The sequence below is a fragment of the Cyprinodon variegatus genome, unplaced genomic scaffold (assembly GCF_000732505.1).
Source record: "Cyprinodon variegatus isolate N-32 unplaced genomic scaffold, C_variegatus-1.0 Scaffold655, whole genome shotgun sequence".
Lineage (NCBI taxonomy): Eukaryota > Metazoa > Chordata > Actinopteri > Cyprinodontiformes > Cyprinodontidae > Cyprinodon > Cyprinodon variegatus.
The window spans coordinates 423,717-490,082 of NW_015151108.1; the positions used below are offsets into that span (position 1 = coordinate 423,717).

A 66,366-nucleotide genomic window follows, 5' to 3' on the forward strand; every position below is an offset into this window, starting at 1 on the left:
TATGGCTTTTGTCATTATGATAGTGCCCATAAATAAGGTTGAGAAGAGGACTACAGCAGAGGTTTAAAGTTTATTCATCCTCTTTGGTTTCATACACAAAATGGAGAGTTTAACAAAGAGGATGGAAAATATAAAGCCAGGAGAACTGTCCACTGTGTATACAGTATTTTAGTTCAGAAATTATAAGAAGGGCTATGATGCCATTTCCTATAGATAAGTAATAATAAGTTTCAACATGCCATTTATCAGGCGGTTAAATAATTTCAGATTTAAATGTATGTATTGATATTGTAGATAATTGGATGGATGGATGGATGGATGGATGGATGGATGGATGGATGGATGGATGGATGGATGGATGGATGGATGAATGAATGAATGAATGAATGAATGATGTCTGAACCATTTGAGAGGCTCCTGTTGGATACGAGAGACTACCAGTACCAGTCCTTAGTGGTTTGAATCCAGCAAGACAAAGGGAACACTCCCATGCCACATCTTCTTTGTTTCATCCCCCCAGGCAATCCATAACTGAGAGGGAAATATTCCATCAATGGTTAGAAAAGGAAAATGTTGATGTATCCATTAAGTTGCTTCTTACAAGCTCTTTATCTTGTGATTAGGACTCTTTAGGTTCAGTATCTGGAGAGAAGTTGTTTCTGTGTACTGAGTGAGATCCCAAACACCCAGAAATCAGCAGTGGCAAACATGAACATTTTCTAAAAATAAACAATGTTTTTGGTTGGAAACTGACATAAACTAAGCTCTGATAAGAAACTTTGTAAACTATCTGCAATGTGCTTGTTGAAGATCTTTAAGTGCCACTATTGTCCTGTAAGCTCAGTCCACCTGCAGCGACGGATCAGCTGATCACTGAGGGAAACTCTCTCAGCTGACAGCTCAAAGGGCCACGCCCAGAGCTCCAGCTGAAGCCTCTAGCATTGTTTATTTAAGGCGAGGCCTCACATAGGGAGGGAGAGAGTGGCACCTTACCTGGACTGTTCAGAGATGAAGTGTTTATCTGTGGATCCATAGTTAATCATTTAAATCTAATGAAAAACCCACTGTTAACTATTTTCCAATAATTTTTAGTGATAGAAACTGTATACATGTATGTTTGAATAATTTACCTGAAGATGTTTAAGTCTTTTTCTCAGGTTTGCAGAGCATAAGCACCATAAACCAAACATCTTTTTTTTTTTTTTTGAATAAAACAATTCCTGGTAACAGAAGACTTCTACCTTCATTCCCCTGCTGTGAAAAACCTGTGTGATGTGAGTTACTGTATCACCTATTCCTAAAGCACTGACCTACCAGTACAGGCCTTGGTATGGTCTGCAGGTGTTTGAACTTTTCCCAGCACTCAGAAAGGGTCAGGGTCCAAAAATGGAGGAGTGGCAGCTGCAGGGAAAAGGTAAACAACCCCTGTCACATTGCTCCCCGAGGGACTGGCTGCAGTGCTTCTGATAGCTGATCAATACCTGCTTTCATGTGGAAAAGCTAGGACACTTGGTAACATATTCAATTCTTTTGAAAGATATGCTCACATTTCAGTTTCTATTCTGTTTTTATACAATTTCCTCTAAAAGACTTAGACTTAGACAAACTTTATTGTCATTTTGTATGCACAGAGTGTATACAAAACAAATTTTCATTGCATACAGCTTACATCAGTGTAATGATATAGCAGCTGGAGTACATAAGCATCACCAATATAAAGTGCAGCAGTGATCAGAATGTAAACAATGTAGTTGAAAAAAGAAACCAGTTTAAAATAATGTTGCAAAAGGCCGTTAATATGAAAAAGTTCAGTGCAGTGCAAAAAATAAATGTGTGAAATGCAGTAGGAATATTTGTGTTCTGTTTAAAAGGATTATAAAAGCTCAGCAACATTGGTAGAGAAAAATAATGTGATGCAGAGTCCAGTTAAGTCCAGTTCAACAGTCTGATGGCAGCGGGAAAAAAAGCTGTTGCAGAACATGCTGGACCTGCAGCAGATGCTGCAAAGCCTCTACCCAGAGGGCAGAAGTGATAAACAGTCCATGACGGGGGGGTGAGGGGTCGCTGATGATGTGACGGGCTCGGGACACGCAGCGCTGGGAGGAAATGTCTTTAATGGAGGAAAGAGGAGCCCTGATGATCCTTTCTGCTGTCCTCACCACTCTTCTCACTTTCTTCCAGTCTGAGGAGCTGCAGCCTCCACACCACACAGTGAGACAGCTGATCAGAACGCTCTCTATGGTACTTATGTAAAATAAAAGAGATCTAATTAACCTGCTTATCAAATAAAGAATAGAAGCAATATGTATATTCTGAGGAAAAAAAAACTTTGCAGCTATTGCCATCTTTAGATTTGGTAACTTCAGAGAAGCACTATTTCTGACATCAGTCTGCTCCACTCCTTACTGTCAGCATAAATATGTTTAAAGGGTTTCAAGAATGTCCAGCCTATTTCAACTTTCCCCACAGCAAAACATTTTTTGGAGGTTTATCTGCCTTCACCATCAGTTTTAGTCTGCTGTGAACAATAGTCAGTATATTCTATTTCTACTTTTATGAATAATATTAATAAATACTATTTGTTATATGTCTGTGTGCGGGTAGTATACTGATGCTAGTAACTGTTATACCCCATTAAAATCAGCAAATTGCCTGTGCTACTAGAATTTTGAAAGGTAGCATAAAATAAGATGAAATTCTAAGCCAGGTTGTTGCAAATAATGATAATAATAGTGGTTATTTAAAATCTATGACTAATAATGATGAATATTATAGTAAGTATAATATAAATACAATAAGATCAATCATGAAACCTTGGAAAGTTGTTTTTTTTTCTGCTTCTTGAGTACCACAATGTTTACTCCAGTACTTTTATGGATATTTTTCTGTTGGTTGTAAATATTTTATTTAGTTTTTTCATAAACATTCTACAGTATTTAAGTTCAGTCATTGTATCTTGACCGAAGAAAATAAGAACTTGTACTAAAATTAGCTGATCATTTTCAGGTTTGGTTAATTCGCTTTGCAGGTGCTAAGTATTGTAAGAACATATCCTCCACCCATAAATTTCCAGAGTTTGGTCAGGAAAATATTATCAGCATTTTCTTGGAGGCCGACACTAAAACTGTGCGCCTGCTGTCTGCTGTGTTTGCACATGCAGCTGGTTTTGCACCTTGTATGAAAATACAGTTTACATTTCTAAATAGGTTTGCTTGTGTTTTCCTACATGCAAACCGTTTGAAGATTAGACCCTATATGTACAATTTGGAGATGGTTGTGCTTCTCTCCTCATAGGTTTGGGGAGGGGGGGGTATGGATTAGAGCTTGTGGATTTTTAATATTTTGAGTATGCTAAACATTTAGTTTTACCTGCTTGGCGAGAGCCCCCTAGTTTCAGCCAGAGCTGTGGTTGGATATGATGCACATTGCCAAAAACATTGTGGTAGGTTACTTTGAAGGCTGGATGAGGTTGATGCCTTGGTGATGCTGCTTCATGTCTATAAACTTTATTTAAAATGGTAAAGTGTACAGTTTAAACATATATGATGCCATTTGATGCACTGTTCTAGATTATTGCACCTTGCTCATTTGTTTCATTAGTCATCTTTTTCTAATTGTATGACTAACAATGTTAATCATATGTTGATTGTTAGTGCTGGTTTCAAGCCATGCATGAGCCACCCCACTTTTCACAGTTTAATATACTAATTATTTTGTGACTTGATATTACTGTCAAGATATTGTTTACTCTTGTATTCTCAACACGGATTGTGAATTACCGACATGCTTCTCGTGTATTTGGCAGCACAATAAGGAACCTCCTGGACTTTGCAGAGACTATGATAATTTAGATTTCTTATCAGGCTTGTGTCCAAAGTGAACGGGGTTACATAAAGCCGGGCATACAATAAAAGATTTTTTTGCCCTTTTCGGGCTGATTCTCTAGTCGTGTGACAATTTTTCGATCGGGCCGACTTTTCGCGTGATCGTGCGTTGTTTAGTGTACGGGGGGTATCGAGGGGTGATCAGCCTCTCATGACCACGTCCTGATAAGGAATCGTAAGGTCGGGAGAAAGTCAAACATGTTTAAAATTCAGTCGGTCCTTGTAAAGTCGCATCCGAGTGTCGGACCGCTCAGTGTGAGAACATAGATCGAGAGCTGTGAACCCTTAAACCCTGCGGTTTCGTCATACAGTTTGAGCTGTAGCTGCGTGCAATGATTGAAAATATCGCACAGTGTGTGCCCGGCCTAGTGAAGCAAAAACAGTATAAGAACCAAAGAAATATTGATTCTCTAACCGTATTTGGCTCAAAAAAATCCCTACTAGAAGGTATTTTATATTTAAACTATCAGGGTTTTTTTTTTAGGGGCTGATCTCTGAAATGCATGACCAAAGCACACTGTGTTGTGTGTTTATATTTATGAGAATGAGATTATTGGGCTCTTTTTAAAAAATGTATATTTAAAGTAAGTTATCTTCTTCTTCTTTCAAGTCTATTTTGAGGTAACGTTTCCAACGGTGCTCATATTGCATTGTTTAAAAAGCCACTCTTTCCTTGAGGTTGTCTTTTTGTTTTCTCCTCCATCTTCTTTCCCTGCCCTCCAAGGCTCTATGTCTAAGTTTCAAAGCTGTTAGCTAAGCTTGAAAAAAGCCGATCTGGAGGAAATGCTGTCAGTAAGGAAAACCTGAGGCTGAAATGTTTGTGGTGTTAAATAGCAGCACAGAGAATATCTGGGGGAAGAAAATGATGATATTTACTCGCATAAGAGAGCCACAGTGGGAACTAAGTCATTTATTTTCACTTTGTGTTTTTGAGAAATTCTCTCTTTATACCCTACCTTCTTTGTCACCCTCTGCTGACATAAAAAACCTTCCTATCTTAAATGATGTTGCTTCTTATTTCTAATTTAGCAAACTAGTAAATAAAGACTATAAGGAAAAAAAAAAAAAAAAACACCCTGGTATTTGTCTGTGTGAACATGTTTGCCTCCAGATGTTGATCCTCTGAGACACAGATATAGAAACAGTCAGCTCCAAGATGACAGGTGTCCCTTGAAGTTCTGACAATATCTGAACAGAAAAGACGTCCAGAGGAGGACTGGGGCTGTTTACCCCTGGAAGTATAAGTATTTTATTTTTGGACTAATTTGACAGCTTTTTATTTTGATAAATTATTTGATATTTATAGCAGATATGTCAGTATTTGACTTTTTAATACATTTTAGACACAGAATCCAGTTTCAGTTCTTGCCTATAGTTGTCCAGTGTGTAGTGATGAATTTAGATGCAGCTATTCTTTAAGGGCATGGGAGAACAGAGGTGATCAATCAGCATAAGGATCACAATTCAATTCAGTTTATTTATATAGCGTTATTTCACAACACATGTCATCTCAAAGTACTTTACAGTTCATCAAACAGTCAAATTGATTTAAAGTTTTCTATCTAAGGAAAACCAGTTGATTGCATCCATTCATTGACTCGAATGCAATCCCTCACACTAAGTATGGTTGTAGCGACAGTGAAGAGAAAAAACTCCCTTTTAGGAAGAAACCTCCAGCAGAACCAGGCTCAGGCTGAGCGGCCATCTGCTGAAGCCGATTGGGGTTCAAGGAGACAGAAGCAGAGATATAAAAGGCAACTGTAAAAGGTGGCCCGGTCCAGGAAACACACAGCCAGGCAGACGAGCTCTGAGCGAACTCCCATGTCAGATGATGAAGAGAGCACACCCAGCCAGTCACAGTCAGAGAAACAGGACTACACTGGAAAAACAGGTTGATCTCCAACATCTATAAATAAAGGTCTTGATGGTGGCAGCACAGCACACACAGCAGACAACATGGTGGTGGCAGCATCATGCTGTGGTAATAATTTATTTCAGCAGTGAAAGGGGAAGCTGGTCAGGGTTTAGGGAAGATAGATGGAGGTTAACACATGGAAATCCAAGAGGAATCACTGTTATGCTACGTTCAACCTGCGATAGAATTCATTTTTGNTTTGGCAGCACAATAAGGAACCTCCTGGACTTTGCAGAGACTATGATAATTTAGATTTCTTATCAGGCTTGTGTCCAAAGTGAACGGGGTTACATAAAGCCGGGCATACAATAAAAGATTTTTTTGCCCTTTTCGGGCTGATTCTCTAGTCGTGTGACAATTTTTCGATCGGGCCGACTTTTCGCGTGATCGTGCGTTGTTTAGTGTACGGGGGGTATCGAGGGGTGATCAGCCTCTCATGACCACGTCCTGATAAGGAATCGTAAGGTCGGGAGAAAGTCAAACATGTTTAAAATTCAGTCGGTCCTTGTAAAGTCGCATCCGAGTGTCGGACCGCTCAGTGTGAGAACATAGATCGAGAGCTGTGAACCCTTAAACCCTGCGGTTTCGTCATGCAGTTTGAGCTGTAGCTGCGTGCAATGATTGAAAATATCGCACAGTGTGTGCCCGGCTTAAGGAAGCAAAAACAGTATAAGAACCAAAGAAATATTGATTCTCTAACCGTATTTGGCTCAAAAAAATCCCTACTAGAAGGTATTTTATATTTAAACTATCAGGGTTTTTTTTTTAGGGGCTGATCTCTGAAATGCATGACCAAAGCACACTGTGTTGTGTGTTTATATTTATGAGAATGAGATTATTGGGCTCTTTTTAAAAAATGTATATTTAAAGTAAGTTATCTTCTTCTTCTTTCAAGTCTATTTTGAGGTAACGTTTCCAACGGTGCTCATATTGCATTGTTTAAAAAGCCACTCTTTCCTTGAGGTTGTCTTTTTGTTTTCTCCTCCATCTTCTTTCCCTGCCCTCCAAGGCTCTATGTCTAAGTTTCAAAGCTGTTAGCTAAGCTTGAAAAAAGCCGATCTGGAGGAAATGCTGTCAGTAAGGAAAACCTGAGGCTGAAATGTTTGTGGTGTTAAATAGCAGCACAGAGAATATCTGGGGGAAGAAAATGATGATATTTACTCGCATAAGAGAGCCACAGTGGGAACTAAGTCATTTATTTTCACTTTGTGTTTTTGAGAAATTCTCTCTTTATACCCTACCTTCTTTGTCACCCTCTGCTGACATAAAAAACCTTCCTATCTTAAATGATGTTGCTTCTTATTTCTAATTTAGCAAACTAGTAAATAAAGACTATAAGGAAAAAAAAAAAAAAAAACACCCTGGTATTTGTCTGTGTGAACATGTTTGCCTCCAGATGTTGATCCTCTGAGACACATAGAAACAGTCAGCTCCAAGATGACAGGTGTCCCTTGAAGTTCTGACAATATCTGAACAGAAAAGACGTCCAGAGGAGGACTGGGGCTGTTTACCCCTGGAAGTATAAGTATTTTATTTTTGGACTAATTTGACAGCTTTTTATTTTGATATTATTTGATATTTATAGCAGATATGTCAGTATTTGACTTTTTAATACATTTTAGACACAGAATCCAGTTTCAGTTCTTGCCTATAGTTGTCCAGTGTGTAGTGATGAATTTAGATGCAGCTATTCTTTAAGGGCATGGGAGAACAGAGGTGATCAATCAGCATAAGGATCACAATTCAATTCAGTTTATTTATATAGCGTTATTTCACAACACATGTCATCTCAAAGTACTTTACAGTTCATCAAACAGTCAAATTGATTTAAAGTTTTCTATCTAAGGAAAACCAGTTGATTGCATCCATTCATTGACTCGAATGCAATCCCTCACACTAAGTATGGTTGTAGCGACAGTGAAGAGAAAAAACTCCCTTTTAAGAAGAAACCTCCAGCAGAACCAGGCTCAGGCTGAGCGGCCATCTGCTGAAGCCGATTGGGGTTCAAGGAGACAGAAGCAGAGATATAAAAGGCAACTGTAAAAGGAGGCCCGGTCCAGGAAACACACAGCCAGGCAGACGAGCTCCGAGCGAACTCCCATGTCAGAGGATGAAGAGAGCACACCCAGCCAGTCACAGTCAGAGAAACAGGACTACACTGGAAAAACAGGCTGATCTCCAACATCTATAAATAAAGATGGTGACAGCACAGCACACACAGCAGACATCATGGTGGTGAAAGCATCATGCTGTGGTAATAATATTTTTTTCAGCAGTGACAGGGGAAGCTGGTCAGGGTTAACGGGAAGATAGATGGAGGTTAACACATGGAAATCCAAGAGGAATCACTGTTATGCTACGTTCAACCTGCGATAGAGGCAGCAAAGAGCTTCTGCTGCTTCATTTTTTATGCTTTTACACATCAAGGTCTGAGGCACCTCAAGAGCATCTTTGACGCTCCTGAAGCGCGTCCATTTAAGGGTGTCCAGATGCATCTGATACTTTAGCTGCTACTCTGTTCAATAGCAGAGAGTGGCTTTGCTATATTTGCCGTGATCAGTGGGTAAAAAGTAATTTTAATATGTTTTTAAGTGAGACAGGTCACCCAAAAACATCATCTGTGTAGTCACTTCATCAAGATTACGATCCTGCCTTCAAATATTATTTCGCTGACGGAGCTGCTCAGACCCCCGTACCCCCGTGGTTCAAGATGCACTGCTCCTGCTTCTGCTCCTTTTGATGTGCCTTGATGCACGTCAACCATAGACTTTGCATTTAAACCAGCTGTTTCAGCAGCGTGCAATCTAAACGTAGCATTAGAGGCTGCAATGAAAGTTCACCTTCCAATAGAGCAACAGCCCTAATCATACAGCACAGCTGAAATTTGATCATTCAAATCAAACCACCTGCAAGTGTTATGCTACAGTTCCACACACACTGTAGATCATATCAAGAGACATACGGTAGATTGAACATAGGGCTGCTCAGTGGTGCAGTCGGTAGCACTGCTGCTTTGAAGCAAGAAGGTTCAGGGTTCCATTCCCAGCCCTCTTTCTGCATGAGTTTGCATGTTCTCCCTAGTATGCGTGGGTTCTCTGGTACTTCCTCCCACAGTCCAAAAACATGGGTGTCAGGTTAATTGGCTTCTCTAAATTGTCCTTAGGTGTGACTGTGTGCATGAATGGTTGTTTGTCTGTGTGTTGCCCTGCGATGGACTTGCAAGTTGTACCCCGCCTCTCGCCCGTAGACAGCTGGAGATAGGCACCCCTCCTGACCCCACTTGGGATTAAGCTTGTAAAGAAATGGATGGATTGAACAAAAGGCAAAAACAAGACTATTTGTTTAATACCTGTAAACTCAGAAGGAGAGTACAAGTATAACTTTCATGTAAGGTGTGGAAGGAGAAATCCTTGGCTCTTTTAGAGAAAGACATAAACACTGGACAGACTTGGGGCCTCTTGAGTAGGTCACTTTGGGCAGATTCGTTTAAAATGGAATAAGTACCAAAAAAAAATAAGACAACATTTTTCGAAGATAACCTGATAACTTTCAAGCATGTAGATGGGAGTGTCATGGCAGCAGGACACGACCAGCGCAGTGTGACAAAATCCAACATAAGTACAGTATAACAGAGGTTGCGTAAGGAAAGCCTTCGTAAAACATTAAAAGTGAAGCAGAGATGAACCCTGAAGCATTGACTCATGAGCAGAGTCAAAACCTAGATCCTGATTATGCTGAGATTTAGTGGGATGATTTTAAATAAGCTGAGCATTCAAACCCCTCAAACATCTAACAGCCCATAGTAATCCTTGGACTGATACAGTGATGGTATTCTCACCGAAGCCATGCCAGCCATAGGGAGTAACAGGAGCTGTTAGGGACTAGGGGGTGTCAACGTTTCTTTTTTGTTAGGTTTCACAATTTAAGTGATTACGGTATATATCGTAATAAAGTAAAACAAGGTTTGATCTTTAATGATAACTAAATGCATTTTCTAAAGATCAATAAAAAATCACCAGACTTACTGAATTTAAAGCTCCTCATTTTCATTTTTCACATGGCTATACCTTCACTTGTTACCACGTCTTGAAACATGATGAAGATTCCTCATCAGGCAAAGCAATTTAAAATTTCAACTTTAAATTGGGGAAAGGTTATTTTTACACTTTCACTATGCAGATATTACAGTCAGTTCAGTCATTATTGCTCTTGCAAAGAGTGAGTGTGTGGGTGTGCTCATGTTTTGGAATGAGAACCATTTTTCAATTACACAATGAAATTGAGGACCGTTTGTTTGTTTGTAGATATTTCACTTCCTTTTTTGCGGTTTAGTTTAGGACTAAGGTGTGAAATTAGTTTAGTTTAAGGTTGGGTATGCACTAATAATGGTTAGGTTATGGTTAATGTCAGGGTATCAGGGAAGTCAAAGCCAGTCAACACATGGTCTGAGTGGGTGAGTACTGTTTGTGTTGGGGGGGCAGAGGTGGTACAACCAGGATAAATACATTATTGAAGCTGTTTTTGGTGTTTTTCTTTATGAAGAAACCAACATTTTATGATATAAAAGCAATATAGAAGTGAACTTAAGCACTGTGTTGGTTAAATGAATAATTTCTAATGTGCTGTCAGCATAACCTGACCTGAGATCAGTTTTCTGTTGGTGAAACTGGTCTCCTAGCAAACCTGTGGAGGGAGAAAAGGCACACCTTTCATCACGTGAGGTTTTTTTTGTGTGTGTGTGTTCTGTGTGCGCGCGAGAGTGTGTGTGTGTAAACAATGACACGGCTGTGTGTCTCCTTGTTTCACCGCCCTTTGCATATGCCTGTAGATAAGTAAGGGAGGGAAAGGAACAGGGAACGCTACCCTCACCTGACTGCAGCCAAACTATGTGCACTCCAAACATTTCCATAAGCCGACTCTCACACGGAAGCGGAGGAGGAAGTCACACAGAGAGGTACAAATACAGGGAGATCAGCTGAGAGGGTGACATTTAGAAAGAGGCTATATGTGATAGTGACTTTCAGTGGAAAGAAATGACCCAGGATTGGAGCAGAGCCAAAGGCAAATAAAAAAAGCTGCCAGTGCAAACATAGATCTATAGAATCCAGCTAAATGACACAAACTTTTTTTGTGAATTCATCTTTTGACATAAATTCCCATTTTGGTCAGTTAGGGTTAACAAAATTATATGTTTTCTAAATGCCAAAAGAAAAGAGTGCTTCTGTTTTTTAACCTTGATGTTTTCCAGAAGTTGACTTATATTTCCTTAGAATATGGTAGATAATTGACTTTTAAATTTGGCTCAAACATTTAAACAGCAGAATGTATCACAAAAGACTCTTCTCACTCTGGACATTCTCTGTTTGCTTTGTTGACTTCAGGTAGATGGTACAGAGTCATAAGAACTAATCGGTTTCATCCTACAGATATAACAACACTTAATGCAACCCAAAACAACCCATAAATCGATGTGTAGGATTGTGTAGAAGAATGCACAAATATAGGCTATTTTTTTTTTTTTGGTTTTTAGTTATTTTTTCAGTTATTTATTTCTTATGTTGTTTATAGCTGTTTTACAATACTGTATTTATTTATAAAAGCCTAAAGGACTGGATGTGCTGGAGATTCTCATGCTATAAACAGTTGGATGTAACAATTTAAATGGATGAAAGAGAAACCTTCAGGTTTTAGGATGGTTTCAATGATCATTTAGATCCACGGTTCCCTTCCTAACCTCATTTCAGACTTATTTACCTTTTTCTAATATGTATTTGAATTAATGCTTTATCTTTATCTACTGAAGAAAAAAAGGATTAAGGTTGTGATTCTTTTTTTTTTTTTTTTGCATGTTTGTACATATCTGGTTTTGAATATAAATTTAGTTTGTTTCATTTCAAATAAATGAACAATCGTACATTCTGCCATTTAATTTTCTTGCTTCCTGCTAATATTTACTGTGTTAACATATTAACATAATTTTTTTTCTAGAAGGAAATTACTTTTTTATACTGAATGATTTACTAAACTGTTGCCTTAATTAAAAACCTGATTTTTAACTGTGGCAAAAGAATCGTGTTTTTGTCCACATCTCATTTATTTATAGTTCAACTGTAATATTTGCAGCATATGGTTGATATAATGTGTGCTTTTTTACTGTTGATTACTGTTTTTTTGTTTAATCTTTTACATGTATTAAGGCAAGACCAGAACTTTTTTTGTGATTACAATAACTAAATGTTCTCTTTTAAAAATAAACAAACTTCTAATTGAATCTGTTTGCTCTCTCTATTACTCCATCTCCTCTTCCACAGTCCTCATCCTGGAGCCGGTGGAACGGGACGACCTGCATGGGAAAGTCCTGAAGATTACAGACTTTGGTCTGGCCAGGGAGTGGCACCAGACCACCAAGATGAGTGCAGCGGGGACCTACGCCTGGATGGCCCCGGAGGTCATCAAGCATTCTATGTTTTCCAAGAGCAGCGACGTGTGGAGGTATCAAAGTCTATCTGTCTTGCACTATATAACTTCTAAGATTTTTTTTAAACAAAAGCATTTAAAATATGTTAAATAAAAATATGAGTGAAATTTAAACTATGTTAGCCCAGTAAGTTGATTGCCTCTGTTTCAGTTCAATTTGATCTTTGTTTTTGTTTTCTGTAGTTTGGTGAAGTTTATACAGAAAGCAGGTCTTGGTGGTCTATAATTCTGAAAGCTGCAGAACTGAGTCCTATGATGCTGCATGAAAGAGCTTTTTAGCAACAGTTATGACATATTCCAGAGACATTGCTGTGAAGATAAGATTTACTTTGTCATAAGGCAAATTGATGTACCTTTTTTCCATGATATACCCANACCAAGACTACAACCTATCTAACACCCTGCTGGCAGCTCCCTTAGTTGTTATGCTTTTAGACTTTTTACATCAGATCCTATGGACCATAACTTCAGGCCCTGCTCTTATTTTGTTTGAAAGACCTAACCTTTGCTTTCTGTTAAAATGATGAGAGTCCCATGGTGAGACATCTTGCACATGGTGAAGGTGTTTGGCTGCAATCTTCCATTTTTCCAGGACTTGTATGCCTCCAGGACTCTTAGGCATGCAGGGAAGATTGTGGCTGATCCCTCGCACCCCAGCCACAAACTATTTCAGTCACCTCCCGCTAGCAGGAGGCTGCAGTCCATCGGGACCAAAACCTCATGCCACAAGAACAGTTTCTTCCCATCTGCTACCAGCCTTAGCAATAACGCCCAGAGACCCCCGTGACACTGCCTCTCTCCCTCCCCTGTTCAGGACCTAGAAGCTACACCAATGTAGCATCTACAAACCTCCTGCGTTACATTAACTCACAGTCTACTGTGCATATACTATAAAGCTATATACTATATATTCTATATAGTATACTGCATGTTTTATATCATATATAGCTATAGATTCTGTATTCCCTCTATATATTTTAATTGTCTGCACCATCAACACCAAGTCAAATTCCTTGTAAGTGCAAACCTACTGGGCCATAAACTTGATTCTGATTCCTCTGACATTGCTAAGCAGTTCGGTGCACACACCTCCAAATTGCACATGCAGCAACATCAATTCTTTCAACATTAGAATATTTCAAATGTTTCTTAAAATATTCCTAATTTCTTTGCTTTCAAGGAGGCAGAACTTGTCATAATCTTCTAGGGTGGACTAAATCAGTTTAAAGAATGGGTAAAGCAGCAACCTGTGTCCAAAAGCAACTGAAAGACCTTTTAATTATCAGAACCACTGTAAAATGGTAATGTTGTGTTTGCTATAAACAGTATGCCTAGTATGATCAGCCGTTATCACCAAGGAAGACACATTCCCTCCCATTCTTCTTGCCAAACAATCAGATTAGATGGTGAGTTACTCTGAGGTCTCATCAAAGACTCTTAATTTATTGAATTGGTAAATTCCATACCTTCTGCTGAAGTTGAGCCTCCCACAGTCTCACATCTTTTGCAGCCTCAAACTGTTTTATTTTCAGAATTGTCACCACTGTATTTCACAAAAGAATTGGTGTATTCATTGTGGTTGTGTGAGTTCACATATCCCATAAAAATTCCAATTAAATAAGGTTTAAGATTGTAGTTCAATTTTTAGACGGTTTGTGCGAGGGGTTTTGTGTGTGTCTTAAAAACCCCGCTGACCTGTTCTCTGTCCGTTCTGGATAACAGTTTTGGAGTCCTACTGTGGGAGCTGCTCACTGGAGAAGTTCCTTACCGGGAGATTGACGCCCTGGCGGTAGCTTATGGTGTTGCCATGAACAAGCTGACACTTCCCATCCCCTCAACCTGCCCTGAACCTTTTGTTCAGCTGCTGAGAGGTAAGCAGGCATTACCTGAACACCGAAAAGTTTTTAGAATTACCCAAAGATGTGGAGAGCACCAATACCGTTCAAATAAACACCGTATGCACCTGTCATCATGCTTGTCTCTCTAATTTCCATTTACACCAGTCATCTAAAATGACATTGAGCGTGATGATGCAGAACGTGAGCTGGACCCTTCAGCTGCTGAACATGGCCTTTCTGTACTGGAAGTTTTAAACTTGCATTTGTTCATTTCGTGAGCAGGTTTTCTGGTGTTTCACACGAGCTGAGAATAAGAGTTGAAAATGTCAAGGGTTGGTCTTGTTTTGTGTCTTTTCCTGCTTTTTACTTTGAAAGCCATCCCTATAAACTATGGTAGAGTATTAACTGGCTCTTGTTTCACAGTTCAGCTCATCCCTGTTTAAACACTCAGTGTAAACCTGACCTATTGTGCTCCATCTTAAACACAGGTAAAGAAGTTTAAGGTCAGATTCAATCTCTAGCACTTTAAAGGAGTAGCTTTCCAGCTCCCAAAGCTCATTCCTGCCCAATCACTCTTCTTTACCTCATCCAGGTCCATCCTCTAGTCTCCTCTCTTCTGTTTCCACATATATCTTGTTATAGAGTCTCCCTGCAACATGTTAATTTTCCTCAATGATGTTAAAAAGTGTAACTTCTGAGACTCTTTGCTAACTAACCTGGATGACAGTGTTGATAAATGTTAGGATGTATATTTCTTATTGTAGGTGTGGAGCATGTTGTCTCTAACTAACACTGTTAGTCAGGGTTTTGGCTTATGAGAGTTACCATATGCTGTCACCATTTTGCTTCCTCCTCTTCCCCTGTTGTCTGCTTCCCCTGCCAGAAATGAAAAGTATAATCAGTCCAAAAATCCATCGCCCTGACTTTGTACATTATATTGACAGCTGAGGTTTTATTTTGCTTTAAAAAGCAGTAATCCATGGCCCCTTTCATCTGATTGTTCTATATAGGTTTTTATTTTTTACCATAAGCATGTGAATTTAAAGCATATATGAGGCAAAATACTATTTAGTTTGGTAATTCATGTTTTTGGGTAGAAAGTTGCATTACATAGCTTTTTTGTTTGCTCTTAATGAGAGAAACTCAAACTAAATTAGATCAATCAGTTAATTGCAACTGTTTCAGATAATCTCTAATTCTAGAGATGATATAATTTTATTATTATTAATCCATTATATTTATTATCTGTAATTTGGCTAAATTTAAAAGGAGAGTCTAGAGATGCTTTTACGTGAGGTTCTCTGATTATCAGCTGTTAATATCTTACTTATTGTCCTCACCAGATGATGCTTTTTTGGGGTCTTGGTGGTCCTTTGTTGTGAAAGCTGCACAACTGGGTATTTGATGCAGCATGGAGGACCATTCCTGATATGTTGCTGTGAAGATAAGCATTGCTTGGTCATCAGCCAAATAGACGTACCATTTCTTCAAGAACTACTAACACTAAGACCATGGCCTAATCTTACCAACTTCATGCTGGCAGCACCCTTATTAAGTCATTTTTATGCTTGTCACAGCAGCTCATATGGAGCATAAGTTCAGTCGCTGCTCTAGCTTTGTCTGAAAGACAAGCAGCTGTCAAGTGACCTTTGTTTTCTATTAAAATGATGTGAGATCCATGGTCATTTCTCATGAACATTGCGAAGCATTGAGGTGCACACACCTCCAAATTGCACATAACCAGTTGCAGAACCTGAGTGCTTTCATACTCCCTTACTGCCATTCTCCAGTCTGGAGATCATCTAAAACTAACGATGCTCTTCTGCTGCTATTTACACTGAAGGCTGCTTCTGAACAGTTTCCCTTTAGTGTTTTATTTGAAATACGATACTATGAAAAGAAATACAGTAAATTGATACAACAAAATAAATAACTAATACCTCTTTATTCTTAAGTGACAATCTTGTAAAAGCTAAACAAAACAGCATTTAGATAAACTTAATTAGGTTGGATTAAGTCATTTTGAGGTCATTTTTCCAGGCCTCACACTGAATCGCCGTTTGCTCAACACTTTGTTCTTTCCGCCAATGCAAACTCAGAGTACGCTAGTTACTGTCTACTGCAGGTACAATTCTGACTATTTTAGGTCCCAGCCAGACAAAGCCTGGTTTGAATAATATTAAACACCTTTAAATCGGTGGAAACCAGAGTGGAAACCGAGTACTTTTAACCAATGGGCAAAAGTGGCAAAACCAACCTGATACTTTAAATGAGCAACCTTGTTAAAGTGATGTTGTTTTTCTTCATTTTCTATCTGAATCTGCTTTTAATGGACATTATTAACATTTAATCTGACATGGTTGTTTGTAACATTAGGTATACCTCTAAATGCTGCCATATCAGATGATGGGCACGTCTCTAATGTCTTCCTGCTGCCTTTATTAAAGCTCCTTCAACATCTTTATCTCTCAGAATGCTGGAGCTCCAACCCTCGTGCAAGGCCTTCATTCAGCAGCATCCTGAGGCGACTGCAGGCCATCGAGCAGTCCTCCATGTTTCAGATGCCTCTGGAGTCCTTTCACTCCTTACAGGAAGACTGGAGGCTGGAGATCCAGCAGATGTTCGATGAGCTCAGAGCAAAGGAGAAGGTGAGAACTGTGAACCCATCCAACCAGACCTGAATAAAACTACTATTTAGCCCTCTTTAGAGTTTGTTAACCGTCTCTCTCTTGTGTTTTAGAAAGAGGTGGGAATCATCTCACAGTCTGAGGTGTTTCTTGCAAATTAAAAACAGCTCAGCATACAGATTGTGCCAGAAGAGGTGTTAGATCCAATTACTGCTATGATACACATCATCCTCCTCCCTTGTCTTCTTTCTATTCTGTCTGCAGGAGCTGAGATCCTGGGAGGAGGCATTGGCCCGGGCAGCGGAGGAGCAGAAGGAGCAGGAGGAGCAGCTAAAGAAGAGGGAGCAGGAGCTGGCGGAGAGGGAGTTTGACATTGTGGAGAGAGAGCTGAACATCCTCATCCACCAGATGTACCAGGAAAAGCCCAGTGTCAAGAAAAGGAAGGGCCACTTCAAGAAGAGCAGGCTGCTGAAGCTGGGCAGGGATAGCAACTGCATCAGTCTGCCCTCTGGTGGGTTGGGATGGGAACTGCATTTGTTTCAATGAGTCCACAAACCCGATAGATCCGCTGCGTTTATAATACTTCTTACTGGGGTTATTTTTATCGCTAAACACTGACTTAACTACTCTAACCGTGTTTTTATATCACCCTCAGGTTTAAGTCTGAACATTTGTTTTTAACGACTAAATAGCCGACAAAATTACATATTTCTTCCTTTTTATTTTGCTGTTTCTGATTTTTCGTTCCATTCACTTTTTATTCAGACCATTAAACAAATATTAACATGACTCAAAGATAAAATTCGTAAAACTTTGTTTTTCAAATGAGTTTTCCCTGTTTTTAAATCATGAATTAACAGTCATTGATGCCATTGATTGTCACTGATTGTTTTTGGTATATTTACCAGCCAAATCCAGACCCTAACACGCCTTGACCTATGGATCATCAAAATAAGTTGATGATCCATAATATTGTGAGGAAAACATGATCTAAACCCAAGAGAGAAAGTTTATACATTTTGGAGGATGTACCCCCCTCCACATCAAGAGAAGAGAAACATCATCCCAACACTCAGACATGGGTGTAGTGTGAGGATCTGAGTCAACTTGCTTCTCTAGCTCATGGATGATTTATTGGATTCAATGGAACCATAAAATAGACTTCTATGAATGTCCATCCATCAGTCTGTGTCTTAGGTTAATACAAAGCACACCTGCAAGTCTGCCTCAATTGGCTTAAAAACACACCATAAATGTTTTGCAAAAGCCTAGTCCAAGTTAAGATTTAAATTTAGCTCAGATGCTGTTGTGTTATTTTAAACCCAATTACTTTTTGCACATAGTGATAGGCTAGTTAGTGTTTTTCTTTCCTTAATAGATTAAGTCATCTTTTAAGAACCGAATTTTAAATCAGTTGATGTTTTCTTGGTCTGTTGTGAAAATAATGATGATCTGGAGTATTTGAGTCGAACAAAGAACTAAATTAAGGTAAATCTGCAAGAGGAAATATCTTTTTTTTTGCAGAACTATGCATAGTACGTTCAAAAGCTTTATCTCTTTGGTGAGAAGAATTAAAATATCTGCTATTGGCTGATGCTGTAAAAAGGATTTCAGTCATTTTCATTTTCAGACATTTGAATTTTAACTTTGTATGCAGATGGAGGAATCTTAAGTTAAATTTAAGGCATGCCATTCTCTACAGGTTTTGAGCACAAGATCACAGTGCAGGCATCCCCAAGCGTGGACAAGAGGAAGAACCAGAGGAGTGAGAGTACCACCCCTCCTGCCAGTCCGGGGGTTTTACCCCGCCTGCGAGCCATCAGACGTGAGCACCTACCCCCTGAGAGTCTTAGAGGAATATATTGAGTATAAAGTTGTTTAAGTGCTGTTTGTGTGTCTCAGTGACGCCGAGCGATGGCAGTAAAACATGGGGCCGAAGCGCTGTTTGCAAGAAGGAAGACCTGACAACCAATAAGAAGAAAGGGCGCACCTGGGGCCCGAGCTCCACCCACCAGAAGGAACGGGTCGGAGGAGAGGAGAAGTAAGGGCTGCTTCAAACTGGTCTGACTAATGATGTTATTATGAGGAGCAAAATTACTATAAAGCACATTTTAACATTTTATATATGCCTGACCGATGGCTGAAAGTTAAGTATTGTTGTTTCAAATTATAGATCATAAGAATAACAAATAAAATCCAACAAAATAACAACTTAAATCCAGTTTTTTTGTTCAAACCTAAATACTTAGATGCCTTCTGAAAATATTTGTAAGAAATATCAAAATATATGCTAACTTTCACTTTAAAACCCTTAAATAAAATCCAGTGCAACCGGTTATGGTAACTCCTGATAAATATGTTATTTACTCTCAGTGTAAACGGAGTGATTTTGTGAAGGAATGAGAAAAAAAACAAACAGTTTTTTCTAGATACATGAAGCTGATAGAGACATATCCTGAATGACCCCTAGACTGACTTACTGGAACAAAGGTTAACAATTGGAGGCTCCACACATTACTGGCCACTGGTGGATTGATTTTAGAGCTACGCTACTTTTTCTCTATAAAATGCGATCCCTCTGTTGCAAAGGGACAAGTTGTGGAAAGTTTCAAGGGTGTGAATACTTCCAGGAGTCACTGCCTATTTTTTTGGTACTAAAAACGCCTTTGTTCATGCAGGCTCAAATCTCTCAGCGAAGGCAAAGTTTATTCATCCAGTGCCCCAAATCTGGGGAAGTCACCCAAACATGCTCCCATGATGCCCGGCTTCTCCAGCCTGAATGAAATGGGTGAGTCTCAGCTCTTCTGTTCTGTTTCTAGAAATCTGCTCCCAATCTGACTCTTTCTTCCTTGACAACAGAGGAGGGCTCTGAGTTTGAGGAATCACCAGGGTCCTTACACCCGTCAGAGACCAGCAGTAATGGTGCCAATGACGACTCTGGGCCCCTGTGGGGCGGCTTGGGGATGAGCGGGGCAGCTACCATTAGCAGTACCAGCCTCTCCCTGCCGTCTGCGAGCCCTTCCATGAGTGTAAGCAACCAGGACTCTGTTCGTCGCTGCAGCCAGAGGAAGAAAAGCGACATGTTGCTACTGGGTTGCGCCTCCCTGCTCGCCTCTGTTGGTCTGGGACAGGACCTGCTGCAGCTGGGAAAACAGCAGGTGGGATGCAGACAGCGGGAAGATAATCTGATAGATCAAACAGGCTGAAACTCATGACTAAGCTTTCTATCTGGTTTATAAGGTAGCATGTTATTCAGTTTTTTATGCTTTTTTTTTTTAATAATTAAGATTATTTTTTTCTTTTTAATTTTATTTTTACAAAGGAAACTATTTTATCTGATATTTATTTATATTTGGACTCACATGAGATTAGAAAATCTGCTTTTGAGTTTAGTAATTTGCAGCCAGTAGCTGAATATTCTGCAATAACCGCCAAGATGAAATTAAGGGGTAGAGATGCTGAGCTCTGTTACGGAAAAAAAAAAACAAAACAAAAAAAACATTTTTTTTTAACTTATGAAAACAAACGCTTACAAAATCAGTATCTCTGGAGAGACTTGCACAAAGTGATGTTTTATGTGAAGGCTGTTGCAAAGATGAATTAAACTTGCAAAATGTTCTTTGAGAATACTGCAAACCAACAGCTGTGAAAATAAGAGAAAAAAGCAACAAAAATCCCAGAGAGAAATCAGTGAGAGTGTAAAGATGTATAATGCCGTGAAAATCAGTCACACTCTTGTTTTAAACCACTGTTGAACCAGTACTGATGATCAGTGCGTTACACAGGTAGACCATATTTATAAGGTGTCATGTCGGAAGTAAAGGGTTTCACTTATGCGTTGGTATTGAATAGGTGACAGCTGCACATAATTATGCTTCACTGCAGTCTTCATCCATCGTCTTTAAACTGATCTTGTTCCCAGATGCTTCAGGATGAGCAGGAGCGAGAGGAGCAGAGAAAGAAGAAAGAGGGTCTCTTCCAGCGGACGGGCCGTTTCCGTCGCAGCACCTCTCCTCCCAGCAGGAACCTCTCCTTAACGCTCTCCAGACACCACGACTCTGGGCTCGCCTGCATGGACCCGTCCCCCTCTGTGACACTCCTCTCTCTGTCCTCTCTGTCTGACTGCAACTCCACCAAGTCCCTTCTTCCCTCGGACTCGGACGATTACTCTCTGACCCCGTCGGTCAGCATCAAAACGCCCTCGACGGCCCCGTCACCCCAGGCCCCTGCGCTCAACCCTCTGCTAGACCTACGGGCGGAAAGCTTCAAGAAGGAGCCCAACCAGTCCCTTACACCCACCCATGTCTCCGCAGCGATGGCGCTGAACAGAGGACACAGACGGACGCCATCGGACAGTGCGATCCGGCCCCGAGCACAGACTTTGGGACACCGCAGAACGCCGTCCGACGGGAGCATGCCGATGCCTCCACCGCCAGTCATCACAACATGTAAAGGTATGCAGACAAAATCCACCACAGCATCCTTCCTGTGCTCCTCTGACACACAGGGTGTCCTCTGCCAAGAAGTCCTGGTTGAACTTGGCAGTAAAAGGTTTCATTCATTGATACCAACATACTTAATCCATGAAAGAAAAAAAATGCAATCTGAGAAGGTTTTACCTCAAATCTGTCTGCAGGTGATGTACTGTTGAATTGTATTACATAAGAATGAAAAATCCTTTTTGCTTTTCCTCTTTGTTAAATGAAACATTACATTTAAAATCACAAATTTTTGCGTGTTGGGGATTTCTTCTGTTTTATTTTATTTTTTGCCGTCTTTGAGATTGGAAGGGCCTCTAACCATTATCCTAATCAGGCAGGTCCAAAGTCGCTGTCCTGCAGGTTTTCAATGTTTCTCAACTTTACCACAGCTAATTCTGATGATTCCAGTTTAATAAAAGTCTGTTAATCAGCTAGCAATGAAGATCAGCTGTGCTAAAGCAGGGAAACCTCTAAAACCTACAGGACAGTGGCCCTCGAGGATCAATTTTGGACATGCCTTCTCTAATCTATAGCTGCTTCCTTCATATTTAAGACTGCACTTCCAATAAGAAGATAAATGTCACTTAAAACAAAGGCTCATGTCAAACTAAAAGCCTGTATCGGGGTTTAAATAGTTAAATATCTGAGAATAAGCAGGTGTGGGTTGGTGGTTTATGGATGGTGGCTAACTAAACCACGTAGGCGTTTTATCGTAGCACCTATGAGGATCAGTATATTTTTAATTCTATTCTGTTTGACTGCTATGTTCCACTTCCAGCAGGAAGAACAGTCATTACTTTAAAAAACAAATAGACTCTGACTCTGTTTCTTTCCCTAAGCTGTAGAGAATGGTCCTTATGCACTGAAAATAAAATAAACCCCCAGCATGTTTTATTGACTGCTTCAACACAAGCTGCACTTTAAGTAAATTCTAGGTACTTAACGCCACATTCTACATTCATATGTATTCCAAGGTCTTCTCTAAAGAGGCTTGGTCTTTGTTTTAGTATTTTTAATTTATATCTGTGGACTACCTGTGCATTTTACCTGAGGTCTCAACAGAATAACATAACGTAAATCTTTTTATTTAATTCTCAGGAAAGCCAGACAAACTGGACATCCCTCGTCTCCCGGACCCCTCCATAGTCTACCCCGTCCCCCATCGGCGTAAAGCTCCTGCTCCCCCTGTCCCTGACGTGGCCCCTCCCTTTCTCATCAGCCCCCTGGAGAGACCCAAGACTCTGGAGTTCGCTCCTCGCCCGCGGCCCACTCCGGCCCGGATAAGGGCGGACCACAGGAAGCGTGGCTCCGTGTGCCGGACCTTTAGCTCGTCTCCGGGCAGCAGCTGCGACAGCCCCCTTGGTTCAGGAGACAGCAGTGCCGGCACCACACGACCCAACCTAATGGACATGGACATGGAGGGCCAGAGTTTGGACCCGACAATTCCTCTATGTGGGCAGCTGCAGCCGGCCACTCTCTGTGAACAGCAGTACTTATAGTGAAACATTCCATAAGGAACAGGCATCCTTTCTAAGCTGAGTGCACTTAGTAAATCCAACTTCCTATAATGTTGCACTTAGTCTAAGTTGTTTCTCTCATGTGTCCTTAAAAGGTATGAAACCTTTCCAGCAGCCCTTGGTCTCTAATCAGCACAACACTGAGGGTTGAAGAAATTCTCATTGTGCTCGTCCAGCTAAACTTCTCCAGCTGGGTGACTGATTCTCTCTAAAGCCATTAAACATCTAAAAAAAGCCACGTCATTTCAGTCCATCCTCTCTTCCTGTTTCCTGTCTGTGCAGCTCTACGCATTTCTTTGCTCATCTTTCCCTTTGCCTCATAAGAGAAGAACAGAAATCCTCATGTTATGTTTCTCGCTGTCATTCGGAGCTGCTCTGTTTCTGAGGGGAGCGACGCTCCTCGTTGTATCGCGCATGTTTTATTCTGCATGGTGGTCATCCTTCTCCTCATCTTTCTAAACCTGGAAGGACGGAAAGCTTTTCCTCACAACTTTGGTGGATAGGATACATTTTCAGCCTTGTGCATAAAAAGAAAACAACCAATAATTTATTTTCTCTCTGTTCGCTGTTTTTTTTTTTTTTATTGATTCAAGCACCCAAGTGTGCTTCTATTGCATGAAAGTTTATACTGGATGATATCATGCAGAGCTGCCCGTGTTTATTGGGAAATATTTTGCTGCAGCAGCATAGTCCAACACTGAAAAGTGTAGAAATATTCAATCCTTTAAAGAACATTTAGATAGCTACAAAAAAATAAGATGTTAAGGAAAATTAGTTCTAAACACAATCAAATAAATGACCGAAATATTATCACCCAGAACGATCCCTTTAAAACAATGAACCTAAAGTGTTTTTTATTCATATTGTCACTTTTTCAGAGTTAACCTGAGTTTCTTGGAACTGAAATAGGTGTGTCCCTTCCCTTTTACTCGTATATCAAACCGCTGATTTGCATCAATAATATGTTGTCAAGCTCTACATTACTGTGCTGATGAGGTGATGAGAAACCTCAAAGATCAGTTTTACAGGTAAAGAATAAATGACTGTCCTACCATCAAAAAATGCAAAGATGATGAGTTTGCTCAATGTTTTTTTTTAACTGTAACTAGGTGCTTTGGTCACATCTGGTTGGGCCTGAAATAGTAGCCCCTTTAATATCATTTCCCTATGTGACCTGCTCATTATCTATGCCTTGTAATAATCTGAAAGATCTCAATATAGAAACATGGGGCAGGAATATAAAACTGTTCAGTTTGATACTGAATTGAGGAGCCTAGAAAGCAGAGCAAAGACGTCTCACCCTCTAATGTGGTTCTGTTCCAATAAAGGTGTTCAGCAGCTGTATCTGATGAAGATAAGAAAACTGCGTGCTGTAATGGTGGCTGTAATGAAGGCATGGCTGCATGAGGATCTGTAATATTGGTTTTATTTTAATAGGGAGCTTTTCCAAACGCACTTGGAATCTTGTAAGATGAACTCTTTAAAATATAAGATAAAAAAATTAAACCAGTAAGCTAAAAATGGGCCTTTATCAGGTTTATTTAGCAGGACTGGTACAAAAAATCAGGTCAAATTGAAACATAAAGCTACCATGTCATATGTCTATTTTAGTCTCCACACCTTAATCTTATAGAACATGTCTGGGGTTCGCTGAACAGAGAACAAGAGGACAACCAGGAATCTGAATGATCCAGAGAAATGGTTAAAGATCGCTCTCTAAACGCGCTCCAACCCGTCCTTAAGGGTGGAACATTACTGAATCCCACTGAATCAATGGGCTGAAATTAAAGGTTGGATTTTTAACTTATGCTGCTGTGGTGAAAGATTTCTTTTTGCTTGGGTTAATCACCAAACGTAGCCAGCAGAGTAACTGAGAGGATGCTCCTTCCTTCCCTCTTAAGCGGCTTCACATTTGATCATCATTAACATCCCAAACAGTCGTCCTCCATCAGTCAGTGGCACGCTGCATCCATCCTCCTCATCCCACCGACGCGGAACCGGACAGATCCTCCTTGATTCTCGCATCAGCCTCGTGATCCTCTGACCCTCAGCATCTGGAGAGACTCTGATCGGTTGTTTTCATACACTGGACAGTTTATTGGCTACAGGTGGTATTTACTTGACTGTGCAAATTTCTTTAGGTAAAAGGTGTGTTTGTGCGAGAGCGGAAATCTACGACTGTTTTGGGATCGATGACAATCCCTTTGCTACTAGAGTGAGCCCGATAATCATTCTCCTTTTTGTGCGGTTAAGAACACTGAGTATTTATTAAAATTGTTATTGTGGGAAAGAGTTAATTATTACTACGACTATTATTATTTCAGCGCTCTTCCTAGGTGTTATCTGTATATACTTGTTCATATGGGAAGAATGCAAGAAAAACAAAAACCTGGGAATCAGCTATCTGGAACATTTGTGTTGTCTTTTGTCTTTGCTTGTGAGGAATCTGTATGAAATAAGACGAATGAGAGGTGAATAAAATTAAAAAACTAAGAGATTTGTTGGGATTTTTATTTTATCATTCTTCTAAGAAGATGAGTTGTTGTACCTGAGTAGTAGTACTTATTTACTTTCATCTGGGGATGTTCCAAATAAAACACACAAGCTAGAAACAGACTTGTCTTTAAATATAAACTGAACGTTTCTCCTTATTTAAGTCATTCAGATAATGAGTGTGAACTTTACTGCCAAACTGCACCAACAAATAACAAATAGGACTGCAGTTGAAAGGGTAATTAAGTTCATTTTTGGTTTAATTCCAATATTAGATATTTAAAAGAGCAACATTGAAGAAGTATTAATCAATATAAGACGAGTCCTTATGTATAGAAAATAGGTTCTGTTCAAATGATCCATCATTTCCTCATGTTTTCTTTAAAAGTGCGCACATTTAAGTGAAATCATTGACTCTTACACATTGTGGAACAAAATAGAGTACACCCATGAAATAATCCCATTCCTCAACAAAACCTAGATTTAAGGTAATTTTATAATGGATTCAACAATGGTAAACTGGTATATTCCTTCTGCAACAAAACTTCCCCCCAAAAAATGAGTCTTACACCTCTCTCCTTTCCAGTTAGCAAGACTTTCTATTCATGGAATGTTGCATTTAGCTTTTTCTAAACATGTCCTCTGTCCTGGTGTTCAAATAATTCAGTTTTAGACCCGTCTGTGCAATTCTTTTGAAATTCTGGTTTCTGTCTGTGTCTCCTGTAGCAGATCTTAGTCTGGCCTTTAGGATTTAGAAGATAGTAAATGTGGCTAGGTCTCTGTATTTGCCATAAACAGTGACTATACTACAAACTACATTCTAAAACAGGTTTTCTTAACCCTAACCATCATGGCCGACTTTCCATCATGTTTTAAATGTGTCTCCACTAAAGCACACCTGATTCAAATGTTTGCAGCATCTCCTCAGCAACCATCAAATGCTGCAAAAAACTGATGATCACCCTTTTAAGGTCAGGTGTGTGGAGGTAGGGAAACACCTAGATCATGTAGGACAGGGACCCTCATAGGACCAGGATTAAATAACCCTACTGTAATACATATCCAACCTTTCATGTAACCTATACATACACTATTAGAAAACTAAACTTGTTAGTGAAGAATCTGTGGAAATGTGCTGGGTGTCTATTCATAAATTTAAGGGCTAATAGTAAACGGTGAGATCTGATCAGATAGTTCCTGTCTCCGGGTGCTCTGTTCTTGTAATAGAGGCTGTCCTACTCATATTTTTTCCAGCTAATCATCAAAGTTAGGTCATTATTAATGTGGACCTCCAGGTATTTGAATGATTTCATTTTCTTGGCGTGGTTCCCATGCATGGCCACCAGGAGGTGATCTCCAACTGACCTGGGATCCACTGCCTTATCTGGATCAATATTAAATTGATGAGAAATGAAAAAGCTCCTACACTCTTCCTCTGGATATCTACCTGTAGCTCCTTAAATTGGGGTTTAAGGTAACCTGACTGAATATAATGCTGGGCAAAGGTGAACTAATACAGCCTTGTGTGGCACCACTGGTGCTAATATCCTAGAATACAGCAGCTGCTTTCACCTGCTAAAGCTTAGAGACAGGAGAGTCTCTTTCCTGCACAACCCACATTCAAGTCTGACTTCTAAGCCATGTCCAATCATCATCTAGGACTCTGATTTAAAAAGACGTTCTGCAAATAGGTTTTCTTGCACCATCAATCTGCAATGCTATCCTATTTCATCTGATCAACCATAACATCATTCTCTATGCCAAGGTTTATTAACCCTGGTCCTCAGGGGTCCCTGCCTTACATGATCTTGGTGTTTCCATGCCTCCACACACCTGACCTGAATGAAAAGGTGATGAAGGCTTTTGTAACATTTTGTGGCTGCAAGGAGGTTCAATAATTTTAATGCGGTTTGTTTAAGGAGAGACACATCTAAAACGTGAAGAATAGTTGTTCCAGCATAGGTTAAGAACGCCTGTAATGCTTATGTCTTTTATTAGGGCCTGAGAGCCAAAGGCTATAAACCTCATGCTTATAAAGCTCTCTAATTGTTGCTCATCTTCTGTGTGACTTTTTCCAGGTAGAATCTATGTTATTTTCGAGGCCCCTCATACCATTTTGTGCCCTACTTGTAAAGTAAGCTGCATGTAAAACCAGGATAAAAAGGCTTTGAATTGCCTCAATATATAAAGTGTTTTGCATACACTAAAATGGATCATTTTACAATGCATCTTGAGATCTTCTCAAATCCTTTGCTTTACCTAGAATTTCTACAATCTTTTTTTTTTGAGGGCCTCACTCTCACCACCTGTGTTTGTCACTTCATTAGTCAGAGGCTGTTGATTCTATCGCCGAACTCTTCTAGTTGATTTGTTTTCATGGCATTTGAAGGATCTAGTCCAGGTAGGCCGGGTTTTTCGGGGCCTGAAGCTGATCGGAACACACCATAAATGTCTGAGGTCTAAACTTTCCTGCAGCCTGTCTTTGGCTGTTTTGGGGGCTGGCTGCTTGTGGCTGATTAGATGAATAGCTTCACCTGGCTGCCCAGTTATCAAGCAAGTGGTTTCACTTGGATGTCTACCTATTAATACCTCAGTCTCTCAGACAGTCTTTTTTTTTATTTTTATTGATTTACGGTTTTGTTATAAGCTAGGTCCCACTAACCACATCACATGAGGTAACTGATCAGGGTTCGTATGAGTAATTTATCCCTGAAAGGTGGATTTCAGAACAAATAGCAACAAAACATTGCACTTCATGCACTACATGCATTCATATATCAGTGAATTAGTGAAAAGATATTCCATTCCACTGTAACCATAAATTTGTCTTTATCAATTTCTCTTCAATTGTTCTGATAATCTTTCAACTTTTGACTTGTTTTAGTCTTAGCTTTTGTCCAGTACCTAAATATTAGTGAAATATTGCTTTTTATGTAACTATAATCTACTGCATAAAATGTTCATGCTTTGCAACTCAAGACAAGAAAAAAAAAAGACAGATACGCTAGTACACAACCAATTTAAGACTCAATATTTAGATCAGTCTATCTGTGCAACATGATTTGTTCCTGGATAGGGTATTCTTTTTGAGAAATATAAAAATAAAATGTTGTAACCAGCAATGTAAATCCCAAAATCTAAAAGACCTATCAGGTCTACTGAGATATTTTTATTAGCTATAAATATCCGTTCTTTTGATCTACCAGTACATAATACGCTCTAATCTAAAGGCTGGTTGAAAAATTGCTAGAAATGTCAAGGCCCAAGAGAAAATCTCAAAAAGTTGGAGAAAACATGAATTAAGACCCCTTAAAAAAACCAAAATTAAGTCTTTTTTTAAATCTTACTTCTAACGGGTAATTATTAAGTATCTTGTATTGATGTACATATTTTGCCAATAGTCCTCATCTCGCCAGACAAAGGTGCTTGCAGTAGCAGACTTTATCCACCAGGCGCCACCACTGCGCCCTATGATGTCATGTCTTTTCCAAGTCTGCTGTTTTTCTCCACGTCATGCATTTCTGTAGAGGCTCCCTGATCCTGCAGCTGTCATAAAGGCATATGGAGGAGCCCCTTTCACAGAAACATCCTGATTATCTTAGATTCTTTGGCATTATTGAAATATGTTCTAAGCAGCAGCTGTAGCAGCTTAGCTTGACCCATTAACAGATGCTGGGGACATACAAACCTTCTCTGTTTCTCTACTGTCCATGCTGCCGCCAATCAAACACCGTTTTAGACGCCAGCCTGTTACCTAGCAACCTCTCCCCACTTCCATGGTGATGCTATTAAAAGCAGCAACACACACATACACACACAGATTTAACAAAAAGTGGAAAACAGACGAAAATGAGGTGAGAGGGAGGTGATAAGGTGCAAGCAGAAAGGTTTTAGTAGTTTTTAAACGAGGCAGACAATGTGGACCTTTTTTTTTGCTGTCTTTTTTGTCCTTGTCCACTATTGCATGTAACACCCTTTTTGGTTTCCCCTCCATTCCCCCATGCTTTATGCCAGTGGGAGCATATTTTAGAAGAAAAAGCAGACAGAATCTGAAGGCCAAAGTGTTTGGAGAGGATGGTGATATGCAGAAAAAAAATGAGTTGGACACAAACAAAGAAATATGAGTGTTTCTGTTCAGCTTCGGAGAGAAAGGCTTGCCAGATTGCCTGCCAGTTGGTGTGTCCTCAGATCTGCAGCTCGCTTTATCTTCTGCTGAATCTTTTGGAGTTAAATTAAACCACTAATGCAGTTTTATTAGGAAATACTCTGTATGTTAAAGAATACATCTGACATCAAGGAGGACATTTTCACAACCTAGATCATTTTAGATCAAAAGTTAACAGATGGAGAAAACAAGTCCATGAAACATCAAGGGTACTTATCAAGATTGAACATTAAATATTTTCCAATCCATGTAATGGATAAGCACCAAACTACTTTTCCATATTTTATTTTAACTGAAACTAACGTTTTAGTTAAAATATGTCATTCCAGAGCCGTTTTATCTACCCAATCTCTTAGTTACTGACTCAATGTTTCATGTTTTTAAGGAGTAATTTAACCATCCCCTTTGTTGAAAGTCAATGTATCATAAAACTTGAAAGTGTTTTAAAAGTGTTTAAAAATGTTAAAAAATTACAAAATTACTTTTTCCTTTATCCACACTTAGCCAGATCAGGGAAATTATTTTTCCCATAAAAGAGAACTTACAATATTCATTCTGAGGTTCACATTGTTAAACCATGATGCTTAAAAATGAAAATATAGTTGCCTTTGTTTCATCCAGTTATTTGTGCCCTTTTTGAAAACTGTATAAAAATAATAATCCTTAAATCTCTGAATATATCCGGTTTCATTATGCACTATGATATATGATAAATACTATATGTATATATGATTATATATTACTATATTATAATGAAGTGAAATGCACAAATATTTTTGAGAAGTGTCTAGGTGGCAACAACAATAAAAGAAATGTGTCAATGTGAAGCTCTGGAAAAGATGGTATACGGGGTAAAAAGGTGAGTCTGTTCTGAAACTAAAACGTTTTGAACCAATGACCACAATTTCTTTATGATTATTTTTGAAGTATTTCAATCAAAGTGTTAGTTTTGGATCAACTTTTAACCCCAAGAATGTATTAGCTGATGAAAGGAACAGACTCACTGATGATGAAAATTAAAGAGCTAATTAAAGCAAGAATTAATTGATAAGAAATAAAATACAAAATCATTGTGAAAGAGCTTCAGAAAAAAAAAAAGATGATATAAAACAGCTTAAGGTATGAAAAGGTGTCTTCTTGAAAGTTAAGCACCTTGGATACTCAGGGTGATAAATTGAGTGTAAGATTCTTTTAAAGGTCTCCTTTACCATTCTGTTAAAAGTGCCAAAGCAATAATAAAGCTAAAAATTGGAAAAAGAAAAGTGTGTTGTTTCTTCTACAGACTATAAGAAGTAGAATCAGCAAAAACAACAAAGACTCGTTTTAGTTTTAAACTTTATTCATAATCCTCTCATACCAGTTATTAGTGCATTCCCAGCCTTGCATTTCATTAAAACCTGTGACGGAGGCCTCTCACATGTTTGAATGTTAAATGAAAAATGGCCTCCTGAGAGGGATTTGAGACAAAAGTGCAGTCTTAGCGCCGTGTCACCAGCTTCTTGTCCTTCATGTTTAAACACACAGTTTGAAGGCGTGAGGCCCACCAGTTCTCCAATCCTGTGTTTTCCTTTAGCTGGGGCTGTGCTCTCCCTCTAAGTCATTTTAGGTTCCCTTGACGGGAAGACAAATACCAACAAATACGGACACAGTCACGATGAAGCTCTGAGGAGGAGCTGGAGTAATTGTCTCTTTTTTATCTCTTACTTTTCTTCTGTTGATAAAGTAATTCGGTAAAGTAAAGCTTTTCACAACCATAAAACTTTCCATCTGTAATTTTTTGTACAATTATTTTATATATTCACAAAAACTACTTTGACATTTGACAAACATTTACCTTGAATGACATCAAAAGTAAAAAATAAGCTTTATAAAATTAAATAAATGAAATAAAAATACATGAATAAAAAACACAGCCATTTATTTCTTTTTTTTTGTTGTGCTTTTTGATTGTTTTAAAAGCGGTACGGACAAAGAGATGAGGAATCTCTGTTTGCACACACGACGCGTTGGATTATGCTTCAGTTACCATGAACAGCCTCAGAGTCAGCTCTGTCAGTAATCAACACACCTGCTCGGCGGATAGCTAGTTAACCTTCCACTTCTACGACGAGCTAAATGACTTCAGCACAACCAGACAAAAACAAGATGATGAGCTGGTGCCGTGGAGAGACGACCACAAGGGGGGACACCGATCCCCGAGGGGCCCTGTGGGTGAGGAGGCAGCCATGGAGAGCAAGCCTGCTGGTGCCTCCTTCCATGCTGATTTATCTCGTCTGGGAAATGAGGAGACATAAACACACAGCAGAGTGCACAGGCACAGAAAGCCTTCTGCATCTAACGCTTTAACCCTAACAGACTATAAATCGGTGTCAGGCGCTTTAGAGCAGCCCTCTGTATGGATGGAGGAAGTCCTTTAAAAAGTACTTATAACACTTGAACTTTTTTATTTTGTCACGTCAATTTTTTTTTTGTAACCGAGATGTGATGTGATGGACCAACACAAAAAAGGATATACTTGTGAAATACAGAAGAAACATATTAAAGATATTAAAAAATGAGTAAAAATGTCTTAAATTAAGTGTATTTACCCTTAATTCTAGCCAGTAAATAAAATATTCTGCCAATGGAATGAGCATTTCTAATCTTGTAATAAGTATACAATTAGATAATTAGATATTATGCTCTTGGAATAAGAGACTGCAGTTGTTTTTTTCTTATTTTAAATGTAAATTCCCTTATTCCATTGGCAAAGTGTATCACTTAACTGCTCAATTCAAGAAAAAAATGCCCTTATTTAAAGAAAAATAAACTTAGATTTAATTGTTTTGCAGTGTATCTCTGAATGAAATCCAGTTTTACTAACTGCTGTAAAAATTCACCTAATCATTCACCTGTTTTATTTAATAACAGTATTATTTCCTGCTGTTCATTAGCAAACATTAGTGAACTAAAAGCAGGTTGAAGGAGATGAGCAGACAGGTCAGGAATGTTACCTCATTGGTCAATGAAAATGACTCTCCTGTATGACCATCCACCTAAACCCAACAGGGACGAAGGGAGCATTAATCTGAGTGGCCAATGGTAACTCTGGGAGAGCTGAAGAGATCCATAGCTCAGCTGGGAGAATCTGTTGACATGACAGCTATAATCCTTGCTCCCCACAATTTGGTCTTTTATGGAAGGTCAAGAAGAAAGAAAGCCATAGATCGTGTTTCCAGTTTCCACCCTACAGCAGACATGTGGAAGTAGCTGCTCAGGTAAGATGAGACCTATATGTTCACTCATCAACCTGTAAACAATATCAGCAGAGGGAAACAGCATCATGCTGCTTTTTCCCAAGAGGCGACAAGGGAGCCACAAAGAGTTGATGGAAAGATCAAATGGTCCAGCCGAAGTCCAATCCCAAAGAGCTGCTTTTTGACAAAGCATCAACTCTGGCTAAGCGTGTTTAAGAAGGGCCGTCAACATCCCCAATCTCTGCGGATAGCCGGTAGAGAAATATTTTTTAAAACTAGCAGCTGAAATTCTGTGGAAAACGTGTTTCAGGAGGACTGAATGCATCCAGAACTACACACTGCTCTGTGTTTTGGTCTGTCACATCACATTGTGTTAAAACAAAGTGAACTTTGTGGTTGGAATTTAAAAATGTTATACGAATACTTTCACAACTCTCTGTGTACTTTGCATACATGCTCCAGTGAAGGCAACCCTGAAAAACATGTTAATAATATATTTAAGTTTACAGAAGAAAAAAAAAGGACTTTTGTTGTAACTGAACATCTGAACCTGCTGCATCTTAAAACCAACTCCTTAAAGGAGACATTTCCTGGTAAGTGGAAGCTGAAATACTTTGACTGTAGGTCTTTTTTTTGTGAGAATACGTTTGTCTCCACATATTTTTGGTCATGTAGTGTTGAAAGATAAATTCGGTTGGAATTTTCCTGCAGGGCTGCAGCTGCTTAACTCGAGCTGATGGCCTACTTCTCCTTCCCCCGGAGCCTCCATGTATCATGCCGGCCTCCTCAACTCATGATGTCGTCTCTCCAGAGCGCCACTGACACACTTACTGTAGGTCCTTCTCTACCTTATACCAGGCCAATACATTAAGCTTTGAGGGAAACTCTTTCCCAGCATTTTCTCCTCTGAGTTTCTAAAAGCAGGGGAATTATTTTCCACCTTTGTAAACTAGCAAAGACAAGCCTTATCTAGAGTTATTTTATGCCTCTTCTGCAGTTGTGATCACAATCTCCACCTTCTTAGTTTAGAGAGGAGAAAACCAGATCGCTTGAGCAAACATTTTAGTGGCAGCATGCCATGAGAGAAAGAAATAGAGCCAATGAATTCAGCATAAAAGTCTTCTGAAATAACCCTCAGGAGCCACGCTTTACATGCAGAATGGTGGCTTGCACCAAAGGAAAGCTGGGTTTCATAGAGTCAGAGTTGAGGGTAAATGAGGTCATGCTATCAACTATGATCAATCCAACCCTCTGCAGAAAAATGCAAAACAAATGATCAGTGATTAAGTTTTACAAGTCTCAACAGAAGCAGAGCTTTTTGCAGAGTTTTGACAGCCGATAATGGATATAACCATACCGTACCGTCAGTAGTATGTGATGCTAACGCAGCATGCCCTGACAGCCATGCTTGTTTATTAGCACGCAGCAAACTGGAAGCAGGAGAAATCTCAAATGGCTCTCTGCTTTAAAAGGACGTGGAAGCAGAGTGCTTCAGCTTTGTGGTTCGGACCGATGTAGATAGAAGAGATTTTCTCCCTGCAATAATGCTGCCCAGAGTCTCTTCTGTGTCTCAGCAATGACTGGGAAGATTCAGCATTAGCGGTAAAAGATTGGACCATTAAGAAAAGTGTGAGTCCAACAAGCTTATGGAGGTTTGATGGACCTCCTAAACTCACTGGCTATTTTCCATAGTGACATCATTAACGAGAACGGAGGGGATAGGATCTGGGAGCGGCTTCAGACAATGGATTTAAGACACATTTTACTTCTTTTTTCCACGATAGCGATAACAGCAAGAACCGCTTGAGACTTTTTCCTATTTGCTGCAAACAAACATTTCAAAATAGAACTGAGCATGACCAGAAACCAGAGAATGTAATAAGAATTACAAAAACTTGATTTAGCCCTTGAATTGAAAAAAACAGTCTAGAAACTGAGATGCATGGCAGGTTGAACAGATTTGGAACAGTTTCTCTTCTCTTCTGTTCTGTCTAAGGGTCGGAGGAGAGCCATTCGGTTAGGATATACAATCAAAATGGGCTGCAGTCATAATATGTGTCTCACAGACACCCAACCGTTGTGCTTTAAAGCATCTTAGCCCAGATGATCACACACCACTTCCCTCCTGCCAGAGTAGTCTGGCTTCCCAATCCCTAAAATTCTCCACCAGGGTTTGGATTCAGTAGACAGAAAGAAAAAAAAAAGAGTTAAGAGCAAGAAAGCAGGAATTAAAAGCATGTTTACTGACTCATCCAAATGTCCATGAGGGTTTATTAAGCTCCTTTTTTACTCCATCATAAGAACGGTTTCAATGAGTATATTACAGTTTGGTCTTTTGTTTTTATCTTTTACTTGGTTTTCTTGTCTTCATGTTAGGCAACTGATTGTGTCTAGGGAGGAAAACCAAAGCCCCTGAGGGAGAAACTGGAGGGAGAAAAGAGGAGAAACTAGTAGACGTTGCTTGATATGTGCCCCGTTTGTGTCACCAGCTGGGTGATTGCGTCTGTTCTGTCTGTGCTGCTGTCAGAAGAAAGGGGAAGGGAAGGGTCAGAGAAGACTTGCCAAAAGGGTCGAAGGTAAAAAGGGGTCCGAAGTTTAAAAAAAGGTAAGCCCTAGGTCTCTTTGCCGCACTCTCGTTCTCGCTGTCCACTCTTGCTCATCTTCATCTCTGTCAGCTGGATGTACCTCAGCACGTTGGTGTCTGCAACAAACGGAAAACTTTATGCATAAACGTAGGAACCATGACTTCAGTTAATAAAGCCATGCTGTTTTTCTCACAACGCTGCTAATGAGGTTTCATTTGCCATAGAAAAACGTTTTCCACTATATAACCAACATGTTAAAATTCAGTTTGAAAACTAAGACAAGCAGGTACAGTTAAACCTCAGATTATACACCTCCTGATACACTGAGAACTTAAGTTTTTTTTGTATCTTTTCTTCTGATAGTAAAAATCATTAGTGTTTTAGTATGGTTCAGCCAGAATCTTGACTTAAATCTGACAGGGAATCTGAGAAGAGAGCTGAAGATCAGGGTTATGGCAAGGAAGCCTTACCCCCTCAAAGATATATCATCAAAATGCCATAATGTTAACCAGTTTTATATACAAACAATGTGAATTTTAATTCTCCGGATACCCAAACCAGGCTGACTCTGCTGTGATGAGCTGCAGCATCAAATTGCTTAGTTTCCCTCCAGGGATCCGGTATATATGAGGCAAACTGTATAAACGTAAAACTAGGTAGATTGGAAAAACGTAAAGATTGACGCCACATTTCAAACTTTTGAAATTTCACCAACCATTTCCTTAATCATCTAGTACCAAATATTTTTACTATAAATGACTTTTAACCAGGAAAATTGCAGGCATCCTACAACTACAGGTATAGCATGTAGGAATAGAGCTGTATGTGATTAATGAGCCCTCAGTCCATTTAAATCTTACTGCTTTTCTTACATAAGACATAAGTTTGGTTTGGTGACAGCCATGGAGAAGGGTTGATTCTTTCATTGTTGAGCCAATCAGACGTAGAATTGTCCTAATTTTAAAAGGACCCATTTTCAGTTTATAGCTTAAGACCATCAGCTATTTATACAGAAAAAATATCAATGACATCATTTACATTGACAAAGCTCCTGGACCTTTGGAGCTGACCTTGGTGCCCACAACACCAAAAAATCTCCACCGTACTTAACATCATATATCAGGAGCTTTCAAACAAATCTCTGTACTCCAATAAAAGAACATTAAAAAACAATCCACTGGGCTTTGTTTCCAAGTTTGAAGGCATTTCGGTTCCCATCCAAGAAGCTTTTTAATAAAAAATGTCAGGAATAGCGATGAGTTCGAGGATTAATGCAGTACTTTTTTAAAAATCAAATCCTGGTGCGAAGGATAGAAGTTATCAGTATCATCATAAGACCAAATATTATTCAAAACTCTTTAACTAAAACATTGACTATTCTAATAGATTAATTTGTATTTAAAACTGTATTTTTTTTCTTCATTATGTCTTTATGATTCAGTTAGGTATTTACTTATTCTATCTACATTAACTTAGGCTTACCTGTAGGTTCGCGGTTCTTAGCATCCCGCAGGTAGCGTAATGCACATTCATAATCGCCCAGGTGATAGAAGGCGATACCAGCCCGGTACATGGCCTTAAAGTGGTCTCTCTGGTGGCTGAGCACCTTCAGACAGTACTCCTTCACCCTCTCGTAGTTTACCAACTCAGATTGTAGAAGACAGGCTGCAGGAGAGAACAGAAAAGATGGCAAGAAATAATTAAGGCAGGAAAGAAACTGTTTGATGAGATCCCCATGCAAAGGTTAATGTTATTCTATGGTTGCACTTTCATAGTTTCACAGTGAAACTTTTTCATGGTTTATCTTCTGAGTAGTGGTGAGCAGACTATAAATAGTGTGTTCTAATGTCTTACAGAGCGCAGAAAAGACAAAAAAAAGGGGAAGCAATTGAAGCCCCCAGGCGAGAGCATGGTGTCTCTTTTATTTATTGCTTTCACTGGACGTGTCAGGCAAAATAGAGGAATGGAGTGAAACGGCAGCCACAGAACGATGCAGACACCTAATGTTTTAGAGTCGGGCACAAGAAAAAAAGCAAGAGAAAGGGCTGAGTGGATTATCAGAACACATCAGGAAAAATAAAAATACTACAGTCATCAATCCTACCTGTCAAACTAGTGATTTCTCAGCAGCTCTTACGTCAGCTTAGGCTGGAACTACTTTATTATGAAAAGCACACAAGAAAAGTCAAAGACAGCTTTTAGTCCATCAGAGCTTTTAAACACCACTGATGGCTCCGATATCCTCTGCTGATCACAACCACACAAGCTTTTATTTCCACCCGTTTCCCTTCAACTCTTCCATTGTCTCTGCCAATTAATCTGGTGAGACATTAGAAAGAAATCCCTCTATCTCCAGTCTCTCTCTTTCACTGTAGTATCCGCCCCACAGTGGTCCCACACTTCTTCCCTGTTTCCTCTGACTTTGTCCTTGACATCTTTGTTAAAATCATGAGTCATGGAGCATTAGCTGGGAGGCATGGTGAGTCAGAGGTGAGAGGCAGACTGGGGAGGGAGGGAGGTGGAGGTGTTTGTGTGGGAGAGCGGGGTTAAAGCAGGGGAGAGGAGCAGCACCTGTGGAGGCGACGTGGTGAATAGGAGGAGTGTGATGAAAGCAGTTTACAGCCTTCCACCCACCATCCTCTTCAGATCAACACAAAGAACATAATAATTAAAGTCATATCAATGTGATTCATGGTTTTTAGCATTTTCTATTCAATTAATTTTCAAAAGTTAGGTCTGGTTTAGTGTTCAGCACCTCTGACTCCATTGAAACCACTTGAGAGTACGTCTCTGTAAACAATCCACAATTTAAAATAGAAATTCAAAGCAGGGATCTAGATCTGACTTTGACTAGGCACACTGACCACATTAAAATACTTTGAGATAAGCCCTTCTATTGTTACTCTAACTTCAAGTCACCAATGACAACTCCATTTAAAGTGGAAAAGAACCTTGTTGAGTGCTTGATAAGTGCTGCAGTTCTCTATTTTGACCACAGGTGGCAGTATAATTATTAGAAAACTCCGTCATACCCCTTTAAGGTCTCCGTTTATAGGGATAAACAATCCTATTTAGGCTGGTTTCCTGTTTGGTACCTTACCCGCTTGTTTTGTTTGTATGACCGCCATTGTGTAACAACTCATGAAGATGGACCAGCTAGAAGAGAGAATCTGCGAAGAAGTAAGGAAATACCCACATCTTTACGACCGTCTTTCTCCACACGACAAGGACAGCACATATTCAAGCATTTCATGGAGGGAGATAGCGATGAATGTGTTTCTAGATATGGCTGAGGTGGTTAGGAAGTGGAAAAACTCAAGGAACAAGTTAGTCTCAAGCCTTAGTCTGCATCCTCCAACATGTTTTCTGCCAGGATAGTTGTGCATTTATCAGACAGTATAATGCCTCCATAATTCCACAGTGGGGATGGTATGTTTATTTCAATGTGTTTCTTTTTCTCTGCACAACATGTTATATGTGCAAGTAAAAAAGTTTCATTTTGCTCTTGAATTGACTTTCTTGTTGACTCTTTAAAGGCTTGACCAGCGTAACCATTGGGCTCCTGACTACTTTCCTTATTAACATTTAGGCTACATCAGATACTGAGGGCTTGAAATACATTTCTAAACCAAAGTTGATGCTGATAGGGACCAATTTATGTAATGTATGGTATTGAGTTTAAAAAATTGTCCCAAAACATTGGGTACAGATGATCTCATCAATAAAACTGGCTGCAGCAGGCATAGATAACAGACAGGAGAGGCTTGAAGAAACTGGTGGCATGGTATTAAAAAAAAAGAATAGAAACTAAGACTCTGGAACTTAACAGGTTCAGGGATATAAATTAACTTAGGCCATTTTTAAAATAAAATACTCCCTTCTATAAACAAATCTTTGTCAACAGCCTTTTCATTGGAGCACTCTCACTTTAGGGAGCAGATTAACGTTGACCAAACCCAAATATACAGCAAATGTTCTGCTTTGCTGGACTGACTTCAAAAGACTGTAATTGGGTCTAGTTGTCATGGTAACAAACTTCTGAGGCTTTCACAGAACATCTGTATTTATGACAAAATTTAAATATACTCAGCAAGAAACTACGTGCTAATTAGGGGAACACTGAAGGCCATTTGTTGCACTGGATGCTCTTAAGAGGTGTAGGAGTGAATATGGTAATGCCATCATATATTTCTCTGAGCTTTATCGTATTAAAGTCATTGGGTACTCTAACTAACGTTTAATTATTAAAACTTTTTTTTATCAGAATTATTAATCAAAACCAATTTCCATATTCCAAATAAACTTAGGTTTGTTATTTTGATGAAGGTAATTGTATGAAAGGTGTGATATTATTAAGAAAATGTTTTTCAGCTTTCCTTAGAGCTGGACTTTGATGCAACTGAAAAACGTGGGAGAAAACAATCAAAATCCTAAATAAATACTATGAAGAAAAGGAGGCCTTTAAAAAATATCATGCGCCAGGCTCCTTGTGGGCCAAAAAAGGACTGTGGCAGGAATTATAAAATGAATACCTGCATAAGAATCCACACATATAGGTTTGATAATAACAGGAACATAAAGAAAACTGACACTTCATGTTGTAAGTCAGAGTCAGGGGCAGAGCAGGAAGGGCAAAGCTGTTTTCCCTCTTTAGTCAACATAAAGCCCTCTCACATCTACTACAGCAGGATTCACCTCACTCGCCCTCCACCTGTCCTGCACACCCTGCAATACACACGCTACTCTGTTTGTTTCTACCAGCACTTAGCAATCACAAGACTCTTCCTCGCTGCACACCCATCCATCATCTTCCTCCAGCAGGGAGCGGGGAGCTGAGCTTTCAGAGGATTCAGTTACAGTCCATAATGGTTTAATGGCTGACTTAGAGGTCTCACTCATACTGACACACTAATATACAACCAATACACACCAACACTGCATACAGTACATACAAGTAATTCAAACATCACAATGAAACTGTGAAAACATCCACCTGTGCCAACATGGGTGAACAAAAATATCCACTCAAAAAAATCTGCACAAAGCAGATGACTTTAGCAGGAGGACGTACCACAATTGTATGAGGCCCTTCAAATATACACAATCCACAGTGTGCAGAAGTGATGACTGGCTGGCCGCACCCAGTCGGCCCATTAGGCAGATGGATGGAATGCCAGAGGAAATGTAGAGTGTGGTGGGATGCATTAAAGATACGACGATAATGATGGGATCATCGGACCACGCTTGGCAGGGGCACGGACCCAATAAACACAACGGAGCGATTTCACAGGAGCCGAAACGTCTCTGTTACTAAAGACATGACTGTGTCTGGTATAACTGGAGACACGTGACAGCAGGTGCAGCGAATGAGTGATAAGTTAGTTAGTTAGTTTTTTATTTTTATTTTATGTTATTTATTTATTTTATTTTTTTTTCCTACTTGCTTTGATTCTGTTTTATTTTCCTATATTTTAATAATGTAAAGCACTTTGCATTGTTTTTGTACTGATTGTGCTATACAAATAAATGTGCCTTGCCTTGCCTTGCCTAGCAAATAAAGAAAAAGCGTGGCAAGTATTAAACGTAGAAAAAGATGATAAACAACTGACTTCTTTTTTTTGCTTTTCCTCTCAGTCTTAGACAAAGTTTGACAAAAGTTCTAAAGAAACTTAGAGATTCAAATTGGAACAGGATTAGCACATTATAATGATTACTTTGGTACATTTACACACATTCTCTGAAAAATGTGTCTCATATTCTCAATCTTTGAATCCCATCAATTCTTTACAGTCAAAATAATGTGAATTCCTTATTTAATGTGCATTTATGGCCGACAAAAACCATCAAATAAATAAACAATTTTATAAAAACACTGATGAGCTTAGCGTTTAAAAACACTATGGTGAATGGAAATCACAACTCATTCTCACAACTCTTTCTCTTCATTCTACTCTTGCTGTAGATAGTACAAAAGTTTTTTTTTACACATTTTTATTCTAAAACCCACAAACTCAGAACACACTAAACAGCATAATACATGGCGCTACACATATAAGGGGGTGAAGTGTATTGTACATGTGGTTATCTTCAATCCTGGCCTGCACTGCATGAAAACAGGGGTCTTCCTGCTCCAGCTCTAATTGCCTCCTAAATTGCAAAAATGTTGCATATTGCTTTTAGAATTTTGTTCTATTAAGTTTTACTTATGAGAATTGTGCTTAATGCATGAGAGATGTGTGAAGTATTTTGAAAAAAAAAAAAAGTGTTTTAGAACTAATTTTTTCTAGTCATACTGATGTTAGGAGTAATGAAAAAAATGGACAAAGCCCAACAGAAGAATCACATATGGCTTATTTTTCATCATTTTTCTTTAGGTTACTTATTTTAAGGAGGATCAAGGAGCTAAAGTAATGTGAGCCTTTCAGATATGATGCAGACAGGTGATTTATCTTAATCAGCTGCTTCATACAGGAAATAACAGAGAGATCTGAGGGTTCCAGGCTTTACTTTCTGATTCTGAGGGATTCAAGAAGGAGCGATGTGTAAGAATTGTTAAAAGACTTCAAGTAAAGATGCTTGTGACCTCAGATTGCCTTGGGATACCATGCTTTTGTATTCTTTTCTTAAAAAAAAAAAGAGAAGTTAGAGGCATGTAGAGTTGAAGGAGTTCAGAAGCCCTACAGGTTGCCTGAAGCAATGTCAAAGACTGTTTGAACAATAGATAAAAAGAACAAAGAGTGAAAATAAAAGAAAACAAGCAAGACAAACAAAAGATGAAAGGCAGAAGCAGAACAATGATAGAATCTCTTCTGTTTTCTGTTTTTCTGATCTTCACTAGATGTTCCAATCCGGCCTAATTTAGTTTTGCTGCTTCTCGTCATGTATTCCCTGTAGACCCATGTCCTTCCCTCAGCCTTGCATCTTCTCCATCATAACAGCAGGCCTGACACCGCGCTCAGCCTAATTTGAAGCCTCTAGTGACCCCGGTGATTAGTCTGCTGTCCATCACCTTGTAATTAGTTCTGCTGGAAGATAATGGGAGTATCAGAGACCCATCACTCTCTGGCACTTACATCTCCTTCATGTCCTCCCTGTTCACTTCAGACCAAAGTTCTGCTCCAAACCTTTTTCCTTCATCATGTCCTCTATCCTTTAGAAAGGCCATACTGCTGCAACAGATTTAGTTATGGAGTTAAATGAAGCGTGCATCATTGTGAAACTGTCTCACACATGTGCTCTTGACGTCACAGTTCGTGTTTCACTAAGAATAGCTCCACCCAAAGCAGTTTTTGCAAATGTCTTTAGATGTTATTGAGAGGGACAGGGCCACAATTCATAGCTCTCCCCAGCCCTCACAAAACCTTTACCAGCAGCACTTTCATTTATCAGTTTAGCCACTTTCCTTTCCTGTCTGAACCCTTTGCTTTTGACAGATAAAGTATAAAAACTAGGACTGCAAATAAAGATTATTTTGCAAATCGATTGATTTGTCTATTATTATTTTTTTAAATAATCGATTAATAATCAGATAGCCAAAAGTTCCTTAAAGAAGACTTTTTGTGAAATTAAAGCAGGCGAGACAAAAACTTTTCCATTTAAGGGGGTTCTGGATAAAAGATATTGACAGAGGAAAAAGATTTTCATCTTAAATGCAAAATGTTTACATATATTTAATTCTTTTTACAATTTTGGTATAATTGCTGCTCAAGGTGAGTCACTCTGTAAGCTGAAGACAGGGTTTAGAATCTCTACACTCCAGTTAATGATTAATTGAATACTAAATGAGTTGAAGATTATTTCAATAATCGATTAATTACGATTAATCAGATTGTTTCAGCCCTAATAAAAACTAATGGAAGTTTTCTCTCTAATTTAGAAATACTCTATTAAACTAAATCTATGAGCTCTGTAAAAAAAAGTATAAAAAAGAGATTTATCTCATTTGTATATTTCAAATATAATTAATTTGAAAATCTAACAAAGACAGTAAAGTTAAAATACAACAATAACTTTATTTTTTACCAAAGTATCTTGACCTGCTAAACTACCCTGCATTTGGCAGCAGGTCAGAGAAAAAAGTGTTAGCATTAATAAGAAGTCTCTGACCCCTGAAATAGGACACAATTAAATCCAAATTCTTAACACTATATTTGATTTTGGTTCTTTTATTGTGAAAAGAAAGTTTGTTTAGCAGGATATGAACCTACTTTATGCTGCAGATACATGATGTTTTCAGCTGCTTTCTTTACTTTTGCGGACATTAAAAGATGTTCCTTGGATGTCAAAATAATACAATTAAGCCCTATGTATTTACAACCTTGCAGATTTGGATTTAAAATTATTTTATCTATTTCTCAATGTTTATTCTTATATTGGGAGGTATTGCTTGAGAAGAAGTTAAAACAATGTGATAGACAGTAATTTAAATTAAAGTGCATTGTTTTTTAATCAGCATTAAAGTAATCAAACCCTTTGTATAATATCTAAAAGGTTATTCACATGCATTTTCACAGCAAATATTTTTCAACCATCTCAAAAGCTAGAAGGCCTCTTTGCTTTCACTGATTCTACTGAATTCACGACTCTATAGCTACGACTCTATAGGGACACAGAAACAATAGAAGGACTAATTATCTGATGGGAAGCAGGTGTAGACAGAAGTAACCAGAAGGAGATAAGGGAAAGGAGACTGACAAAAGGAGGCAACAGCGAGCAACTCAAAAATACAAGACTGTATAAATATAACACAAAAATGGAAAAGAAACCAATAAACAAGAAAACACAGAATGACATAAATCAAAGTAGAACTGAAAACTTAGAAAGGAACTCAAACAGAAGACAACAAGGGGAGAACCATAACAATCAGAGCAAAACAAGGTGACAGAACACCAAATTCCGTGGAAAGAAAATCAAAAATGAGATATGACAATAAAGAGCACACAACAAGAAAGAGAAGGAGATGGTGAAGAATCCTTAATGCTAGGAACTGCACCAACAGCTACAAAATCATGTGTCATAATGAGCATAAAGACAAAATAAAATAGCACCAAGAAACCGAAAAATACCCCACAAAAACATCAAGAAATGCAACCTCATCATTATCAAAAGCACACAAATCGCCCACAATTTTTTTCGTCACCTCACCACATCTGTTCCTTATCAATTGACCTGCTGATAAAAACGATTGTGGATAAGAGCTGCTGCTACATCAAATATATTTATAGAATTTACCCACAGCAGATTTTCATCCTAGGAGAAAAGAGAAATAGAGCAAATAGAATATCCTGTAGAACACATATGGGAAGCCTCACAATGAGGTATTTAAACAAGAAAGGCTACTAAGGCTACTGAACTCAGCCTTCAACATTATTGTACAGCTCTTCCTAAATGTGTGATACTGTTCCAGGAAGGGAAGAGATGCTGGACTAATAGTCAGGATTTTACTCTTTCCTTTGCTTTACCAAACTGCACTTTCTTGTTCTAATTTGCAAAAGCTTTTGGTTTGCATCAAAAAACTCTAAGCTCAGCTTGGTCTTATGTTAGCAGCTGACCACCATTGTTCTGCGCTCCTAAAATAGTTACTTAAATTAAGGCTCACTTAAATATTTATACACTGGAGGAAGCTATTAGACAGTGTCACCAAGTAGAAAGGATTTAATGGTCCCTGCCTCCTATTTTAGTTTTAGGTTTTTAACTTGGGTTTTCTTTGTTATCTGTGTTTTTACGGTCTAGAGATAAAATAAGGAGTAGTTTATGCAGCTGTAATACAATAAGGACTGTTTCATATAAGTGGCCAAAAAAAGAATTGAGAAACGTATTTATTGCTCTTGTAGAGTGAGCAAAAACAGGTTCTGATTGTAGATAAGAGGGTTTCTATATAGGATAAAGATATAAACCCTATTTGAAAACCCCGACTCTCCTATAATGTTGTTGGAGCCATTATCTGACTGGTGATGTCATCTGTGGAAGCTCAGCAGACTTATTTTAAATCAGCAGAAGAGTAGTTTCTGCCTGCTGCTGTTTTTAAGCCCAAAGGACCCAAGTAGAGTATTTCCAAGAAAAAACAGAGTGGTTTGCTAAAGTTATTAATATGATCCACTCTTATTGACTTTATGAAGAAGGGTTGTGAAGATACGGTTTTCACAGTATCAGCAAAGCGGTGGATAAGAAAGTCTTCACAGGAAAATCTGCCAGAAAATCAAGAGATAATAATGGTCAATGAACATAAATTATTCCCAAATTGACATTTTGCTGTTTCCTTAAGCAGACAGGAACTTTAAAATGACTGCAACTGAAGGCAGGTCAAGCTTTTGTAAAATAACTCTGCACAACAATATCAGTAGTGATGATGGAAAACAAATAAGTCCCTTAGACTGGAAACGAGTCAGTGGAAGATTGGAGTAATATGTTTTTATTCAAAAAAGGTCATAGAGGTCAAGTGAGTGAGATTATTGAACGTAAACGGAGGGACTGAAATCTCAAAGCTGAAGTGACGTCTTTGAACAGACTACTGCGATGTTTGCAGGTTTTGGTTGTGGTTTTCCTTTTCATAGGAGGAAAATGTGATGTTTTATTACTGTTTTTAATGCTGTTCTTAAAAACAAAAGAGTCCAGAGAACAAGAAAGAAGACTTTAATGAAAAGGACAGATGTTTTTCCCCTTAAAGGCATTGGTTTTATCAACAACAGTTTGCTGCAGAAAGATTTGTTTCTGTGTGAGCAAAATGAGAGTCTGCATGTGGTAAGGAAAACATCTGCAAATGACCTGAATAAATATAGTTTGTTTCTATTTGTACACATCATGGGGTTCAATGCAAATAAGTTCTGATACTCACTAATCGCTACATAAACTTTCTTCACATGAGCTTATCACAGCAAGAGTTTGCAGCTTTATGTAGTTCATGTAGTACTCCCTTCTTTATGGGCAGCCATAACTTCTGTTTAGTGTCTTATCTAAAATATTCATCAACTCATCAACTCTAGACAGGAACATTATTATATCATATAATACATGAATAAAGAAAACATTAGAAATATTATGAAATATGCCCATTAAGGAAACTGATATATAAAACATAAGTTATATGTTCCAGCCGTTTGAGGGAGAAAAAAACACTTTCAATTGAGCAAAAAATATATTAAAGAGAAATGTAATAAAAGGTGATGCATAAGGGATTTTCCTATTCATGAAATATACCTTTTTAAAGCACAAAAGGATGATGGTGTGTTATATAGGAGACAAAATGGAGCAGTTTAAGGCTAAAGGTAAGCAGGGAGAGCTGAAGGAGGGTTAATAATATAACTAGGAAGCAAGGAAACACTAAATCAAGGGAGTAGGACAAAGCTAAGATGAGGGAACAAACCAGAATAGGCAAAGAATAGGACACCGAAATTAAAACTCAAATGGATGAATTAACTAAACAAGAGAAAACGAGTATAAATGAGCAACAACAACAACAAAAAAAACTAGAGAAAACATTAAGACATAGAAAACTAAAACCTAAAATACGTGGACATCGTGCACACTAGCAAATCAAAACCCTCAGTTATAAACAGGCTCACTCACTGATGAAAACAACTGAAAAATGTTGTGTAAATAGAAAACATCAGATGACCTTATAAACACTCATCCTTAAGTTTAGGCCTCTCATAGTTCTACCAGTCATTTTGCCACTAGTGACACACAACAAATCTAACCTTCAGGAGCACAAAGCTGCTGTCTGTAGGCATTCACAGCAGTTTTATAATCGGATTAAACACTCATTAAAATTAACTGTGTAGTCATGTATGAACATTCTGCATCCATTTACAGATAGCACACGTAAGTGGCTGGAGGGGGAAATGCTCGCTCATGCTCATCCAAATTGAGCAAAGCGGGAGCAAAGCAGCCTCTTCAGGGGTGCTGATGCTGAGACGACTGTCAGAATCCAAAGGAATATTTAATAAGTAGGCTCGCGCTAACTGTAAATCCAAGGACAAGCTGATAAATGGATCCAGTAAGTTGAAAGTAATTAACTTTACTCCCAGTTTACAACACAGGAGAAAGGTGTCCAACAGTGGAAAAGGAATATGGATGAAGGAACCTAGGATTTTCTTGGTGAATGTGAAAAATGATCTGCTTTTGAAGTGTAGTGAGAATAGAGTAAAATAAATGCAGAAAGGAATCAGTGTGACAGGAACTTTTGTTATACATTTCACCTGCAGGGAAATACAGGTCAGAGAATTTCTCCTCTGCAGAAACCATTGTTTCATGTTGGCAAACTGCTGTGTTGGCCTTTTGCCGATGTGCCTTGGAGCTTTTTCTGAGAATGGGGAAAGCTGATTAAAATGAAACAAACACGTCTAGTATAAATATAAAATATTATAGCTCAGTACAAACAGTTTCAAAAGGAAATCTACATGTTTTTTAGCCTTTCATTGTAAAAGTAATTGACAATCAAAACCTTGACAGGTATTTTTCAGATAAACCAGACCGAGATTATCCTAGAATCATTCGCTTTGAGGTTTATGCACAAGTCTGATTGTAATTTTGTTGCTATATCCACCATTGGATAACCAAGTGAAGCCAGTGAAAGGGCAACCTTCTCATTACTAACTGCATGACAAACCTGTGCAACAATCATATACACCAGCAAACTGTTACATGTATTGCTCATTTTAAAGGAAGAGAACCATCACCTCCAGATTTAACAGATGCCGGCTAACGTTAGATGTGAAACAGTCTTAAAATGGCTCCCAGTAACTGCCCGGTTGTTGCACCATTTTTAGTTTTTCAGTCAATGACTCGATGCAATCAGCCGGGTTACTTTAAATAGAAAACTTCAAACTCTGACTGTGTGATCTGAATGAATTGTCTCTTAAAGTGCTTTGAAATAACATGTTTTGTGAACTGGTGCCATTTAAACGAACTGAATTGAAGTGTAAACATAAGGCTTGGCTTTTTCATTGGAAGCCCTTCTGATTTCTAACTGCCTGAGGACTTTAAAGTACTTTTCTCAACAAGGTATCTATTGTATATGCTGGAATTTTACACTTTAAAGGTCCAGCTGTTCAATAAATGGAGTATTTCACAGGTTGTTACATCCTTCACTGTGAGAGAACCCTGGTCTTTTAGATGAATCAATCAGATGACAGTTTAAAAGAAAACCACTATCTCAATAAAAATGTCTCCCTGAAACAATCTAAATACCTCAAACTGTAGCTTCCATCTTTTGCTCTTAGCTCCAATTCTTCTACCTTTCATGGGGTGAGCAGTAGAACTCCATCCAAGGTAGCGAAGGAGCTCCGACTTTTGTGCTGAATCCAGACAGCCTACAGCCTTAAAGATGTTATAATGTGACAGACACACACATGAATAACACCGATCAAAGTTGAGGACATCTGTATGCCTCTCCACTGTACAGGTGACTGCTTCCTGGTCCTAGCTTTTTCCTAACTTCCAGCACTTTTCAGACGGCCACAGACACATTTTCTCATGCCTCATTGTAAACAGTTCATCAAGAGCTCATTAGAAACATACAAAAAAGTAATTTAGGCTTCACATATGGTCATGTGATTTATTATCAATATCTGGTGCTGTTATGATCTGTGAGGGATTGGGTTTTTCATTTTATGCCTTAGTTTGCCGAGTTTCTGATATATTTCTCAGAGCTGTTATTTTGTTTATTACACTCGAATGTTATTTTGGCATCCTCCCCTTTGCTCCCTGTCTACCCCGTTAATTGGTTCTCCTTCAGCCAAAGCCACCTGTTAATCTGTTTATGCTATTCACCTGTGTCCCCTCGTTAGTCTAAGTTGTTTGAAACACCTTTTAAACAGGATTTGTAATTTAATGGATGCAAACATTGACTCTGATCGAAACCTTGGCCAGGACTCTCTAACAGTTAAAAAAAAAAACAAAAAACATGGTCAGAATGTGAAGCATAAAAGAAGACACTGGCAGGTGGGAGAAGCCCCCCCATTTCTATGAAATTACCTTTTGACATTGAACCTTTTTACCTTTTAATATGCACACAAATCATGAACAATTTCAAAGGAAGTTAAATTAAAAGTTAAATGAAAAAAATTTAAGCAATTGCATAAAATCCCAGATTATATTGCTAACTATGGTTGTGCACACCACCAGTAGGTGGTGACATGTTCACTTGACGCCTCATAAAATGTGTGATTCGTTTCAAGGCAATTTGCTCAAACAGTTCAATGCCTCATGAGGCTTCATCTCACCATCCCTATTGGTCCAGAACATTGGTACTGAAAAACTGTCTTTCAGAAATATTCATTCAGCTTGAACTTTATCATTTGGAAACACGCAGTATTCAAGACTCTGGTAAGCCTGACCTGCATATCCAGACTGCCATGACATCTGGTCTTCTTCTGCCCTCCAAAACTCAATAGCATCCAAGACTCTTCTTTCTAACCTTCATCACGGTCAGGTGTTCCTACGTTTTAACCCATCACTGCTCTGTTCTGCCTCCTACTCAATTCAGCTCCATTCCAAGTCTATCTGCTAGTCCACCACCAGCATCCAGGCCCCAGGAAAACGGCTCCCATTCTCCTAAATTTGCCCTGTTCTATCATCATAATCAGGAGCAATGCTAAGCTCTACGTCTTCTACCTAAAAATCCTTAAATGAAAAAAAAAAAAAGTACATTATTCATGTGAGACATCTTGAAAATCATGACTTGGCTTTTCACTTCAGTTATGCACATTTTTCTAAATTTAGTTTCTATCCAAAAACTAAAAATAAATTTTAACTTCACCTAATGTTAAACATTTCAGACCGATGATGAGAAAACTTTTTTACACATGAATTACAAATTATGAGTAATAAGTTAATATTAGTGTAGATCTTAGTAGTGATAATGAAACTGGGGAAATCCCTTACTGAATAGAACATAGTGGATATAAAAGCAGAATAAAGACAGCATTCAAACTTATCAGAAAAGCCTTTAACAAGGACGATTTTTCAATGTCAAGCCCCAGCAGAGTGGGCTTTAAAACGCTCAGGCCAGAGCAAGATGAACAGAGGAAGCTAAGATAGCAATGACCGTGTTTTTTTTTTTTTTTATCAACATGGAACACTGCTGGAAAAAAAATATAAACAGCCATTTGGTTCAGTTTGGGTGTAAGATGTGTGCAAACAGCTTTAGCAAATTCTCATTACCGATGGCTTATAGAGGATGGATATTTTTCTCAGCCTCACTTCAAGTGTCAGGAAAAGGGTGAATGTCTGAGTTCTCTCTAAGCTGCAGTCAGGACTTTTTATGAGAGACTGGGGGAAAAAAACATAACTCGCTTTTGACTGACACTTTCAATTTATGCATTATTTCACACAACTGTCAGCCTATGTCAAATATGAATTCTAAACCACCATAGTTACAGGAAAAGTTTTCAAATTCATTTCCCGAGGAGCAGTTGTTTAGGATGGTTTGAATACTGCTGATTATGGCAATTTTAGTTTCTTCTGTGTCTTTTGGGAGTTTTACCGATACTCAAGCAAACTCTTTTTGCCAAAATGAAAAGCCTGGTTCGGTTTAATGTTTCCAGAATAAACCAAGCAGTGCATCATGCTGAATGGAAACTGGGAAATCAGGAAAATAATGACCTAGATACTAGTTTTAAACTTTTAAATACCTTTTTAGCAGGGCTCATTTTGATTTGTTTATTATAACTAGGGCTGAAGCAATTAATTGGATTAATTGTGATTAATCGATTATTGACCCTAACCCTAACCCTTAGAGCAGTAGTTATACCAAAATTGTAAAAAAAACAAACAGACAAAGAAAACGTTTTAGTCTGTCAATATGCTCTATCCAGGACTCAATTTAGTTTCACCTGGTTTAATTTAGTTAAAAAATCTTCTTTAAGGACCTTTGGTTATTCGATAATTAACTGATTAATCGAAAAAAAATGTACAGATTCATCAATTTGCAAAATAATTGCTAGTTGCAGCCCTAATTATAACCATATTAAAATTTGCAACATATGGTTATTTTAACTGTATAGTTGTAATGAATAAATTAAAATGTGTTTTAATTTAAAAACACCTTTTAAATAGAACTCTTAAGCAGGTATTTAACAAACTTTTCATTAAGCCCACTTTATTTAAATACATTTATAATGGCATTACATTTTATAATGTAACAGATACATTAAAAAGATTTAAAAACAGATATTCGTCACACATAAACGGATACTGGCACTTTAACACCTGCTGAGATGATCTAAATAATGCCTGAAAATCCAGCATACAGATGAGCTGCGACAAACACTATCACTGTAAATAGTTTTTTTGGTTTTAAGTTCAGATTAAGCTGGAAATGATTCATCTTAAAATGTAAGTTTACAAGTAACTCTCCAGAATTTCAATAAAGGGATTTTCTATTCTATTTTCAAACTTTCTGAATCAAAGAGATAAAAAATGTATTCCATTTTCTCTTCAATCTCATTGCTTCTCATTTTAGAGAAACTGAAGCAAAGGTTCTTCACCTTTAATGTTTTTTCATCTCTGCAGAAACATAAAGCCTGCAGCTCCTGCTCATTTAATGTGACTACAGCAAAGTCTACAAAGCTGTGCACATCACAAATTATTGTTATAAATCTGGTTAAAGATGAACAACTTAAAAACCAAAGTAATTATCACTGCGCCTGGTTCCGGTTATTCCACATTAGACCACCATCTGGGGACTGGCAGGTGAATTGAATTGACACGCACACATACCTCCTCTTCCTCTCTATTTTTACACACCTACTCTCCTCTATCTTTCCTCTCAGACAAACGGCTAAATCTTTTTTTTTTTACTCCTGTGACAGCAGTTATCTGGGCTTGTCAGAGGGTGGGATATAAATCAGTTCGGTCTTTATTGGACCTTTCAGAGTAATGAACGTCAACAAAAAGCAGTTTGGAAAACTCTTCTTTCTCCTCTTAGAGGTCATAGAGGGAAGCACATGGTTTTTAATTTATGAGACCTGTCCACTTTGTCACAGACCTCATTCTCTTCCTCCCTCACTTAATCTCTCTGTCTTCCAGCTCTGAGGTAACACAGAGTAGCAGTACAGTAGAGGGAGTGCCATCTGCAGCTCTGGCGCTCAACCTTCTCACAGCTCTGCTCTGGCCATCCCTCTAATGGCAGCAAAACATGAAAAGGGGGGGTTGATACAGCACCCAAACCTCATCCCATCCCCCTAGCTAACTCGCTCATGTCACCTCCCTTCCTTCTGTTGTAGAAGTCCTCCTTCTTGCAGCTGCTTGGACAACTCCCATCTCTCCAGATCATAACCTCTCAGTTTTAAAGGTCTTTTCTTCATCTGCTTCCTCTACAGTCTTCTCTTCTGTCTCTATATATGGCTGCCCACCACTTTCCCTTGTGTCTGAGTTGGCAGATGATGAGGAGGAGCTTTCTATTCCTCTTTCATAAGCAGGCGTTGAATGTTCTCGAGCAGCGTGTCAGAGTGCATGGGTAGAAATCCTGCTGTCTTTAGTATAACACACCACTTAGATTGTTAGAAGGCACCCTCAGCTTCCTTCACCAGTCTTTGAGACGAATGAGTTGATACAGCACTTCTTGGTACTTCCTTCACCGGTAAAATGAGCCACATTCCTGAAAAAGAAATGTCTTAAATTCCCAGCTGTAGCTTTCTGCAGCTGTTGGTTTCAAGTCTATATGTAGCATTTAAAACCCTGAGTGTTTAGCCCATTCTAAAGGCTTTATGCAAATAAAAAGATATAATTTTCATGATTAATCATTATAATAAAGAGCTCTAGTCTTAAAAGATGTTTGAGCATGAAGCTTTCTTGCAGGAGTTTTGGTGAAGTAATTTTTCTGTAATTACAGAGGTAAAGAATCACTTAGTACACTATCTCAGGCTTGCTTTTTATTTGATCAACATGTTTTAATTAAAATGTTTATCCCTTTTTTTGGAACAATGAAAAGAATAAGAAAAATAAGAAAAGAATATTAGGTTTCTACAACTTTAAATGAATTTATATATAAAATATAGTCTCTTAACACCAAATATCTTTGCTTAGATATATCAAATAAAAGTATTTCCATGTTTTGTTTTTGCATAAAAAAGTTAACTCATATAGTTAACTGTTGAATCTGTCACCTTAACAAGCAGGTTAGAAAAGACTGGATCATGATCAGGGACATGGGGAGAGACACAGGGCTGCACGACTGGAACAAAAAGGTTGCTGGTTTGTTATGAAACAAACAATTTTACACGTCGCCTCCTGCTGAGTCGTTCCCAAAGCTTTGACTTATGACTCATCCACAGATTGAGGCAGTCAGGATGAACAAAGGCAGAGATCTGTGAGCAGCAGTTGATAAAAAAATCATGATGATTTTTTTTTTGAGAGGATCACAGTAACATCCTTTATGAATTTTCTGAGACATTTGACTCAATCACAGTTTTCTTAACTAGTAAAACTGTTTGATGCAAAACCAAACTGCTACTCGTGTTCCTGAGTCTGTTTGCAATCTGCAAGTCACTCTGTTATTGTTTCAGTGTGACTGTATTAGATGTGAAAAAGGACATTATGGTGTAAACTATCAGGAGGCTGTATAGACAGATATCCTCACCTGTTTTTTTTTTTCAATATGGTGACTAAGAAGGAATTTTAGTAAATAGCAGCATAAGTCTGTCATTGAGGTTGCACATTTGATGACTCAGAAGCACAAAACAAAAAAAGTCTAGCAGGAATGCAGTAGACATACTCTTCATTTAAAAGATGAATGTACATTTCAGAGTTTAGTAGTGAGTAAAAAACACAAAAACCTGCACTGGTCCACAAACATGCAGAAAAAAGCAGCATGGCAAGGTGGGCTATTACTTTTTATCTATGTCCATCTGTGGTGCAGAGCAAGCAAGTAATACACATGTGTAAAATTGGCCCTCAGCGCGATCCAGTGGCTCCGTAATAGAGTTGGAGGCATTTTGCTGACTTAGTTTGTCATGCTTGTCGTCTTTTAGGCAAGGGTCACTTTAAATCAATACAAGGTTGTCCTGACTGATGTCTTTTTGTCCTCTCATACTGATAAGAATAGACTCTCCGAGACATGGCGATGTCCCTGTTACCTGGGAAGAAAAACTAAAGCCTGACTCTGCAAAAAGTTGTAGGTTTGCATACATGTATTTCTTCTTGTAAAAATACAATTTTTAAGTTATTATTGTCTTTTAATGAAGTTATTTATTCACTAAATTTTACTTTAAATGTATGCATTATAGTAAATATGACGAGACAGAACTGGAAATAAATTCAAAAATAAAACTAGAAAAGCACTCGAGAGCAGTCCTCCGCCAAGTAACAATTTAACACCTGTATTCACAGAATCTATCAAAAAAAATTCCTGGATCCACATGTTGATTCAGATCATCACCTACATGTAATAATTTGTTGCCAGTCACAATAAGCACCTTCTCTGAAAATTTCAGCAAAGTCCGTCCATAACTTTTTTAGTTAATTTGTAAAACACATACAAACCAATGCTAATGAAAACATTACCTCTTTGGCAGAGGTGAAAGTTATGATGGCAACTTTGAAAGAAAAATAGTCTAGTTCTATTAAAGGTTTACTTAGAAGGCAAGAAAGATGACAGTAACATTTACATCTAACTTACAAATCATTCATCAACTGAATTTATTTTAATGAGTTTGTCTGGTTGAAATTACATTAACATGATCTGCAAAAAGAAATGGGATTCAGTCGGTTGCACAGTGACATTACATCTAAAGACACTGCCTGGAACACAGTTAATCTACCGGATAATGTATCCTAGTTTTTAAAGTAAATTCAGCAGCTCAAAAAAGTAGTCTTTTCTAAAGACTAGTCAGCAGACCCTGGTTATCTCCTTTCCTGCTGCTCATCATGCATATTTCTTGTGCTGCTGTGGTCTAAAAAAACAATCTAAAGGGTCAAAATCGTATTTATTTATATATTATGAAGTACTGTCATTCTTAGACATCTGCGTGCTTTAAAAACCTTTCATAACCAGTCTCATCTGGCAGTAATCAGATGCATTATCCACCAAGTTTAAGGCCTTAGTTCAAATGAAGCAAAACAATGACTAGTCAAACATGACTGAGGTAGGAAATAAGCACAGACACATTCAGATTTTGCTGCTGGCTGCAGCCTTCAGCTTTCTGAACCCACAGAAATTTGAAAGAAAATAGTCTATTATCAACATATTCTTCAACTTGGGAGGACAGCTGAGTCAGTGCATCTGTTTTGTTTTTTTTCTTTGAAAGCCAGACACACACTAAGGTCGCAGGAAGAGTATGCTCTCATCATGGCAACATCAAGATGCTGAGACATTCTTATACATTTTTCTTATACATTATTCCCAGTACTCTCTGAGTGCCTCATGGGTTGAGCTTGGAAACCTCAGGCTGCTTTTTCAGAGTTTAATGCCAAGTTAGCTGCTACAGTTTTCCACTGCTGCCAACAAACTTCTGAACTCTGGGCCAAGTTGGTGTTTTAGATGTTTTATTGAACTGTTAGTGTTAAAGGTGTTGCACTAGATCCTCTTGATGAGAAAAAAAAATTAACTGTCGTCCCCTTGAAAATAGCTGCACAGGGCTAACGTCGCTCCTACTGCAACTCTTAAAGCATTTGATTGGTCTTTCTTGTTTATTTTTTTACTTTCAAACTGGTCTGCCTCAATTTCCTCTGCATTACTTCTACTTACTTAAAAGGACTATATTCAAACAAAGACGCCATCTATTTGTAACTCCTGTTAAAGTGGTATCAGGTCCCATGGTGTCATGAATACAAGAACTTACCTGTACACAGGTTAAGGGACAGATGCCTAATCTTGGTAGGCCTACAGTATTGTTTCATTCCCACACTGAAGGACATTAGTTAGAGACCTATTAACCAAGCACACGTTTTCTTGGACTGCTGCAGGAAGCCAGCATTCCCAGAGCAAACATATGCACACATGCGGTGAACAAGGTTGAGAGGTTTTTGACATAATTCAAACTCATCACTATCCAGCAATCTTGCACCTGATTGCAGAAGCATATTTTGCAAGATGATTAGTAGAACCACTTTCTCTTAGCTGATTATGTACTGTTAGTTTTCTGGCTAATCGCCCTTGGGTAGAAAAAGTTAAATATAAAGAGGTAATGATGACTCATGGGTTTTGCATGGCGCTCTGTAAATGAACAGGTTCTGACAGTAAAGAAAGGTCCAGTTGAGGTTTTCTGGTCTGTTATTGTGCTTTCACACACCCAGACTTGAATCAGCAGAGAACAAAAAGCATGAGCAATGACAACAAAATAAATGGGAACAATCACAGCAATGGTTGCCATGGTAAATGTATGACATGGTGAAGTGCTAGCAGTCCACCCCTCTGCCTCTTATCACTCCATTGTCCTGCTAACATGTCTCCTCTGTGTATTTTTTCTCTTGGTTCATGCTACATGATGAGTGTTTTTCAGTCTTTAGCTCCCCCCTGCCACTCCCTTCACTCATGCTCTTTTTTTTTCTCTCTGTTCTTCTTTCCCTCCCTTCCTGCTTCCTCCCTCCCTCCTTCCCTTCACACCACAGTGGCCTCCCTACAGGCACCAGACAGACCCTGAATGCTGCACAGAGGAGGCGACCTTCAATGCATCATGCAAACTGACTGGACAGAGCCTGGCACAGATATAACAAACAACATCACCGCTCTCAAACTAGGCAACACAATCCTAACAATATTGTAATACAGCTGCCGAGACGCACACAAATGTATGAGTCCACCTCCTGCTGGACTCATACATTTAACAACAGCTTCTGTCAAAACTGCATCGCAAAACGTCAATCATAATTACTGTTTTTTTTGGAAGAATATTTTTATGTTAAACCAAAAACACAAGGAAATATATAATAAAGTATAAGGTTAAAATAGCATAATAATGTATGTCTTAGAAAGTCCACTTTATACTGTGCTGGGGAATTATATCGCCAAGGTAGAAAAGGTGTTGATTTACGAAATGTAGCATAAAATAACCCAAAATGAGGTCTAAAGGTCAGGAAGAAAATTAATATGGCAGCCGTTGAAATTATGTAGAAATATAAATATCAGTGAAGCCATGTATGTTTTATATTTGATAAAAATTAAGCAAAATCTCACAAAAAAAAAAAAAACTTTGAAAAGATATATAACTCTGGAAAGTTTTTTATTAGAAAACTTTGCATCCAAAATGCAGTTTAACAGCATAAAATATGATATAAAATCATAAACAATACAATAAAATCAATCAAACAAACAAACTTTTAAAGAAAATCTTCCTGTCTTGAGTTAAAAGCCATTACATAAAGGCTGAGTTTTTAAAAGAGACTAAAAATCAACAAGAATAAGGGAACCATTCAAAAGTTCTGGGTCTGTTATTGAAAATAATCTGTTTCTCCTTGTCACCAGTCTAGTCCTAAGAGCTAACACAATAATTTGATTGTTATATTTCAAAGCTTCATCTGAACAATAACCAAGCAGGAGATCAGAAAAAAAATTGCCAAATGCAGACAGAAAAGGATCAGATATGATTTTTTTTAATGCTTTTTCCTTTTTTTGGGATACATTATTTTAACATTTTCAAGTTACTGAAGCAAAAACATCACATATTTCCTAACTAAGAAACACATTTTATCATTCCAGCTGTTATAGGTGGCAGTTATATGCTTAAAGTGGGTTTGGGACACACAGAAGAGAAGAGCGGGTTGCAGCTAATGCACAGATCCATGCATGTGTGCGAAAAGTAAACACTATTTAACACAGCAGTAAAGTCCCATGAAGTTGGGGTCTGAACAAGATCGTGTTTAAGGCCATGAAAACAATGACACCCTGAACCAAACATCTTCTGGTTAGTGCAGACGAACTTTTTGGTAGAAAAAAAAAAAAGTAATATAGTGATTTGGTACAGTTGCAAAGCCTTAATAGAACGTGAGGAGTTGAACTCCCACATAAATGCTAGAAATAAACTCTATCAGCTGTTTACAAAATTCTGATTGTCAAACCTCGACTGCAAACTTATTATTAAATGTGTATAAAGAATGAATTAATTTGCTTATTCAAACTTTTTCCATAATGTTAAGACTTGTCAGAGACAATGTTTTTTTGTTTTTTTTTATCTTAGCCCCAAATGAAGACTACAGAAATCATAATTACCATACTTGCCTTAGCATGTTTTCAGTTGGAGGACTGTAAACTCCTCTGAGATTTCAGGTTCTTTTGGGGCCCCTAAAGTAAGCAGGGGGCTCTTAGCAACTGCAAACTTTGCTTATAATTCAGACAGTGGTCACTTATTCTGTTAGCTGCTATCAAAATGTGACAAATCTTTACTGTTTATACATATGAGTATTCAAATAATCCCCAGTTGTCAATTGCAGAATTTCTGGAGTTGTTCTATTGATCTCTAACATAAGACATTTACATCCAGTAAGATCACTATGCCCCTTTAGAAAAGCCCTGATGATGATGATGACATCATGACATGGTCAAAAGAAATTGACTTATAAAATGTTGCTTGTAAACATAATTTCCCAAAAATTGCTGCAACCCGTTAAAAATATGTTTATTCCCTTTCAATAAGTTTTATGTCCTAAAATGTAATTTAAATTTGGTTATTTGAAAAGGACAACATTTCCTGTGGTAGAGATTTATTAAATATGTTATCTTTGTCTTTTTGTAGAAAACATCATGCAATGTTTGTGGCTCTGAACAAGTTACTTTAGCTGGACTGTAGTAATGTTTTTTTTTTTTTTTTTCCCCGAAATAAATCTACTAACTATTACAGAAATATCTCTATTTGATCTTTCTAGGTGCCATTTTTTATTTATTTATTTTTTTTTACATAATTTTCCATAAACATTTGTTATATATAAGTTATCTTTTTTTTTTCAAGCTCATGTTTGCAGCTCTAACTGAGTTTTATTTAATGGACAGAAGTAAAAAATGCCTATTTGGGTTTTAAAGGTTGCAGACGCCTGTACTAAGTAAACAGGAACCCATGCATATCACCAAAACGAGTTAAAAACAGAATGAAAGGCAAAAGGAAATTAATAGGCACTGCAGAGCGAGGCAGTGTCAGGAGGGATAGGTCAGAATCCCTCTAAACTATTGTTTGCATTTATTCTTCCATAATATCTCATGGAAGAATATTTGCGAACTTGCCGAGTTTAACAAGCAATTCAACCACTTACTATGGAAAATGTCAAAAAGTTTCAAAAATCCTTGCTATAAACTCTATTTCTTGTAATTCTGTTATTTTATAAATAATTTTATAATTTCAATAATCCTGACAATCCTGAAAAAGGAAATATTTTCACTTAATTCAGTATCTAAAAGGATGTTATCTTATCATATAATCCACCTAATTATCTGGTTTTAACTGCACGTTAGAAACAAAATAAATATTTTCTCACAACGTGAAAAGGACAACATTTATTAAATCTGTTTAACTCTCAGCATGCTGGATCTTATAGGACAGTGTGTGCTAAAGTTGTCAAAAGCAGATATAACTTGTTGCTTAAAAATATTGACTATCATAAGGTGTGACGGGTTTACAGGATACATTTCACTGATGATTAATTGGTGAAAAACGGATTTATTTGGGAAATTGGCGCACAGGTTGCTGAAGCTGCTATCTTCCTTAAAATCGGTACACTTTGTTCATTCCTGGAAATAAACAATAGGTTGTTTTTCCTCCATCTGTGCAGAAATAAGCCAGCTTTCTGTGAACTGTAGTGTCAGCAGGACCCATCGCTCACCTGTCAGGCTGTCGTAGCACTCGATCTCGGTGCTCTCCACGGCTCTCCGCTGCTCCTCGGTCAGCTTGGCCGCAGCTTGACTCAGCAGGCTGACCTCGGAGCTCGTCGTCCCGTCAACAACATGAACGCCTTTGAGCTGGAGCAGAGCGCGGTGGTACTTGCCTATCGCCTCCCGGAATTTCTTCTCCTTATAGCAGCGATGACCCTCTGTCTTGAAGTCGATAGCTTTCTGGATCTTGAGCTCCATCTCCATTTCGGCAGAGCCGGCTCGAAACCCTCCGTCTCCTCCTCCCCCTCCACCGGCAGCCGCTGAGAGGCTGCGGCCGCCAGTCTCCGGGAAGCTCTTTAGGCTTTTTATCGGGTGTTGTTTAGCTTCCATGTCCCTCAGTGAATGCAGCTGGAGCGGACCATTGTGCTCTGTGTGTTTCGTCTGGGAGGACCGGAGCAGCGTGCTGTGCATAAAGGATGCGGTATCGGCGGAGGCAGGCGGCGGCACCAAACTGTAAGGAAGCGTCGATAAAAAGGAAATAAAAGGTCTCCAGACACGTCTGTGGAATTTTACTTGTTGTTCAAAGAATTAAAGCTTTAAAAACACCCAGAGGAAGCATGAGGAAACATCCCTAAACGGTACAACCGTCGAAAACTGAATTCCTCCTTCTGATCTCGCGGAAGGATGCTCCTGTGGTTGGCACGCGCAGCTTCAGCACCACGGACAGCGCGCGCGCGCACACGAGAAGCCCCTACCGCACGGCTTCATGGGAGAAAAATAAGTCGTGAGACGTTGCTGCGGAATATTTTACGTAAAGTGAGCAAACACATGGTATTCATCAAAATCACTTATTTTCTTTTCTACAAAAAGAATCAGATCTTTGTTAATAACATTTTCTTACAGTGAGGCAATATTGCATTGCTGTATACTTATAATTAGGTCTTATCATTCATTTAATGATGAAACATATAAAATTCAGGTTTTTTAAGATTTCAGAATTCAGTAAAATCCAGGTTTTACTTATTTGCCACTATAACAAGAAGTAGTTGATGATTTCATCTGATAACGTTTTCGAGAGCAGGTACAAAAAAACATGAGGCTACATGCGATATGAGAGAAAGACAGCGACCTCAGGTGGGCATAGAGTAAATTACACACACAGAGATCTATCTATCTATCTATCTATCTATCTATCTATCTATCTATCTATCTATCTATCTATCTATCTATCTATCTATCTATCTATCTATCGTTCTTACATATATTGGATATTGGCCCTATTCTAATGCCCTTTTATTTATCAAAGGCTGGATAAAGTCTGAACAGCTGTGTTTTTAATAATAGACCTTTGCAGCTTTTAGTTATTTTTTTCAATGTGTTAAATATGTAATTTAGGTCCCCCTGATAGCGGCTGCGCCTCGGAACTTCCCTACCGGTTCTTTACCTGGGAGCAAGTTACTACTCTTACCTCAAACTGGGTAAAACCATATAACAAAGGACTATAAAACAGGAGTAAAAAAGTAACAGCGTTTATTCCAGGTCAGGTCGTTACAGGACAGAGAAATTGCTTAGGGTTGGCACAGCTGTGGGCTCAAAAAACGTCAGAAAGCATCTAGCAACGATTGAGCAAAGATTGAGCCCCGAACAAGGTCATCTCCACCTTCTTATACCTCATGAGTCTATGTGTTGCATCAGGTGGATGCTTAATTGTCCGTATCAGAAACTGACACGCCAACCATGCCTTGAAATTCATGCATCTTGCCACTTTACCTAAGGATTACACATAGCTCTCCTTTATCAGTCGGGCTCCAAGATCTGCCCATATCCTGTGTATTTTTAAAGACATGAAGGCTGTCCTGATTAGTTGGCCTCTGTACACACAGTGACATCCACCATGAGAAGGAAGGCCTTCTACTCTGTCTAATCTGGCTAACAAAGTAACAATTCACATGAGTATAAAGAATAAACCTAACAAATGTCTCCATAAATGTTACACACTGTTTCTCTTTCTCTGTGAGTTATATATCTTTATTTGTGTTTTGATGTCTTGCTTGCTTCCTTTCCCCTATTTGAGGCCATGTTCAGGGTTTCTTCCTGTGTCTGATATTTCTTATATTGGATCATTTTGTTCCAGTATTAAATTTTTTAATCTTGTTTAATTTGTTAGGTTATGTTAGGTAATAAAGTAATTTTATTTCAATTGAATAAGACTATGAAGTAAGTTCAGGAAGATAATACAACTGATCACATATTCCTTAATTTCTTCATTATTATTGCTATTGTTTCCTTGTAGTTAACAGTCTTTAAAATGTAACATAGAAATATGTTGCATAAAGTTGTTTAAAAATATGAATAAAGAAAAATGTATAAAACCGGTTATAATACAGGAAATCAAAAAACTATTTAAAAAACAGCAGCAAAAAAAAAAAATCCACTGTGTAACCCAAGAAAATGCCATGGGGCAAGGCTTACCTGTGAATAGTGGGCTAATAATAAGTTGTATAACATTGCACTACGACATATTGGTGTTGGATGGCGTCCAACTTCTAGCGCTCAATAACAGTTTATCCAGCCCAGGATGATTGAACTACATCCAATAATTGTTCTGCATTTCTTTGTTTTTGTCCATCAGACAGATTCGTTTGGATTTCACACCTCTCCTTTACAATCTGTTTTGGGATCAAGATAGGGCTTGCTAACTGTTGTGCTTGGGATTGTTGTCTTGTTGTCTGTTGAAACAGAAATCCTCCTCCTCACATAAAAAGCCTTAAATAACCATCTTTTATAAGAGATCTGATTATTCCTGATGTTCCAAACAGAGCACTTCACTCTCATTCTGCAGGTTTACTGATGGTTCCTAGAATTCTGTAAATGTAGAATGGGAGGCAGATCTTTTGGTGATCAGGCTCCTCTCCTGTGGAACCAAGTACCAGTCTCAATCCATAAGGCAGACACTGTCTACTTGTAAGGCTTCAAAGTTTTCTCTTTGATGAAGCTCATAGTTAAAAACAGAGCAATGTTTGCTCAGTTGCTGGGTGAGTAGAGGTAGGTGGAGGTAGAGCATTAACAACCTGATCCAGCGGGGAAAGAATTTCAGTCCCTAATGAAGTTTTTTTCTTGGCTCAACCTTTCTCATACCTCATCCAAAATATTCAGTCATCCTGGGCTATTGTCTATATTTATGCTACAATATGTTTGGGTTGCTGGATCACTTCTTCTCATCCTGCTTCACTCTCTCTGTTCTCTCATTCTGCAGTATTTGAAGTTCATCACATAACTTTATATTCTCTCTGCTTTTTCTCATCATAGTAGCTTAATACGATCAGTCCCTGTTCCACTGTGACTCCATCTTGGATTGAAATATCAGCTGTACTGCTGCCATCGACATCTCTGTTTATAGATGCTGGAGATTGGCCCATTTTAATTGTAGTAGACACCCTGTCTATTTTTAAGAGTAGGCTTAGAACTTTCCTTTTTGATGCATCATATCAGTGATTGGCAAAACTAGATTATCACCTAGGTTCCATGAACAAGACCCTTAGCCTCAGAATGCTCCCTGGTTGCTCCTTACTCTTCCTGAAAGTAAGAAGAACCTTACTTACTTCAATCATATTTTGTTCAGATCCAAGATTCTTTTTTGCCCTCAAAATCTTAAAAGAAATTCATCACTTCTGATGTTTTTATTCTTCTCTTTTTCTTTAAAGCATAAAAAACATTTATATATATTTACAGTGAAACCAACGGCATGTTTAGATTCTTTCTGATTGGGGTGAACTGAGGTGAACCTGAAACCATTATTTACAGGAGGTAATGTAATTTTTTTTTTTACTATATATTCAACTTCTAAATGGCTCAGCAGATATAAAATAGCATTAAAACAGCAAATACTGTGTTCATGCAAGATGTCTCATTTACAAATAAATATGTATCCAGTACAAGTCAATTATTTAGTAATGTAACCTGTGAGCAGCCTTATATTTTAATAAACTAAGAGCAGAAATATAAAAAAAACTAATGTTTGTGGTTATATAGACATACTTGTATCTTTAACAAAAGCTTGAGTAAAGCCACTGCTGAAAAGCTAGCCTTTTTCAAAGTAATACCTAAATCCAACTATTTAGTCAACCATTACATGATAAATCGTTTTTATGTTTGTATTATATTTGTATTCACGGTGAGCTAAAACAAAATATGCTGCATATTTCACTGCGTCTCAGTCTCTTTGGTGCCTTACAGAATAAGATGGTCGCTTCAAAAAGCTAAATTTGATCACCTCATTCAGCAGCGGGGTGAGCAGCCTAGGAGGGTTCAGCATTTTAATCAAAAAATGGGGGTGTATTTTGGGTATCACCACTGTGGTTTTATTTTTAGATCATTTAGTTATTTCATTATTTGGTAAACTGGTTGTTTTATATAAACCGATATATTAAATGATTAATACGTTTCTGAAAGCATTAAGACAGCCTTGCTCCGGCCCCAAAATGTGCATATGCAATGTACACGCAATGGCAAGTCTAACCTGGAAGCAGCAACATTGCAAGTCCTGCCTTAGTAGACGTGTGTAAACACAGGCAGGTTCATGTTAAGCCATGAATTCAAATCATGGTTAAAATGGGCCAGTAACAATATCAGTCTCCATGGAAGACAATTTCCACAAAAGATGTTTTCATCTGAAAATGCTTCTTTCATGGCTTCAGAGTTCTTTGTCATGACCAAAAACATCACAGGTGGCAGGAAGTTGTTTCAATAAAAGTCATGTTTCCACATGGTTGTATTCACTGGGAGCAGGAAGGAGGTTGGAAAGGTTTATTGACAAATCAGGTGCTCAGTGTTCTTATAGGAAAGGGGTGTAGACATTGCTATTATATGATCCTGCATAACAACTCACATTTTAATCATATGTTGTTCAGATCCATAATTCTCCCCTCCTCAGTATCTTAAAAGAAAGTCATCACTGCTGATGTTTGGATCTTTGCTTTTCTTTAAAGCATAAAAAACATTTCTATATATTTCCAGTGAAACCAACTGCAGGTTTAGATGCTCTCTGAGTGGGCTGAGGTGAAGTATCTACAGTGAACTGATGTCACCTATGAGGTTCTACACAAGTTTCCAAGTAGAAATATCAAGAAGGTTCTAGAAAACTATTTGTGGTCAAAAAGTTAAAGGTGCTACTATCATTTAACGGAGTGATTAAGCAAAGATATGTTGCTTTCCTTGTCTCAAGGGTCCAATGAGGTTTGATCAACATGTTTACCTTTTTTTTTTTTTTTTTTTAACAGCTGAAAAACATACAGTACATACTGAAGCCTTTGATGACAAACATGATACAGCAGGATTTTTCAGGTTCAGATCAAGCAATAACATAATTACTTGGATTGTTTTCAACTGCAGGCTGATAATCTAAGGGGATTTATTTAACTACTTTAGGAGAAGTTCATAAATTGAGTGCAAAACGACTAAATGGATTCTTCAAAGGAAGGCGTAAGCAGTTGGGTTCTTATACAGGAGCATTTCAAATGACTAGAATATCACTGAAGACTTTATTTATTCCAGGAAATCAATTCAAAAAGTGAAACAGATTCGTTCAAAAGTGGTATATTTTTTACTCACAGCTAATGGAAAGCAAAAATGTACTTTGTATAAAAATTTGACTGGTAATTAAAAAAGATAGTTATGTTTATCTGCATGGGTCAAGACAACCATGTGAACTTATCCTAATAGTTAACTACAAGACAGTGTTTGAACCTTCTATACAAAAGATCATTGCTAAAGGTCATAGAGCTGCATCCAAGTAATTAATGTGGTGATGAGTGGAAGGAGAACGTATGGATACCTGCAGTTATCAAAGGATAGTGGGGGAAAGTCCAATTCAAAGTTTGTAATGCTACGTTCAGACTGCACGCAGTAGAGGCAGCTAGTTTACATGTAAAGTCTATGGTTGACACGCATCAAAAGGTCCTGCAGCGCGTTTCAAGCAGCAGGCGCAGTGCATCTTGACGAGTCTTCTGAGCCACGGGATGCGCTACTCAAGCAGCAGCTGCTGGAGTAGGAAAAATTAAACTTTTGGTTCTTGACGCGTCGCATCAACCGATCAGAGAAGCTGATCTGGGAGCTGGCAGGGAGACAGACACAGCACTGCTGATGCAGATCGCTATGATCACTCCCCTGAAACAGTTTAATCCTGCCAGTAAAATATGTTCGCTTTTATTATTCTGGTGCCTGCAGTTTGGATTACATACATTAAAAATGCCTTCCGGCCACCACGAACAGCAGTGGAAGGGGATTTCCAGTGACAGGGCCGCAACAGTGTATGGCTGTCTGAGCGGCTCAGACATCGAGTTAATATTTAAAGGCAGGATTGTAATTTTGATGACTGATTGCACAGAGGAGGTTCTCAGGTGGACTTTCTCAC

At 38.4% G+C, this 66,366-nt stretch overlaps 2 protein-coding genes across 3 annotated transcripts in view; one reads left to right on the top strand and one right to left on the bottom strand.

Moving 5' to 3' along the window:
• Positions 1-23,859, top strand: part of map3k10 (mitogen-activated protein kinase kinase kinase 10) — a 50,539-nt gene extending 26,680 nt beyond the window's left edge. Inside the window, exons 3-12 of one of the 2 annotated variants that reach the window (XM_015393745.1) lie at positions 12,111-12,291; positions 13,999-14,147; positions 16,587-16,762; positions 17,006-17,252; positions 18,444-18,566; positions 18,644-18,782; positions 19,420-19,529; positions 19,601-19,899; positions 20,664-21,195; positions 22,321-22,721. In XM_015393745.1, the coding sequence (XP_015249231.1) occupies positions 12,111-12,291; positions 13,999-14,147; positions 16,587-16,762; positions 17,006-17,252; positions 18,444-18,566; positions 18,644-18,782; positions 19,420-19,529; positions 19,601-19,899; positions 20,664-21,195; positions 22,321-22,721 (2,357 nt within the window). Of the gene's footprint in view, positions 1-12,110; positions 12,292-13,998; positions 14,148-16,586; positions 16,763-17,005; positions 17,253-18,443; positions 18,567-18,643; positions 18,783-19,419; positions 19,530-19,600; positions 19,900-20,663; positions 21,196-22,320 lie in introns of both variants that reach the window. The other variant, XM_015393746.1, reaches the window with a different exon arrangement.
• Positions 23,860-30,744: 6,885 nt separating this feature from the next.
• On the bottom strand, positions 30,745-60,669 carry LOC107096866 (tetratricopeptide repeat protein 9A-like). The gene is made up of 3 exons (XM_015393744.1): positions 59,966-60,669; positions 36,701-36,883; positions 30,745-35,334 (listed from the first exon to the last, which is right to left on the bottom strand). Exons 1-3 carry the CDS (start codon positions 60,423-60,425, stop codon positions 35,246-35,248), a joined length of 732 nt encoding a protein of 243 aa, XP_015249230.1. The 5' UTR covers positions 60,426-60,669; the 3' UTR covers positions 30,745-35,245.
• Positions 60,670-66,366: the final 5,697 nt, after the last annotated feature.

Excerpts from the sequence above, each read along its gene's own strand:
- LOC107096866 (XM_015393744.1), bottom strand. The coding sequence starts at position 60,425 with ATGCACAGCACGCTGCTCCGGTCCTCCCAGACGAAACACACAGAGCAC. Across the intron at positions 36,884-59,965 it reads GTGCTACGACAGCCTGACAG|CCTGTCTTCTACAATCTGAG; the intron begins GTGAGCGATGGG and ends TCTCTCCTGCAG. Across the intron at positions 35,335-36,700 it reads TAAGAACCGCGAACCTACAG|ACACCAACGTGCTGAGGTAC; the intron begins GTAAGCCTAAGT and ends CGTTTGTTGCAG.